Raw genomic sequence first — 72,089 nt, forward strand, 5'->3', positions numbered from 1 at the left:
TCCACGCGCAAATGCCTCGTTAGCCTGCAGCAGTTCAGGGTGTGCTAAGTTGAAGAGAGGTTGACATCTCAGTGAGTGCTTTCTGACCCAGAAACCTTCAAATGAACGCTCATGACAATACCAGGATTCGAACCCCTGCTTGACACTCCTTTGCCCGAACGACATGTATAGTACACTGCACTGACATGCTCCTTGACTGCGATGCTAGAATGTCAAAATGCCACTCAAACAAACACACACACACACACACACACACACACACACACACACCCACACACAGTTAAATTAATCTAATGAAGCATTCTCTTGCTTCAACAACATTCATCACAGAGGAAATTCCAGCGAAGAGTTTAAAAGTCGTAAACATTCCATTGTAAATATTATGTACTATCATATAAAGAGCAAATAAGGAGACATTTTTAGCACCAAATGGACCAACATCATATTCATTCCAATTGGTCTTTCAATATGAAGTGCAAGAATTATTTTTTTTTAAAAAAACTGACTACTGAAGTAGACGATGGCATCTGCTCTAACACCAGTCCAACTCTTTCCCTCATAATCTCTCAGGTGAGGGAAAGGAGAATGAAAATAGCAATGTATAATTATTTACCCTCCAACACTTGACACCAGTTCTACCAGTTTATTTACAAGCATATCTACCATTAGATATTATAACACCATTAAGCCTTGTTTCCATGATATGAAAAACTCAATATGCTGATCAAGGCAGAAATTTATTTTATTATAAAACATAAACTAAAACGTAAGGTTTAAACCTTCTAGCAAGGTCTTCTTCAGACTCTGCACCAAGTACAAATGAAACAAGGCACAAAACAGGACGATATATATACACAAACATTACTCCCCTCCAGACTATTAGAAAGTTGTTCTGGAACATTCTAGCAGGTGGCTATCCCTTGTCAACTGTACTTTCACCTTGAAGGCTAAACATTTTTCTTCCATCTAGAATGTGGCTGGACTCTTTATCTTACGCTCTTCTTCCTTCATTCTTCTTCCTTCTTCTCTCCTCTTTCTCTCTTGTCCTTTCCACTCTTTCTAACACCTTCTTCCATTCTTTGTTTATCTTCAGTCCCCCATTCCAGTTCATTGTGTCTTCTTCACCTTTCTTCTCTATTTCCTTGGCCTCCTTCCATTTTCTCACGAAAATTCTCTTCTCCCTTCCTATCTGCTTAGCCTCATCCCACTCTATGTCATGTCCTGTTTATTTCTCTTTCTCTTTTTCTTTCTCTTGCAATTCTCCCCTGCCACTTTTCTTCCTTCTTCTGTTTATGTCCAGTCTATCCTGCTTCTCATAGCCATTCTTTTCCAGCTGTTTCCATAGGCTATTTATTTTGCATCTTTGTGAAGAGGCAGCTCGACATATTTGGCAAAGAAATACAAGATGAAGAAAGAGGGATATTATTGGAACTCGAAATAGAAGAAGACAAGATAAGCTACCTAGATATATTGATGAAAAGGAAGAGAGGACAAGAAAGAAGAAGTGTGCAGCAGGGGTATTCTGCCACAAAAGTAGTGATATAAGTGAGGTGACAAAAATAAATTTTATAAAGAATATGGAGGACAGAATCAAGAAAATATGCCATGAGCAAGGGTCCTTGTGCCTCACCGTGTTCTTACCCTTGTGATATCATGTGTTAAGTAACTTAAATTTGCCTTTATAAAGGTTGGCTGTCCTTCAATTTCACTGTTTGAAAATAGTGTATATGCAGCTTCAATTACACTAGTATCGTCAGAATTTAGTGTTTAGATAACACGTTTTACCACCTGGAAATGATCATAACGATAAATTGCTGAATCTATCCAGGTGCCTTTACGATTAACAGTTTCTGTGCACCATTTTTGGGTAATAAGCCTTTTACAATGTATGGCGCTGTGTCAGTCACAAAAAGAAGACGTCATCATATCTGATACCCTCAGGCCATAACAAAAACATGCACTTTTCAGAAATATACAAATTGTGGAGTGATTAACAGTTTCTAATACTTGAATAGTGAACAGAAACACTTCACCTAGTCCGTCTATCTCCACAGTACCAATGACAACGTTAGAAACATAACGATTTTCTACGTCATTTTTTTCGTCGATGGATACATGCTTTTACCTCGTATCTGGTAAATGTTGTTGTCATTGTATCATTGTAACAGGTAGTTTTTCTGAAGAGTTCATTCATCTGGGATAGGACGTCCAAAATGTAGTTCCAGAAAGCTCTTAAATTTAGCATTGTTCACTGTCGAAAATGTGATGTTCGCATTGTTCACTGTGAAAATTTGACGATTTATTCTCCTTCACGGTTACACTTTGCTGCAGTAAAAGTAGATAGGATGTCTTCTAACTTGCGAGTTGTACTGCCCGTATATGCTTATCATGACCCATGTGTTGCACTGTGAATCTTCTATCAGCCAATACGTTTGTTTTGCAAATCTTACAAATAATTGCTACTTTAGATAAAACATCTTCTCCGAATTCAAATACAATCTGTCTTTAATAACACGATATATGTGGCTTTACTTTAGCTATGGTTGAATGAAACTACGGAAACAGAGAAGCAAACTTTCCTCTCTCAAGATCTTTCACTAACTAAAAGTGTGGCAGTCAAAATAATGAATCAAAAGCTTGCCTTGACAATTAGTAGCGAAGACACAGACTTTCAACATGTTCAATGTTGAGCGGCATGTTGCCTTTTTCCAACAATCACGTGAGGATAGAATTCTTGTTTCATTGTTACCGACATCAAAGCAATAAATGTCAGCTCCTGAGTGAAACGTGATGGAATTAAAAAGATACGTAAAGAAATTACCTGAAACTTTAAAAAACAAAAATATGACAAATAATAAGCACAATAAAATTTACCAGAGATTGGTATTCAGGATTTTAATACTTAAGAGCAATGCATACTACGTACATAAGGAAAAAATATGAAATGTCATCAAAATCCGGGCTCTGGTCATCACGGAGATCCACAGGGCATGCATGTATAGACTATTGAATGTAGGTTGTCCCATTGTGCAGCACAATTGCATGCTCGAAAGTATTGAAGAAGTAAACATTTTCTTTATTTTTTCTAAGGAGATGCAAGTGACATCCCTCGTCGTCTCATTGCGAATAATCCAGTTTTATATTCCATCTAATGCATTTGTGACACCCACTACAAGTGCCTTACTCGAAACATGTGTTCAATGATTTGCTAAAGTCAATTTCTTGTTACAAAATACAGTTTGCAAAATATCAAAATATTGCATTAGGAAGATGATAAAATAAAGTTATATCATGGTTTCAACTTTCGTTGTTCCAGACGTCTGTAACTACATCGGATTACGCCATGACATCTTGCAGGCTGACTCATTATAGCTAGCCTAACTTCCAATGGAACAGGGATATTTGCACTACGAACTTTTACTCGCTGGGCACACTTATAATTTTGTACCATATTGATAAATGATAATCACCCAAAATGTAATGTTCGATTCCTCCCATTACAGAAATCTCTTGACAATCTAAGATTTAGCACTATATTCAAAAGATCTGTCCCTTCCCCAGAAGTTTAACCTTCAACCCCCCATCAGAATTCATGTGGAAATTTAAGGCATAATGTGTAAGAACTGGAAATAACCCCCACCAGAATAATTCTTATTAGCCTAATGGTTATAATCACTTTGGCAGTCTACTAATTGCTATTTAAGGCAGCGATGCTTAAATGATAACGCTGGTTCAATTGCCTGCCTTCCAATGCTGTATACAGTACTTTTTAAGTCAAATTTCCATCACCCCTCCCACCCCAAAAAAAGTTGGCTGGATGCAAACTGCATCCACAAACCTGCCTGTGGGCACCCCTGTATGCATATCACAGGCAAGAAAAGTACATTTTCATCCTTGCGTGCTGCTTTTATCCCCTTCAAAAACAACAGTCAATTTGTTGCAGAAATATTTTCATTAAATTTCAAACATAACCTTTCCCATAAAATAAGAGTATTTTCGCGTCGGTAGTGCAATCACTAACATATCCGACTACTAGAAAACTGGCAGAATGCAACCAACTTACCAAGAAATACTCAACAATGTTTTAGATGTTTTTCATTATTGACTAGAAAATAATAATAATATAAAAAATTATATTAATTCTATAATTTTTGACAAGGGCAAATCCACACCATTGCATGGCTTCTAGTTTCATCATTCACACATTGAATTCCTGTACAAGAAGCTGATGAATTAACTTTTCTCTGCAATACATTTATGATAATTCTGCAATACATTTATGTTAACCTTTTGGTTGAATTATTATTATTATTATTATTAATAATAATAATAATAATAATAATAATAATAATAATAATGTAGCAGAATTTCCATGCATATAAATATGCATTTCCTGTTGTCACCTAACTCCAGCAAATCCATCCCGACACCCTACCTAAAAGCACAAGGTTTATCCCATACCTACTACATGTAAAGAAATCGTAAAATTATTTGTATAAATTGCTGGCGTGTTTATAAAAAAAAATACTCGATTTTCTTACTCCATTTGTTCAGTAACATCTGATCTGCAAGGAATGAGTATAATATCCAGGAATTCTCAAGAATTATTGATTTACTATACACATAATCCTATTATTTCCCAACTGCAGTCACTGTAATATAAGTCACCCCTTTGCCATCCGTTTTCAATGTAGAAGCATAAGAGTTTCGTGCGTGAAACTTTGTTTGGAATTTACCCTAAGTAGAAGGGGCAAGTTACTTGATGGAGGAACCTTATCATTAGGGAACGGAACTTCATGTGCTAAAAAACTCAGAAATATTTATTTTTTATGTGTCATAAATGTTGAAAATATGTGATAAAAACAGGAAAATATGTGACAAAAATAAAAACATTTGGTAACAAAAACAAACTATAACATGCATTTTAAACACCTGAAATCAGTTTCTAAATGATTACCTCTTAGTGAGCTATTTTTTGGAAGAGTTGCAGTGGATCACCATAGTTTGTTTCCAAATTCTCCATTGTAAATTTGTCACGATTATCTCTAAAAAGCATCTTATATTGTGAGAAAGATCGCTCCACGTCACAAGAAACAATTCTTGCATATTTGAAGCACGAAATGTCACTAACGCTGAAGTTTTCCAAAGCTTCCTCTTCCTCTACTTCACTTTCCAAAACACGTGCAATTTGGCACAAAGTTTGAAAACCTTGTTTTTTCCCAAAAAATTCTGTACATTTAGAAATTTGCACTCGTGCGTTAGATCCAGTGAATTCCTTCAGTTTCGTTTCTACTATACGCGGACGATTCAAGCTTTCGTATGGAATTGGAGAGAAAGGACAGGTTTCTTGAGATGTATGCCAATTCGACTTTTAAGGAGGGCTCCATCAACAGTTCTTGCAGAATTCTTCTTTGTCGAGATCATTTACAACAGATACAATTTTTTCAAAGTTCTGGGCATAACATCTGCATCCAACCAAGTGCCCCATCGCGTAACTACAGGTGTAGGGGGAAGGGGAACTTCAGGACATTTTTGTTTAAAAATGTCTATTCTTCTAGGCGACTTGATAAAAACTTTCTTCCCATTTGAAACCAGTTCATCGACATTGGGATAAAGAGCTCTTATCTTTTCACATATTCTATGCAACGCATGAGCCACACATGTAACGTGCACCATTTTGGGGTAGCTAACAGCAAGGCCTACTGCATGTACGCTGCAGCATCTGTCAAGAGAAGAACATTGTCAAATTTTATGCCTTCCGGCCACAATAGCTGCATTGCTTCATTAAAAAGCCTTGGTATCGTTACGTGTAGCCAGCCCCAGCTACTTACAGCTATTTTCTCCCAATAGGATCGTAGGCAAGGCGCCAAAAGTCTGCCAGCGAGCGTGTTCAAAGACAAAACAAACCTAACACTTTCGATATGAAAGAGGTGCGGAGAATAAACATTTTTCCTTCGAGGATTTCGAGGTAGATGAAGTCAATGAGCGATTTTATGTATTTAAAATGAAAATTCGCAAAATATGCATTTACATACGGAAAACTGGAAAATATGTGTTTTTATGTAAAATAAAATTTGCTGTGTTGACATATAAGGCTATTATCAGAATTTTGGCAAAAATGAGGGTCTCTATCTTATCGCAGAAAAAACATTTATTTACCTAAAGTTCCTTTCCCTACTTATCATATTCCTGCTCCTACCTTAGAAATTTTAGGCTACTGCTCTGTATATGCCTCAATAAACAGAATGATTCGATCACACGAACAAACCAATTTTGGCTAAAGAGACAACTGCAGCATGAACATTTTTGTTCCCAGACTGAAAATTGATATCTTAAGTTGAAAACAATTCGTGTTAAACAATCAAATTTTGTTATTTTAAAATCTTACTCTCTGCCCAAGAACAAATTAACTTAAGTATTTAACCAATCCATGTGGTTGCTCTCCGTATTTTTAAATAAACTTGTTTTCTTTTTATAGAAATTACTGACAGTTTAACAAGCTATTGCATTAAAATAGAAATCAATTACTGCGTATTTATCAAAACTTTTTGGGGGGTATGATGAACGACTCGGGGGTGGGGGGCTGTATTTAAGCCTATTTGAAGGATAAATCCCCTGTTCATTCGTATCCTACCTACTGGAGTTTCTGTCGGTAATTCTTTCGGATCATGTATATATTTACAAAAATACAGAGAAAATTATTAAAATATAAATTTGTATTAACGGAACCTAAAGAGTAATAAAATATCTAGTTGATAGAAGACACGCATAAAGGCTTGTTATGTTTCAAAGATTTTTTACTCCTGTGCGAGTGTTACTGGGATCAATTCCCAGTTGAAGTTCATTGTTGACCCAGCAAATATACATACATGCTTAGGTCCCTGGAATGTTACTTATACTTTAGATCCAATGAATTATAGCTTTTTAAGTGATTAACTTACCAAAGTTTAAGAGATTCGTTTTTCCAATATTGACTGCAATCAGCTCACAAGGGCATTGCAGAACGGAGAATCGCGCCAGCTGTATTTCAATGTTTGCTTTTAATTTATATTTTCCTTACTTTATGTTGATTTTTCGTCACTTTGTCTAATTGCGAAGATAACAATAATGCTGATTAGATGAAATTGATGAAGGACAAGGCCGAGACTAGAATTAGGGACCTTAGGTAGTGAGATCGTGAGTCGAACCCTCTCCATGATCTCAATTATACCGTACTTTGTACGGTAAATATGATCGTAACTTCCCGGTTATGCTGTGTTAACTGTTGGTCCTCGACTTCCTCCATGTGGGAACCCCGAACTTCCGATTAGGTAGAGTTTTATAAAGTAGAGCTTGTGCTTGTTGAAAATTACGATGTTGACCGTGCTTGCGAGTGACTGGTGAATGCTCACTCATTGTTCAATACCAAGATAGGGGGACAGGGTGAAATACATAAGCCCGCCCCCACCCGCATGCATTCAAGGGTATGCGCTTATTATCCAGGTTCCAAAAAAATACATTAGGATGTCAGTTGCTCTGAATTTACCAATTACCACGAATTTATTTTCTCCATTTATTACAATTTGGTTGCATTTTGTAATAAGTATAATAATAGATTACAATACTATACATAGGAATACACATATATAACATAATTGGTGAATACAACACAATATGTGGTATGATATCTGTTCTGGGATCCAGAGCAGAGGAAATGAACCTCGTGAGTGACATTACATTACATGTGCATTTTTTAAAAAAACCATTAGTGTACTGTAAAATAGAACACTTACCATTATTGTACAGTTTCTGGGTTCGACTCTTGAATTTACAACGTACATCAGTATTAATAACATTTCTCTGGACAGTGAAACAGGCATGCATTATTGTTTAGTCACAGTTGATTCCTTTTCTGGCTTTCCAGAGCGGTTTTGATAAATAACAGTTGGTCATTATAAAGTACAGGGTGTCCGAATTGAAACGCCCTAAAGCCTGATTACAGCATGCACGTATATTTGCGATTTTCCTTCCCCCCTTCATCCATTTCACCAGTTCAGCATTCATCCTCATCATTGCAATTAATTCAAGATGTAAAAACGCAACAAAAATTAATTGAAGGAGAAAGGAAGGAAGACATTCTAAAATTTCCCAGTTACATATATATATATATATATATATATATATATATATATATATATATATATATATATATATATATATATATATATATATGCCCCAAGGTTGGAACAAACATTCACCCAACAATTTCTATTTCAAATCGGATACAAAGCTATAATCAAACATGAAAACACTTCGCCCAATAAACATTCCATTGACGGGCCTTGTCCGCAAAATGAATTCGTTCCATAAAATTCTTTGTGACCTCTATTTGAAGAAAGTGCATATATCCCATATTATAAAATTAGTGTTGCACACAGTATTACATTAATTATTACCCAGTATCGTGCATACCACATATTCATGAACAAATATATTTGCTGTTTCCAAGCACTAACTTTAAATTTGATGTCTTCTTGTAAAAGTGCAACGCGAGCAAGAAATGTGTTTTGATTTTTTTCCTTGTAATTTAATAGGGTTTCACAGGGAACCATGACATTTGCCTCTTTTACCATCATTTCCCTCTGTTTCTCCTTCGATCGCCTCTCCACCTGTAGTTTCGGTTCTCATACTTCTGGTTGCGAAATAAAATCTCTTGCTTGCTCCTTGCTGAAAATATCTTGCAGGTATTCTCGATTGAACCTGATTTAGAGACCTGCCTGTGACCACGATCAAATCAAAGGTCTTCTTTTGCTGGCGGGTTATGAGACATTGTTTTCTTCTGTGAAGTACTTCACCACTATGTTAACAGTGTTAGTTTTAGGCAACACGGGGTAGCATGTATCTTAAATGTAGATGCCAAAACAGGGAAAGAGGGAATTATCTTCCACTCTTACATTTATTGACGATTTATTGTTACTCTGAAGCATATTGGGCGAAGGTGGGGCTGGTGAGTGTAATTTGTGCATGTGTCCTACATTTTTTGTAACCATTGAGAGGTGAGAAAAGTCTCTTCTTAGTTTTTCACAATACTGGGAGGGGCGACGACGACGACAATGTCCAACCTCGATTGTATGCACCTCGTGATTTCTGCTCCTCCAGTTCCGACAACCCTATCTAGATGCAGACTAAAAGTATTTTCAGACAGAAGCAACACCAGTCACTTGGAAACCAACCATCAGAAATAATGCAACATTTCGTTCCAAAGTGGCACCGCAAACTGCATGTGTCGTTTGCCTGTCGCTCAGACTGGGTCGTTTTCTCAATAGCATGCATCATGCTGCCTTAGTCTGGTGCATGGCACACACATGTCGCTTCGGTCTTAAGGCTCCCATAGAGACTACGTCACATTACTAGCATCCCTCTCTGGTCACTCTTTATACCCCATGAGGAGGGCTCATGCACGAGTTACAGTCTACGGCACACCACTGACTGGCATCTCCCCTCTGCTCCTCATTTAGCCGTCCATGACAGGAACTTGGGAACTGTTATCAGTTTTAGTATTGTACTTCTTGATGTTATTGTAAACAATTTGTAGAAGAAGCTTCTCTCAAAATTTTTATAGAAACTAATATATTTCTTAACTTTCAGGGCACGACTGGAGGGGGAAGGGACAATGCCTCTCCTGGGCGATGAGTGGGAAACAGCTTGTCACCCGGTTCTGACGTCCCTGACTGAAGCTGATGCACGATGCCCTTTATGGAACCTTCTTTTATTTACTTATTTAAGCTTTTGTTTAGTTTTATTTTTGCTAATTTATTTTAAGATGATTTTAAATTCCATTTCCTTCTGTGCTTTCAGGCTTAAACGACGGTGACGTCAAGATGAATGATATGAATCGATTCTTCAGTAATGCACTGGATAACATGATAGTTCTCCTTATATGGTTCTTGGTCATCTAAATCTCATTTGCATGTGAACAATGTGATCGCGTGGGGTCTAATGACGTGGCAGTAAGTACAAGAACAACTATTTTAAAACTTATGTTTTCTGAAGAACTAACTAACTAATTAAATAAAAAGAAATTATCCACTTACACACATATCACTTATCTTCTACTAGTAATCATAATCACGAGGGATTGAGAGTTACTCAACAGTTAGCACTTTGATGGGCAGCAAGTGGCTCTTCGTTTGGTGATAAGTGATCACGTTCAGACCTGTCCCATCGCCGATGTTTTTCTGACTGTCTAGACTGGAGAATTAGATGCCGCGTCACTATTACACCTATATCAACTTCAAACCCTATGTTTTCCAAGACACAACTGTGGCCATTTCAGTTGTATGCGGGAGGTAGTGCTCTAAGTGCGGGAGGCATTACATTTGAAATTGTTCAACAGACCTCATTGTGCAAGATTTCCCAAGGATCTCAACTTACTTTCTGTGTACTTTCTATATAATTTACAAGTGTTTTATGAAGAAAATGAATCATATCTTACCAAATGTAAAGGGAAACTTCTGATTAGTGACAAACATAATTTCATGTGCAATTCCAGCTGAATTGACGCAAGTGTATATATGTATAGAAAATGAAGGAAGTGTAAGGTTCTCAAATTTCAGAATGCTGGAATAAATCTCTTCAATATAACATTTGAGTTTACACGCTTATTTATCCGTTAAGACGGGCCTCCCCGATGGCGCAGTGGTAGCGTCGTCGCCTTGTAATAAAGGGGTCCCGGTTTCGATACCCGGTGGAGGAACAAGTGGTTCGGATCCCACTTTAAACTGTAGGTCCAGTCACGATTAGCCTTACTGTGCATAAAGTGGACTTAAAACAACATATCAATCAATCAATCAACATTATCCAGTAAGATGATCTAAGTTTGCTTATGTATTGCTGATCATACTAACATTAGTAGAAGGCATTCGTATTTCAAGAAATGTGCTGTGTAGCTCAGTATGGAATTTTCACAATGTATCTAACAATATGTCCTCCTCTGTGGACATTTGGTCTAAGGCTCTGTGCTTTGGGCTCCGACTGCAGGATGGCAAGAGGTTCTAGTCTGCCTGGGTTCAGATACTGGCTTTTCGGCCTGTGTAGAGGAATGGTGGGAACCCACCATCGTGAGGAAATTGGGGAGCTACGAGTGAGTAGCGTAACCCTATTACCCCATGCCACCCTATTACTGGTTGAAGAACTCCACACCTCTAGGTAGGACTGTGGGAGGGAGACTGGCAGTCGTGAAATAGGCCAAGGCCCTTACGTTCTGTAGAGCCCCGGGTTGTTATTATTATAATTTATCTATACAATATCCTAATTAAAATCCATATTCAAGTTAATCAATTTTCAGAGTGAAGACTGGAAGAAACACTAAGGCTGGCTAAATTTACACACAGAATAACTCTCTGGGTGTAGGTTAAATTCGATCTCGGCAGTTTTTAACTATTTTTGGCCATAAAACTTAAGATCCTATAAAACCACAAAATGAGTCTTTCGCCATCGATTTTCAACTTGGGTCTCTAATTTAAAAAATAAGACATCATGTAAATACTTCAGTGGTCGCCCAATGTTATATGAAAAATATAACATCTCTTCCTGGGTTTTCCTGAATGTGGGCTCTTATTTATATAAAATAGGATATTTTATATAGGTAGCTACTATGTGCCAAATTGAGTACTGTCATACAATTATTAACTATAATACACTAAACCACATGCGATTGTTTATAATTTGTGTAATTTATGTTCGGAAGAGCTGTATATTCTCAGCTGACCAAGATAATTTTCAATGCTAATCGTCTTTCTCTACTGTTTTCAGTCAGATAATGAGGTACCCATTGAGGGAACTGGCAAGGATGAAGTGGAAGACAAAGATGGAAGCATTAAACATGGAAGAGCCACAAATAGTGATGAAGGCAAGGACAAGGACCAGGAAACAAGTAATGATGGAAGGAACAGTGTAGAAAATGGTAGTGAATGTGACACTGATGGAAGCAGCAAAGATTGAAGTGGAAATGGTGGAAGTGATGGTGGAAGCCGCAGTGGTGAATATGGTGATGGTGAAAACTATGATGGGTAAGAAGACAAAGCCAAAATCTACTGTGATGCAGCAGTGCTACAGCCTAGAAGAATATGGATTATATAAAGAGATAGCAGAAGCAGAAAAATATTAATTCTAAAGTAAGAGCCGTGTTCTAATTAATTAAGAAATCCTTAAATACAAAAGGCTATTCCTTCAAAAATGAAAGTTTCCAGTATTAAATATTAAAATATAAATATGCTGTATTGTCAAATGTATAATTTTTTGTAACTTTAAAATATTGCGTGACACTGACAAGCATAATTATAACTTTAATTTCGAGTTCGATTTGAATCAAATTATACAATTGAAATTAATCATTCATACACAAGGTGAGTTCAAATTTAATTCTGTATGAATTTTTTTATTCACATTAATCATATCAAGCAACTAATTGGAATCTACTATTCCAAATACATAGTGCATATTTTCAAAGAAATTCTAGGCTCCCTCTCTTAATAAAACCATTAGAACTTGAATTCATAGAAAAGAATAAACCTTTCATGCAATTCGAAATTACCTTAGGTTTTTTTGGCTTACATTAATAAATTATGTACTCTCTATTAAATGTTACCAGAATTTTCAATTATCTGTATTTGGAGCAATTACTTGTTTAAAAATGCCAAATTTTATTTAAATTATGTGTGGTCAATACACATTGAAATAAAAGTTCAGTGTGTAAATATGTTATTTATTAATCTATTCGTTAAATATCTGCAAATGAAGATATGGAAGAGTATCTTCAAACGTTCTGTTCCATGTGTAAATACAAAACAAACAAATAACAACTTTCAGTTAATATTTGGGTTTTGGCTTTATAAATTGCTTCAGATGCAGACTATTTCGGACGCGTCATCTCGAGGCTCCTGTACTCAGCAAAGCATAAAATGTGCAAAGATTGGAAATTCCTTGGAGCAGTGGCGAAATTGAAAGGCCGGCGTATATTCCTCTGAGTCAGCAGAAAACTGACACATCTGATGTTATGTTACATCTGGTGACCTTGACAACAGCCATGTATGATTGGAAGCCTCAGCAGAAATTTGACGTGGCTGTTGACCTTAAAGACATCCGTCGAAGAGCCCCATGGTGATTTTAAAGGAGGAGGGGGTAATTGACCCATGACGTTGTTCATTGGTTTTGGGCTAACCTAACACGTGTGTATATGTGTGAAGGATATGCACGTGCATCCAGCGTGAAACATGCAAGGTCATAAAGGAACCTGATTTTCGGTTCCGTACCGCAAAATCCTAGTGGCTAAGGTTTTTGCTCTGTAAACAAAGGTGTTGAGGGTTCGATTCCTGGTAGAGTCAGTATCGTATCATATTGCCGCATTTTGCGTGCAGCGGCGGCACGGTGTTTCCCCCACGAAATAGATAATAATTGAAAAATAAATTGGGTATAGCTGATGTTTTAATGAATGGTTCCGGGTTCGATTCCCAATGTTGGCAAATAATGGATATTCAAATGAACTTTTAAATATTGTCCCGATTAGCCATTATTAGAGATATTCAAAAAGCAAGATGGCTGACACTGGTGTTTTGTATTCAAGAGGTTCCGAGTTCGATTCCTAATATTTCCAAATTGTACAATAACATTGATTTTTTTTTAAAAGTGTGTTACCAATTCAGAATAGCCTTGATACACAAATAGAGATCAAAATAATAATAATAATAATAATAATAATATGGCTGATTTTGGTGTTTTGTAACCAAGGGATCGAGGGTTCGATTCCAACTGGGCCTATCTCTGTCCCGAGTAACCGAAATGCACAAAGTTTCATTTGTTGTTTTAAAGTTCACTTTTACATCGATTAGCCTACTTGTCATTTCTATGAGCAAAACTCACACAAATATGCTTTTGAACTTGTTTTTCATGAAATGTAAGCTTCATGGGTCCAGTTCTCACATGTTTAATATAGACGCAAGATGCTATGATTTTGATTTATTTGTTGCGTTTGTTGAAAACAAAATGATAAATATATAAATGGACTGGTCAGGGTAATGCTGAACATCTGTTCGCCATTACCCTTTCTGCGGCATGTTATTTTCATTATCGCCATGCACGCTGTATTTAATTTACTAACACAGCAGTACGATTTAAAATTGTCAAAATAAATGTACAGTCTACAACAGTAAATTACATAAAAAAAAATAATGTAACATTCTTAACTTACCTCGATCTAAACACACCATCTACATTACAAGCAAAATGGACAAAAACAGTTTTTGCCATTTCTAACAGAACCATGGTGATGCAAGCAGCTTAACACATTGTCCTTAATAGGTGCTAGGTGACAGCACCAATGGGATCACTCTTAACAAGCAATAAAAACTGAAAACCTGGTGTTTGCCATTACCAAAGTGTCTCCCCTAACAGTGTTTCTTTTCATATATTTTAGTCAAAGCACATACTGCAAATAAAATATATTGTTAATGAAAGTAGAAGCTATTTTTATCTGTAGTTACTCATGAGTCCTTTGTTAGCTGCCATGGATGAAAGATATCTCTGTGCTGTTAATTGCTTATTGTTTGTCTGTTTAGCTGCAGCAGAAAAATAACATTGTTAAAGGCATTTTTTGAAGGTGGTTCATGATCCATATATGTAAAATAAACAACGTTATGACTAAATTCCATGAATGGTGGAAAACTGTTATTAGTTTTATTAGGCTACCACTTGAAGGTACCTTGAAAACAATGATACCATAAGAATGAGAAAGTGCTATGTATTTTCTTTTTTTTTTACACAAATAATTTTTACAAGAGTATATATTTGGCCTCACAATAAATTAGAACACAAACCTATCTATACCAACATCAAAACCACGCGTTGAGCCAACGTTGGAACCTCGGGCAAAATGACCATCGTCCACTGATATGTTCTTATGTCTGGCCAACCATTTTTAGTAATGTTGGCCCAATGTTTGGCCAACCACTTTTGATTAATTCGGATGAACAGAATTTTCCTATATAGATGTCATTCATGTCTGATGCACGTTTGCTAACTAGGAAATCAATCTTGTGTGTCGATGATGATCATGAGGATAACAAAATTGTTGGAAGGTACTGAAACTTCTGAACTAAAAGCAGGGAAAAAGCACCCCAAAGAAAGAAGTTTTAATGTTAATATTGATGAACATCATGTTAATAATGTTTTGTTAATGATGACAATTGTTTTGTTTTGTGTCATTTTTTCTTATTTTCTTTTCCTATCAGAAAGACACAATGTGTCACTCCAGTCGAATCTGGTTGTTCACATTCTCTAATCTTGCTTTATAACATCTGAATGTACATTATTCAGTGCCAGTCAAAATAATTGATATATCTGGAAGATAATTGCTGTTATTTTCGGTATTAAAATTAAATATTTGTAATATTGTTTGGCATTATAATAACATTTAAACAAGTTATGTCAATTTTGAATTTAATTATTTTATGTTGCTAGGGACATATAAAAAGGGCATTTTCACCATTAAAAACCAGGTAAATTGGCAATTTTTAAATTTTCTGGTTGTTTTCAGACAATTTCATGGAGGGAGGGAAGGGGTTGGAATGGGGCATTTTTGCCTCTGGGACTTCCTTCATGGAGAACGTTTAAGTTGGTGAATTAGTGACAGGATTGGCACTCTATAAATATTGGATTATATGACAAGGTTGATCAAAAACTTGTGTGAGTGACCAGAGGCCAACTTTATCAACATCTTCAGGGAACATTAACAAATAATAAGAAAGGTGACATGAACTACGAACAACTAAACATTATTAAAGCCAACAAAAATAAGCCCTTACATAACTTCAAATGCACAAAAGAATTATGCAAATTCATTCTTCAAATATGAAGAATCTTATGTGGACAAAACTAAAATTAATTCAGGCACTAGCCTCTTTTTTACATGATCCAGTTTCCCCACCCCTTCCCTCAAAAGCTACACACTTTGAAATGTAATCTTAAAACATTTATTAATTAACAAAATATTATAAGTAATTCATTCTTGCGCAAGAACAGTGATCCTAAAGATGGCTCTATCAGTAACAGCAATAATAACTATACAATTATCATATTGCTGCAGATTTTAAAATTTGGCTACCAACTGCAGGTTTATTATTCTAATTTAGTGATACTGCAGGCTTCTTATTCTGATTTAGTAATACACATGGCAGAAAACACAGTAACATGAATATCTTATGCTGCACTTGATATTTTTTTCTTATAAGTGGATATTTCCACAAGTGACCTTGAATTAAAAAAAAAAATAGAACGATTTGAAAATTTTTGAAGGTGGTGCTTATTTATGTGCCGTGGTGACCAAGCACTCTATATATGTCTATCCCTGCTTATATTACAAAGAATTAAGAGCAATCACATAAAAGTTCCTTGTTTACTGGCTGCTTTAAAAGAAACACAGTGTTCTCTGTAAGCTGTATCCTTTGTTAACAACACACCATCTCATTGTCTTATTGACCATGTGCACATGGCCCTAGGGTATAATTCATGTTGTCTGGATTATTGAAGATAGAAAACAATATACAAATTCTCCAAGGCAATAACGTTTCACACATTAAAACTATGGTAGGGGTCCCGTGTTTGATAGCCGGTGGAGGCACATAGTGGTTCGGATTCCACTTTAAACTGTAGGTCCAGTCCTGATTAGCCTTACTGTGCATAAAGTGGACTTAAAACACTAAATCAACCAACCAATTAAAACCATGGTGTACTATTTCTAATTTCTAGCAGTATAAATAAAGAAGTATTTTACATGATTCCAAGAGAGTGTAACAGTCTATTATAATGGGTGTCCCACTCGAAGGTAGTCCCAGAAAATGTTGGTTGAAATGAAAAGGTACAAGACGAAATAAAACAAAATAATTACATGGCATACCTGTATGTATCAGAAATGAGGTTTTCACATGAGGTGTTGGAAATGTCCTCCCTGAGTTTCCAAACTGAACGCGACTTTGCATGTTTCTGACAGTGGCTGCCAGAACCTGTGGTGTCACCGCCTGGATCTTGTGCTGGGTGTTCTCCCGTAACTCATACAGTGTGCATCGTTTGTTCATGTAGACACGCTCTTTAAGATGACCACAGAGAAAAAAGTCAGGTGGGGTGAAATCTAGGGACCTTGGCAGCCATAGTCCTTGTGAAATCACTCTGCCTGGGAAAGCATGATTGCCCAGCCGTCTCTGTTTGTGTTGCCAACTTCCTTCCTTCATGGCTACGGAGCTTAGTGTTGCCACCTTTACTTTCTTTCTCATGGACTAACTCACATTCTGTACAAATGTCAACAAAATCCTTGCAATATTAACAACAGGAAATGGAAATTACCGGGGCTTCTTTTGAGTGAGAAACCCAATATTTAATACTACATGCATGAATTTCAAGTGCATATTTAATATATTTTTCCTTTCCTTCAGTGTGATTCCTGTGAAGAAGAGTTACCAGGAGCTTTGCAAATATTGCCCTTCAAGCCTTTGTGTTGGCTACTGAAGCGACAGCATCATCAGCCAACTAGACACCCCTCAGTTGCACTGCTTAGTGCACAATTTCCACCATTTCAGAAGAAGAGAGGAAAAGCATTTGGACCAAGACTCTCACCTCAATTGTATGGTGGTTGGTTACAACTATTTTAGATGCAAATTTCATGCTCAAGTAAAGAAGTACCATGTACAGTTTGTAGATCGAAGTTCCAAGATACATGAATACAAATATATGTCACTATTTTCGTTCACTATTGTTTTATATTCCATAAACTCTGCTCTTCTTTTCTCCTTGTAAGGCTAAATCAAAAATCAACCTCTCTTCCAGGTACATCAATTATTACAGGCACCTCAACCCATAACCAGTTTAATCCTCTGTGGGGTTTGTGTTATTGTATCATCTCCATCTCGTCCCTTTCTTCAATGCTTGCATAACTAGTGTAGGTAATTTGAAAAGAAAAAAAAATGTAAATGTACTTCTAGGTGGATGCTTCTGCTTCAGTCCAACATTTTTGACCTTTATCTTGATTCTTCCTCAGGGATCAGATACATTAAAAAATGAACAAGATTTATCTTCATCAAAGAGCCGATTCCAATACAGTAGCATTGGTATTGGAAGGTATTAGTTGGAATGCTTTTACCAGCCACTACTTTCCACAGTTCGGGTGTGTCACTTACTTTGCAAAAATGCCACACAACAATTTTTGTGGAGAAAAATTAATTTTTATGATTAAATATTTATTTATGTGAAACTATGAATGTTTTGAAGCAAAACTCTGACATATTGCTTCAATGGAAAACTTTCATATTAAAATTACAAATATTCTGAACTACTTTCAGTTGTTACAATTTTCAAGCATATGTTGGTGTGAATCTGTAAGGGTATTGACATTGGTTCAGCCCTAATAAGAAAGTTTGGTTGAGTTTCTTGATGAACGATCTGGAAACAGTCTGAAACGTAGGACTGAAGCAGAAGTGTCCAGTTGTGTATACTCTGTTCCAGGTGTTTCTGGAGCAAGCAAAAGAAAAAAAGTCATCTCTGCAAGTAGTGTGCTTGACCAATGGATGTGTGAGGAAAATGGGATTGAATGGAGGGGACAATATGACTGCAGCTCACAACTCTTTGCAGCAGCACCCACTCTTCTCTGCCATTATATGTGGCATTGCTCCACAGAATATGGAGATGAGGTACAAGTACAAAAAACTTTTTACCCCCCCCCCTCCCTTATGCAAACACACAGACTGTGTTGCCGTAAAGCACCAACTCACATTGACAGCACATTTTTTATTGCTACAGGTCATCATAAAATTTTTTCTAGCCTGTATTGATGCAGCCATGCAGCAAATATTCATGGTTGCCACTGATAGTCTTCTAAGTATGAAACAGAAAAGAAATGCTAATGGCAAAATTGAATTTGTGTTCCATGTTGACTGCATAAATACAGGACAGAATATGGCATTTTTCGAGAGCAATTAGCATTAACATAAAACAATGCCTTAATGAATAAAAAGTGAACAAACATACAAACTCTGCTTTGTTGATGATTTTCTTCAAAGTGTGGAACCAACACTGTGCAAGACAAACTTAACAGCATTGCAACAGACAATTTAAGCAAACTTATTTTTGACCTCGAAAGTACAGATTGAAAATTAGCTGAATTTTGCTTCATCAACAGCAGGAATTTCATAATCATGTATTTAATGAATGTAGAAGTTATTAATTTTATTCTTGTGTGAAAGACTGCAGAACTATACACATTTTCCAATGCGCACTAGTCCTGAACTGGAAAGTCAGGATAATCAAGCTAAGAGTGTATACATCATAGATAAGTCTGTTTGTAGCCTTCACTTTTGGAAGAAATTTTCACATTCCTTCCAACTGGGTGGTTTCTTTTGGAGGGAATATTTCACATAAACATATTATTTTGTGTAGTAGAATTACTACCAGTAACAATTGTCCCTGCTGATAATTTCTACTGTTTGCAGTAGACAAATTCGACTGTTTTAAAATGCTTTCTACTGTGTACTATGAAATCTACTGAAAAACAATTTTAGGTTTTCTGTACAGCTACTGTACTTCAACAGTAGTGATATTGTACTGAAAAAAACAATGTGAATAATAATGCAAAATACTTGCTACAATACGTTATAAAACAATTTTATTGTCTCCAGGAATAGATAGTATAATTGAGGACTAAAAGTGGTAAACATTGTAAGTGCCAAAAGCGAAAGTGTTGGGAAATCGCATAGTTCCGCACATCAGCCCGTAAGAACGTGCACACTAGTGATCTCTTTACATGACCTTTGAACTACGTAGAGGGCTATCAGCCACATTTCATGTTTACCACATTATAAAGCATGGCACATTTCACAGTTTTACGTGGAAAACAGTGTTTGAATTATTGTGGCACTTACAGCGTTTACCAATTTTAGTCTTCAATTGTTGACAATATATTTTCAATGATTTAGAAAGTGCATTTGAAAAACAATACATGAACTGAATTTCTACTTTTTTTCTAATGAATATTACTGAAGTTAGATATACATTAATGAATAAGCTAATATAACTCTTTCTTAAGAAATAATTCAATATTAAAGCAGTTAGTCATTTGAATACATGATCATTTAAGTTGCTTTTTTTTTTAGCATGGAATTTCCATTGTTAATATTATGTGCATGTAATGCAATTGCAGAAACGAGCAATCATTTTATCAACTTATTCGACAGTGTTTGTTTGTTGGGTTTTCAAGCATTGAGAGAATGGCCTTGGTTTAAACTAATTTTTTGCTCTTTTCGTGTAAATATAGGAACAACAGTATGTCAATTTATGTCTAAAACAGCATGTTTTTAATTTTCTTCAAGTGTGTTAACCACAATGAAGCTACACACTTACAAAAGTGTTCACTATATTTGATTTTTTTGTTGTGTGATAGCATTCCTAAGTAGCAAATTCCACATGATTTACCATACATTTATTTTAGTTGTTTATACTATTTTTTTCCATATTCTTTTCAGTTGCACCTATAGATAAGAAATTTTTCTTTAATGATAAGAGTACTGTTTTCACAAAGGAATATACTGAAGACAATAAAAGATGTTAGTTGTACAATTATTTTACTAAAAACATTAAGCATACAGTTAAGCTACTTAAGACAGAAGAGCATTAGAAGACAATAGCAGTACAGTTAAGATTCTGTCAAAATACTTATTGATCTACTGAAAAGAGTAAACAGAATTTTCAGAAGATTGATAATATCTCCTAAATCAATAATTGTAGAATAAGGATTGTAATTTCTTCTGTGAAGGAACTCTCCAAGTTTTATCAGTACTGACAAAAAATAAAACTAGTGCTAAGTATGGTGAGCGTGCACCACGTGACCACACATATGGACTAAGATGACAGCTTTCACTGTGCAGCAGAAAGTTTAATGCTGTTTTTCGTTTGGTGAATTAATCTTCGATTACATTGTCTCTTTCTTTTAAATTTGTGATTTTTTACCAATTAGCATTCTTGTCCGGTTAACTTTTTGGCATTCTCAAATACAAAAGAAATTGTTGTAGCAGTACAAAGCTTTTTCCCTGTCCTTATCCCAGGCAAGATGAATTCAGCATTAACATCCTTGCTAGTTGCTCTCAGGATCATATCCACGTTGCACTTCCATCTTATATGTTAGAGGAAATAACACATGACAACAGTAAATAAATTTATTATGTAATTTTCTTACAAAGATGTAAAAATTGTGGAAACTAGTTTTAAAGATATGTTCACCTGCTTTCTTGTATATTGTACAGAGAATTTCTTAAAAGAAAGAAGGGCGCTAAACACATGGACATTAATGTACATTAAAAGATATATTATAAAAACACAAATATTTTTTTTTTACATTCTAGTTACCTTATTGTAATTTTAACTTAATAATGGTGAGCATTGGTTTTGAAGAAGGGCTTGTCAGTCTTATCGGATTGAAGAGATGTTCCTAGTTTCAGTCTGTACCATTCTCTGGAGGCACTACTTCCATCAGCACTTGCATGAAGTACGTGAAATTGTCTGAAAGTGATGCAATGGAAAGTAGATGGTAAATAGCTTACATAAATATGTTGTTGTTAAACACATTTGTTAGAACTCTTTCCTCATTGAATCAAATTAACTTTTTCATTACTTCACTAGATTTTAAAATACTGGTTGTTCAAAAAGAAATAATAAGCTAGTTGATTCCATGTTCTGAGACATCATTTCAAAATTTGAGGCTTAATTAGAAATTAAACCTGGGTTTAAGGCATTCGATGATATTTTTTAGTACCTTTGACATTATGCCTGATGTTGTGAAGTGAAAAATTAAGTCAATTTGGGTTTGTGTTCTTGGTCACATGTGTGCATCATGGGTGATGGAACTGTCAGCCTCTATATGTATCTGGTACTCAGGCCCATCTTGGAGATCATCTCTCATGGAATGCTCTCCTGTAAAAGTTGAGTGACACTCTTGCTTTCTGTTGTGTGTATATACTGGGGTCACCAGTTCATGCACACACAATTGATGAACTAGTCTTGATGGTGTCAGAAGTTGAGGTAGCCATTTTAATCTTTCTCTAAGGTGAATCTTATCTTGGGTTTAGAGGAAATATGAGGCAAACATGTAGAAGAATGCAGAATTAATCAGTTTGATAAGGTGGTGGAGCCAAGTGCAAGGCTGATTGCTATCAACTGGATAGCTCACAAAAACTGGATTTGACAAAAGATGCGAGATGCTCCTTAACTTTTACCACACAAAACCATGAATAAATTGGTGCTAGTGACTAAATTTTCTATTTTGCCTTTGAATTGAAAAATTACAAAAATTTCAAACCATAGCATGATGGTAGATGATTCATTAAGTTATCATTCACCCTCATGTCATGATTAACACAGCTGAGAAAGGGATGCAACGTAGCTAAAATACAGAACAAATATGATACTAAAGTTTTTCTTGACACTCAAATAATCTTCATGATACAATAATATTAATACTTATAGACATGGAGTGAGTGAAATTTATTATTGTTCTGCAAGGTCTGAGGTACATAAAGTGTATGGAATGCTTTCCCAATACTTGTGAATTTCAATACCTAATTAGTTAGTGACTTGCTAGAGATAATAAACATGATGAATTGTTTAAGCTCCCAAGGGAAGTTTCAGACTGATGTAACAACAAACAACACTTGCAACCAACCTTCAGAATAAATGCAATCTTTTGTCCTGGAGCAAAATGCTTAATGCAATATGTTCAGTTTCATGTTTCTTGTCGCTTTAGTCTTAAAGTTCTAAGTGTTTTTTTTCAGAAGTAACCTCACATATTACAAACACAAAATATTTGCACAACTTAGTTGATAATAATTATTATTAATGCTGATCTACTAATACTATTTTTTATTATTAAAATAGCATTTAATTTGCTGCAAAATAATATTCTTACCCATCCATTTTGGCTTCTTCTCATAGTATACGAGAGGTATGTAGACTAAAATTCCAGCAACTATAAATGCAATCGCAAATAGATATTCTATTGTTGGATCTGTGACAATAGGAACAAGTGTCAGGAATACTGCCACCATCATGATAAAAATTGGAATTACAATAGGAACCTAGAATAAGGATAAACTTAAGACATATTCATACATTCACACACACACACAAGGAAAAGTCACAGTTATGGGGCTGTTTATGTCAGTAAGATGTTTTAAAAGGCGTCAGTAAATGGCAGTACAACACAATTTGTAGATAAGTTGCTCACGCCCATCTGAGTATAAAAACTGTGTTTTTATTTGAAAAACGACTTCCTGCAAAAAATATGATAGACAATTGGGTAGATAATTGGACATTTCCACTCAATTTTTTTTACAGCAATCTTAAAAGCTACAGCCTGGAAAAATGGCTTTTGCAAGTTCTCATATATCTCTGCGTTCAGTTTAAGTCAAAAACGAGACTTCCAAAGTTGCGAGGTTAGCGCTGCTCTGATTGATTGATTTGGTGTTTTAAGTCCACTTTATGCTCAGTAAGGCTAATCGGGACTGGACCTACAGTTTAAAGTGGGATCCGAACCACTATGTGCCTCCACCAAGTATCAAAGTGGCAAGGCAACGACGCTGCTACCACTGCGCCATCAGGAAGGCCCTAGCGCTGCTCTGAAAACAAGCCATGTTAATACGTCACTACTTAGAGAGAGCTCGTTTTTCATCTGCTTCGAATCCAGTTTACTGGTTTAACCACAGAGAGCCAACGTGCGCAGCAGTTTACAAATCTGTACAGATTTAAATAATGGAAGAAAGAGCATTACTGGAAGGGAAAGCTATGCATTGTAATGATCATACTTCTATTAAATATCCCTACTGCTCACGTGCAAGATAGATGTAAGGGTTCTGTTGCATGCATGTTCTCAGGTCAAGTGAAAAATATTTCTTGTAAAATTTGTTACTGACCAAATTTTCAAAATATATTTTAAAATTATATTTTTCGAAATATACCGTAACCTATGTAGTGCAAATATGAATTTTAACATTCATCACTTTATTTATATATTCCATAAAGCAATTTCAGTGTGTGTTTAATTTCTGTTTACAAATTATGATAAAATATTATTGTGCAGATAAGAGAAACTGCACTGAGAAGATTACATCAGATGCAAAGTACAAATCAATACTTAGTTTATATATAATTATTACAAGGAAATAATGTGTATAACATTATATCCCATACTGAAATGGTAAAATACATTTTGCATTTTGTACTGTGAAAACAAGCCACCTCATCTCTTGACCCTGAACACATTAATTGGTTGGTTCACAATCTTACCAATCCTATCGAGATGAGACATGGCAGTCTTGGTTTCATTCTTGTTGAAAGTTGTAAATGTCTGTCTCGTGTTTATTTGTAAATGTCTCGCTGACAGTTTCGTCTCGATTTATAAACTTCCGTTTCGGTTTTGGAGGGCAATTCTCATTCTTGTCTGAAGTCTTGAAAAATATAAAATTAACAACGTATACAAAGGGTTATCGTACGAAGGGTTTTCACAGCAGTAGTGGCTGCTGCCTATTCGCACACTCACACGTGCACAACCAAAAAAATGTGTAATATAATTGATTTTTATTATATTTATATATTGAAAGCCCTTTCTTCAAAACAGCAAATATTCCCATTCTGCACTACCTTTCATTTACTTCCTTTTGTCAGCTTTTCTATCTGATTGAGTAACCCGTGTCGAATGGGGATGCACACAGCTGCACATCGAAATGGCGCTGTTTTTGACGGTGGGTAGAGGAAACAGAAAGGCTCTTATAGCTTGGATCAAGGGCTTTTGGACTCGCTTCGCACAAATAAATATGACATAGCAACTACGGACATGCGCTGTCCCCTCTTCGTCATGTAGTGTTGCAATCTTTCCACTCCTTACACATGCATCATTGAAAATTAAGGGACTTTGTCCTCAGCAAGGAAAATTTTGATCTTTCTCACCTCATGCTGTGCCTCATGCGGTTCTGAGCAAAGCATTGAAATCTGAATGATGGGAGGATGGGAAAGAAAGGGCATGGTTTGTAGTGACGAGTTTATTCAACTATGCAAAGCCAGATGCGATGAGTGGAATACGTTGATACCAGTGGCGGTTCGTGGGGTTTGCCAGAGGTAAGGCACAATCAAAATATGGGCTAAATATGATAAAATATGCTTCCTGCAAACAGACAAAATCATAGCTAAAAGTTCATTTTGAATTATCTTTCATGTATCTTTAGACACTTGAACCACTTTCTAAATGGTGTTTCAAAACATAATCGAGGGTCACGGTGCAATTAATGAGTCCTCTGTTTTGTCATGACCACGCAAAGCCCTTTCAAATTCCTCATAAAATTTAATCACATCGAAAGTACGTGACAAAATGTATATTTTTTTGTACACAAGCTGATTATATCTTAAAACTCTACAACGATCATCAAGTTCCACTTTGATATCTGTTTTCCCCAAGAATGTCATATCAATGTGAAAGTCATCGTTGCCTTGTAATCAAGGGGTCCCGGATTCGACACCCGGTGGATGCACATAGTGGTTCGGATCCCACTTTAAACTGTCCCGATTACCCTTACTGTGCATAATGTGGACTTAAAACAACAATTCAATTATTATCCAACTTTTAGTTCAAATGTCTTCTTCTTTGAATAAAATGCATGGAAAACAAGAAAGGAAATTAGCTGGAGGACATCCCCACATCCATACCCACTTTTCATACATACTTTTATTAAATTTTCTGTTGTGTTCTGTTTTTATCTTTGAACACTTGATTTAGGCAAAGATCTGGTCTTGTAGTGCCTAATTCTCTGTCCAACAATCGGTCTTGGTGATTTAAAATTTTACTTTATAAGTATATCACCTGATTCATTCTCTTTATTTTCACACTCACGGTAACACTTCAGTAAAGAACTCACTACATCACAACAATTTACACGAACTTTTCAAAACACATCGGACCTCGACAACAGACTTCCCACGGTTCTACTTCCTTCTTCTAAAGTTTCCTCCCATCCATTTTTTTTGGGTAAGATATGGTAAATGAACCCAGCCACCATCTAGCGGGGAACCGAAAAACAGCACCAACAAGTGTTGGGTCTCAGTAATATTGTGACCATTTGCAATGAAAACACCCATATCCCTCCCTACCTCTCCCGCAGCTCAGAACTTAGGGATGATGTTAAAGCAGCGAGGCAGGAAATCCACAGCCAGAATGTGACCCTTGCTATGTTGCTAAGTTTCGTCCAACCCATTGTAGCCATCTTCGCTCCGATGAACACTCCATGCGGCAAAGATAATAAAATACAAGCGTTGCAAACAAGTGTAAATTGTTATTTTTTAATACATAATTGGTGGAGGGACAGTGGCCATGTGACCTAAGGGTAGAACTGTGCCTGGTTGATACAGGTGCTGAAAAATAGTTTTATAAAATGTCAGCAGTTTGAATTAAAAACATTCACAATGTTGTAGGAATTGGTGCATTTAGATGCTCTGACTTGTATTTGGAAGTTCAACAAAAATTTCAAATAATCAGAGTTTAATCTCGTGTTTTTGTCACAGAACAGTCAATCCAATTCTTTATTCAGTGCATATGATAATCTGTAACTTGTACTATTATGTCACTGATTTGAGATAATTTTTGTAAAGGTGTTGGCAAGAACTAGTTGCACTTCATTAGGGTTTCGAGGATCCTCATTACAATGACTAAAGTGAATAAGTACATTAAAAATGGTAATTAACTTAAGTGTATGATGAAATGTTTATGTGGCATCAAACTTGGGTTTCTGATAGGACATATTTACAATGAAGAAAGATAATATACAGTATTAAAACACGGCAATTATACAAAATTCTGGCAATATTACAAACCATAGCAGTTTATCGGTATAGCGTTGCAAGTGATTTTGTCAGGTCGTCGAATGCTGAATTTTATACAGGTCACGAAAGAGACCAAAAAACACATCTTCTCTCGTCATCGATTAAAAAAATTACTAGGGTATTTCGATTTTGTAAAAAACCTAATTTTTATAAAATTTTCATGAAATATAACTCTGCTATAGTCTCATTATCAGGGAAAGGTGCGTCATAACTTGGATTGCAAATGCGATTAGTAGAAACGGCCAGGAATAATTGAGTGTGGGAATAACAACACTTCTTCTGGATGAGAGACCAAGGTTCACACCCATAGACCCAGACCATGAGCTGCCACTCTTTCACAGTGCATAGAGATTATAAAGACACAAAACTTTTCTTAATGAATTTCTTTGTTTGATTCCTCATTTCGACACTGCGAGCCCTTGAAAACTGGATATTATCCTATTTATATATTTACATATTTATATATTATTTATATATTCAAACCAATCCGCAGATTCAGAATTACCATGAATGAACTGGTGTAATAATTGTACACACAATTCATGTTCTATCTGAGGAAGTCACATGTTCCAGGTTTGACTCTCGACATTGGGGGATGTTTGCTCAAGGCTTTGGGGATAACTAGGGGATGTTTATATTGTTAATGTTAGTGTTACATGCGAGACGAGACATTTTCCATCTCATCCCATAAAAGGAAACATGACAGACGAAAATTTCATCTCGTATTGTGGGCTGGTTGGTGGTGATCTGTTACAGGCCCTAAAGCCTGAAGATAATGTGACCCGTGCCAACTTCTGCGAAAATATGCTGGACATGGAAGATGATTTCCTTACACGTGTGATCTTTAGTGATGAAGCCTCATTTCATCTTAGTGGATGAGTGAATATGCATAATGTGCGTATTTGGGGGTCTGAAAATCCACACCAAACAGTGCAGCACATGAGGGATTTACCAAAAGTGAATGTCTTTTGTGCTAAGTGTATGGACCTTTAATCTTTGTGGAAAACACTATCAATGGGAACTACATATTTGGACATGCTCCAGCAATGTTTTACCCTCAACTAGATCTTGAGCAAAAAAAGAACATCATCTGGCACCAAGATCGCCCCCTCACTTTCATTGTGAAGTACGGAATTGGTTGAATGCTGTTTTTTCCCAACGGTGGATCGGTCGTCATTGTGAGGATGATGTGGCTCTTCTGCAATGACCCCCAAGATCTCCCGACCTCACCCCTTGCTATTTCATTTTGTGTGGGTATGTAAATGATAGTGTATACATGCCACCGCTATCTGCCGACCTCCCTGAATTGCGATGCAGGATTGAATCAGCTGTGGAGTCTGTTACACAAGACATGCTAGCTTCAGTGTGGGAAGAAATTGCCTACAGATTAGATGTGTGCCGTGTCACAAGGGGATCCCACATTGAACACTTGTAACTTGTGACAAAAATCTATTTGAGTTACCCTTCCTTTTAAGGTATGTTTCATTTCTGTATTGTATATGTAATAGAATACACTTAATTAAAACCCCGATATTCATTTTGGAACACCCTGTATATATTAACTGAAGAAAACTGTCCTTTACTGCATGAAATTTAAAAACTCCACGTACCTTTTTATACTGTATCTCCTCTGATATTGCAGAAATTGGCATGTAAACCTGAGAGTTCTAAATGTATTGTTAATTTAAAATTTTGCGAAGAAAATATTGTGACGAAAATAATTGTATTCCCAGAAAAGGCATTCTTGTAACAATAAGTTCTTGCCAGTCAGAGCCCATCTATGTATTGGCAATGAACAAGGCTGTCCACATGTTCAACCATTGACTTTTACCAGTTTTGCTTTGTCAGCCTAATGGGAAAACCCTCTACTTAGTCGCTGAATTATAGTAAATACTGCTATACTGTTGGGGCATAATTCATCTCCAAGAAATGGGGCACCCAGTTTTGCACTCGAAGTTATAAGATACTTGTTTTACACAGCAACTAATGACTTTTTGCTGTCGCTTTCATGGCCCATGCCAAGTTTACAGGATGAGCAGAGGCCCTGTCTGCACGCATTTCTAAATGATGACGTCAGGCCAATTAGAGGACATTTTCAAATCAGTAATGCAGGAGGTGAATTTCCGCTGTGTTCGAAAGGATGTTTCTCGAGAACCAAAACAAATGTCACCAAGATAGTTTGCACATCTCATTTTTGTGTCATTATCCATAATGGATTTAAAACGTTTTTCATGTCAAAGTGGAAATGTCCATTCTCTTCGAGATGTTCAAATTTGTGGTTATAGTCATTCCTAACCCACTTACTGACTTTCCTCATAGAAATATGCAGAGATATAAATGTTATGTAGTTTTCAATTTAGTTCTAAAAAATAATCTCTTTTCCAAAGGAACCCAAAAGATTTAAAAATAAAACTGCCTTTGAAAGTTAAGTTTTTGAAAATTAAAAAAAAAACAATTATCTTCATTGTCACAAGAAATAATAACTTCCCGTTAAATATAATCACTTTATTCTTTTGTATGAACTGAAGAGTGAAATTGTAATACCATTCTGCAATAGTAGCAGTGAAATAGGGCTTATTATCTTTCTGATAGTGAGTTGTGTATGCACAGAACTTACTTTGTATGGTCTCTCAACATCTTTCTTTGTCCTTCTCATAATAATCAAGGATACCATGGCCATTCCATAGAAGATCCATATGAGGAAACTGGCAAAGTCAATTAGCATGGCTATGTTTCCTGATAATATCAGAATGAGTGATAGGAATCCCTGAAAATAAAAATTAGATTTTTATCACCACAAAAGTTCAAAAATAATTGCCAACAAATTTCTACAAAAAATAACAACATGCTATTTTTTTCTGTTGGCTACACCATGTGCCTCATCATGCTTACATTTAACCTACAAATTTGCTTTCATAAATGTGAAGCAATTACTCACTCATTTTTGTATATGATGAAGATGATACCACTTATCAATTTCTGCTGATACCAGTAACAATACTTGAACATTATTGTAAAAGTTGTTAAAAATATTCAATGGATCTAACCCCCCCCCCCCCCCAACCAAAGCTAATGGTGCATTCCCCCAGAAGTATTTCATTACAGCAACATGTCTACTGCTATTGCTGAAAGTATTTTTTCTAGCATTGCTGAACACTCTACTTTATCTGCCCCCCACAACTGTGTCCTTTTCTTCACCTAACAGATTAAATATGTTGCACTTTGAAGCAGCATACTGTCTTTTCATTCCCTAAAACATGCATAGAACTGGTACTTGCTGCTGCTAATAATAATAATAATAATAATATAAAATTGCATTTATTAGAGCAGGCGTGTTTCGTCCTCGAGGGCCTCTCTTACAACAAACCCTTGTCTGGGTGATTAATAACAATTAAAGTAAAAGTAAAGTACAAATGGAATATATGAACATATCCTGATTACAATTATGATGGATGAACATTGAATACAAAAAAACAAATTGAATAAAAATAAGAAATAAAAAAGGATTATATGTATAAACTAATGGACATAGATATCTAATGTTCGTTGCTTTCATCTTTGGTACATATACATGTGTAAAGTCAGCTGGAACTATGAATGAGACAGCAATAGCATTAATAATAATAATAATAATAATAATAATAAATTGAAAAGACAAAACAAAAATTATGAAATTTACAAGGCTAATATTTAAAACAAGTTACATGAACAGAGTTGCCAATTATTACAATGCATACATACCTATATATTTATAACAGAAAAGTTGCTCATGATTATGTGCTTAGCTGCCTTGCTAGTAGATGATTTTTTAGGTTATTTATAAACTGCTTATGACACTGGATGGATGTTAGAGGTTGGAAGGGAATCACATTCTTTGGTGGCAGATAGAGTGTACGATCTTCCGTAGGTTGTTGTATTATGAACTGGGACTGACAATAAATTTTTCCATCGCGTTACATGTTGATGCCTGCTCGTATTTGTATTCAGTTTCAACATTTTTAAAATATGTTTCCAAGAGTTTGATTTTACTCTTCCTGGAAGGTGTTAATGCTGTTGCTCTCTGATCAGTTTCCGGAGTTGTATTTCCTGAGGAGGCACATACTTTGGTGTATCCAACAATCAGACTATGGGGGGAGTACAAAATATTGCTTTTTTTGGCAGAACACAATTGTACTCCATACTAGCACCTTATTACAGGTGAGGACTAATAACATTTTATTTTAACAAGAGAAATACATGTGTGTGTGTATGGGTGTTGTACTTGAATGCATCATCGTTTATGAACATAACACTAATTTGACTAAACACATTACCAAATAACACAGTAACGTAACAAATCAACTTGACTAGTGCCGATACCTATCTTCACAGAAAAATGCAATAACTAACTTTTTTACAGAAAAACTTTTTTATTTTTCAATCAGGTTTGTTACCTTCTTCACATTGCAATGATACTCAAATTTGAGCTTCTTAAAGTATATGCTTTTCAAAATGGAGCATATTTTTAGTGAATATTCCATTCTGAACTTCATTTTATGAAACAAATTGTTTTGTGAATGCAGTGTTGTGCCCATGTTGGAATGAATTATGCTACAGCTACAAACACATTTTTTATCTCATTTATTTCATTTCCTTATAAGCTGCCATAGGTCATTAAATATCCAAAAATACTGTACAAACTCAAGGTTTAAGTCTGCTTCAATACAGTTTGTTTACAATTTTGTTACATTTGTTTTTTCTCATTATTTTTCTGGATTTTATAGAATACTTCCTCCATGTATTAAGCATGCAAAATTATAAGTCTGCCATTGTCAGGCTAATTTCGTCCAAATGGAATACCTTATCCATTCTCCAAAATATCTGGCTGCTATGAATATGGCAATTTCCATGGTCAAAACATTAGTGACCCCCAAATTGGTCCAAAATGGTTGCCGAACATGCACAATATTTCAAAACATTTATTGTCAATATATAATATAGCCTAACCCTAGAAAGCTAACGTGTATGAAAAGTTTCGTTAAAGCTAACGTATCGTAGAATTTATGAGGGGGTTAAAAAATTATGATAACCAATAGGTTTTAAAAAAATTGAATTTTAAAGAAAATGACTTGTTAGAATACACCTTCACAAAAATTTTGGCTACAAAAAACTGTTTTAATGTTAATCAGTGCAGTGCACCCAGCATTTCCCCGATGCTTCTAATAGATCGGCTTGTTGCAGCGGCAGCAGTACAATGATGTCATCCTCCTCTTTGCCGATGGACAAATTCCACAGTGCATGGCTGGTTTTGTGAATTCATTTTTGGTGCTCATAAATAATTTGAACTTTAATTTAATCAAAACATAACCCTCACTAAAAACTTCACAAACTATACACAATAATGAGAAAAATTTAAAGTTCGCAAAAAAGTTTACAGCAAAAATCAATGAGGAGAAGCTAACGTGCCGTAAAACGTACAAGCGCGTTCTGAAAACAACTATACCGGCGGCTGGTTGACAACTAAGTGTGCCATAAACTGACACAAATGACAATGTGGTGAGCGGAACTGAGCGGACGAATCCATTACCCACCTGCTAGGGGGTGTTGGGTGAAATATGGTCATCTTGGATCGTAGGTTTTACGATACGTTAGCTTTCTAGGGTTAAGTGATGCCTTAAAATTCTAAAAAAACTTTTTCTCCTAAAATGTAATATAGACAGTTTTGAAAAAAAAAAAAACAATGTAGAGAATTGCATAGGGCAACATGGGGAACCATGAATTTTTCATCCACCATCTTGAAACATATTGCACGTAAGTTATCTAGCTGCAGAAATAACTTTACCTAAATGATTCTAAATTCACAGCAGTTATCATGGCCGGTAAACAGATGACTTATGCCTCTCTGCCCATACACCCCAACTCATGCTCCTCCTAAATCATGCGCCATTATGTTGATAATTTTATTGTCAAATTATATTGCTAGTACATAATGGTCCTGTAAGTTTGTGCACAAAGCTGAAAACTATACAAAGGTTTGAAAATGTCAAAAATGATCAAAATATGAAAGTTCACATGTATACTGTATTTACTTAGGAACTCCACATCCATAAAAAAAAGAAGGAAAAACTGAAATTGTGGTAGATTATGAAGATGCATGACTTACATGGGCATAGAGCTCCTAACCAGACATAAATAAGATATATCCAGCATCCCATTATGATGAGAAATTTAAAAAATAATTTAAAGAGTGTCCTGATCTAATTATGCCACAATTATCTACATTTCAATAAAGTATACTGAATTCTCCCTTGTAATGCTTTAAACATGCAAACATTTATTCTATGAGGGTGGATGGAATGAAAACGAAACAGGGGCCACTGAATGAAACCAACAAGGTTTATTTCAAATAATCTCCAAAGTTACACAAGCACTTGTCATAATGTTTCACCAAGTGGTTTCCCCACACATAAGGAAGTGACTGATGACCAAACTGCTACCACATTTCAAAGTTAGAAGCTTTGTTCAACTATGCTGCATCAATCAATGAAATACTTTATCTAAAAAATACTGATACATTTTCTCTTCTGTTTCTTGGATATATAATTATTACTTTTTTTCTGGTAATAGTTCATTTAGCGTGATTTGAGTAAAATACCCTGAAAAAAACCACTGTGACTTGCACTAGATTCATCACTTTTAGTATTATAAGCTCTGCTAAGCCTATTCTTTTCAAGTTTTCCTAGGGTTACCACAAGTCCGGTTTTTCCTGGACAGGTCCTACATTTTAGTCTTATGTCCGGCGTCTGGGAGGAATTTTAAAAAAAATCGTAAACGTCCTACATTTTGAACGTCACATAATATTAATTAGGAAAATACATAATAGAAAAAATCATGCAAGTTACAAGTCTATGGACTGTGCTTTCAAACTCAATAGTGAAATTTATTTTGATTCAGTCATTTCACAAAAAGAAAGAAAAGTTTGTCCTGCTATTAAACAAATGGGGAAAATGGAAGCAATTAATGAAAAAGAGTTTTGGGACCACTTTCTGATAATGTCGCTGTTCAATGCCTGAACAGAATTTCTTGCCTTAGTGTTTATACTGATGGAACAATATTCAATAAAATTTGATTGTAAAGCAGAGGTATAGAGAACAAAGTTATTAAGGGTGTCTGTCAGTCAAGAAAGTCATGAAAGTCAAGAAAAAGTAAAGAAATCAACAAGTAGGTCAAGAAGTCAATAAAAAGGCAATAAATCATTCTTGTGGTCAAGAATTTTTGCTATTGATTGGTTGATTTAGTTTATTTTACTTCACTTTTTTCTGTCTCTTTGGCTAAACGCGAAGATGAGGATGAATGTTGGTAAGATAAGATGGATGAAGGGACAGTCACAAACATATAGGGACAACCAACACAAGCCTCACATAAGATTATACTGGCTGTGAGTCCAGATGCCACAGCCTCACTTGTCTGCCAAACACAGTTGAGGATGCATTAATACGAGAAAGAAAATCTAATTCTCTTCTTAAATTCAGCTTCAGTTTTCATCTTAACTGGCCCTTTGGTAGGGGTTTATTAAATAAATATTTATTTTCTTAATTACTAATTTTCAACTTTTCCTAAGAAGGGGTCGAATAAATAAACGTTAAGAAAAACGGAAAATAAGGTCTAAAAAAAGTCAAAACTTTTGGATGTACTATTTTGGTAGACACCCTGTTATTGAACTAAAATCTACCCAAGATGAAACTTCTGGAACCATTTTAAATTACTGTAATTGTAGAATATTTGTTTGCTATTACAGGTCATAATTCAAATGTTGAGAGAGTACTTTCATTACTATCAGTACAACAGACTCAGGAGAAAAATTATTTTTTGATAAAGTCTGTAAAATGTTTGGTACTGGTCCCTATAATTTCACAGAGTTTGACTGTCTACTCTAACATAAATATAGTTTGACTAAACCTGAAATTTTGATAAAAATTGTCTCCTCTGAGACCACTTAAATCATGTAGTAAGAGGTGCATTGATTAGTACGATTGCAAGTTTTGAAATTTTGCATTTAAAAATTCATTAAGAATACATTTTTTAAAACTAGAAAGTGGAATTTTTCAACTACTTTCTAACGTGTTCTATAGAAATATGTATTATTTAATGAGAATGTTTTGTGTCCCACATTTTGACTTAATGTCAAATGACAAATGTCAAATGACAGCATGTCCTACATTCCCCTTACTGCAATCAGGTAACCCTAAGTTTTCTAAAAAAAAATTGACAATCCTAGAACTTCACAAGTATTTAAAGCAATAATTTACAACATTTTCTGAAAAAAGAAAACACTTTTTGACTGTTTCTTTGTTGCGCTTATCGAGGTGGACTTGTCTAAAAAGGAATAAAAATATGTTTGAAAACTGGGCTGGACCCACCCAGGCCAACCTGATACACAATGAGCTAGTACCCAATATGTTTTCTATACAATTTCTGTAGGAGTGGTAACAAGTTAAAATTCATGCAACACTAGCAATTAGATTTTCACTTCCATCCATCATTTCCAACCTCCTCACCAGGAATTTTAGAGGATACGATGTAAAGGAATGGGTGTCACATTCTTTAATACACTTCACGCAATCATTAGAATCCCTGATGATGAACAGACTGGTTGGCATTAGAGAAGGCATCAAACATTTAAATGTGTACAAAGAATTTGAGTCATGTGTTACATTTCTAAAATTAAAAATTAGGTTTGGAACAGATTAATGTACACTTTATGGGCTGTCAGTTCTCCGGATTGAGTGCCACAAATATATAATTTTCCTCGCTACTTGGGTCTTGCACCGGATCCCCCACCACTGTCACTCAAAGAAACAGAACAAGAGAAAACACCATGTTTAGTTGTTGCAGTACAAGACTACTAACACAAATTATTTACACATCATTTGGGAAGTGAGGGGGGTGCTGATTATACCAAGAAACATACAAAAGTCTTTCTGGATGTGAAGAGGACACACAGTGATCACAGCTTACATTCTTCTTGATTACAATTTTTGGGAGACTACCTCTGGATCAATTTGTAATGCGAGAATACTCGCATTCATTAATTACAAAGCTGAGTTAATTATTTTGTTAATCATGAAGTGCTTGTCACACTGTTAATTATCAATATCAGTTCTTATTGGTATCAATGTAAATTTCAATTTACTTAAAATATATATTTTCTTTAATTTCTTTTTCATAAATCCAAATGAATATTTACCTGCAGTATAACAGCTGGAGCAGGTGTTAACCGCCTCACGTGAACGTAAGAGAAAACCTCAATCATGTGTCCTTCCCTGGCAGCTACAAAACATAACCTGCAATAATATTTCCATGTTAGTTTATTAAGTCAAATTAAGACTTTACCATAGTTGAATAATAATGAAATAGCTGGGTAATGGCACATGCACATATGATGAATTTAGTTGCCAATTGCATCCATTACATGAACAGTGATGTGGAGCTGTTTGTGGATAATGGTTCAAGTACACTTGTTATGAGACCAGTAATTTTGCAACTCTTTATTCAAGGTTTTGGTGAAGGGGTCTTAATTGTATTGAGCCTGCATCCATGTCACACAGGTTCGAATGTTAGTGATATACAAGATCATGTCATAATTATTGATCAGTATGCAACAAAAATCAACTAGTGAAGGCCCTCCACAGGCACAGGCATCAGTCACCATCAGCAATGTAATATTTCACAGTTAGAATGCATGGACCATTCTATAGTACGTGGACTGACATTTTTTGTCTGTACCAAAGCTTCCAAAACAAGTCATGTGAATAAAACTGGTTATCAAGGATCTCCCGATCCCATTTCAGCACAAAAGTGCTTAGTATAGCAGCAGTGGCTGCATTTATGGGAAAAACTGCGGCAGCTGCAAGGTGCACTCCACTTTTTGTCACTTTTGCCCCTGCACCATGCTAAATCTTATCTACCAAGGAAAAGTGAACTGTCCTTGCCCTTTTGTTTCGCCACCTTCCCCCACCAGTTTTGGAACAAAATTGATACCACTGCAAAGCAGCCATATGGGAACGAACATTGTCATGTAGAAAGAAGGTAATTTTGCAGCAGGTGTGTTCAATTCTGACAAATTGCAGGTTTTTTCAGTTTTGTAGGAATTGGTCCTCAATGGCACAGTATACAGCAAAGTGACTGAAAAATCACTCCATTTTTGAAGTTGTAATAAACAGATTTGAGCAGCATTTTCCATAATATGGAATAATTAATATGTAAGTTATTATATTATTGATTTTATGTTAAATTAGATGTTTACTGAAGCTATTTACAACACTTTTTGCAATTTCATCATAAACCTCAAAAATTGCATTTGTTTTATGTTCTGTGCAATGTTACATGTTTTACCATTATATATTCATCATGACATTTTTAGATAGAAATATTCTATTTGAATAAACACATTTACAAATTTCATTTATTTATCCTTTCCCCATCAATGAACATATTATCTTGTACATTTCAAGTTGAAAAATACCGAAATATGAGAAATTAAAAAAAATTGTGGTATTCTACAATTTCTTAAATCACAATAGGTTGAACAGTGTACATCTTCGAATTTTCTATATGACATAACACCCGGTTTATCATGTTAGAGACTTTATCAGGAAGCCCTCAAGTGTCAACCTCCCTTCCACGTAGTACCCTGGACTGTCCTTTGCTGACTTACAAGGCTCTAGTAGCTGAACTCTCAGCCACTATAATCCTATGTGGGATTTGTGTTGTGCGCTCTCCATGTCAGTGTTTGAAAGTAACTAGTGACATGTGCACTCTCCTATGTACCATCATAAGAGGTGGTATTTTTTTGTTGAAAATATTTTAAGGTTCCAGGATTTATTCTGAAGTTGGTAGCAATGTTATTTTTTCAGCAAATAATACATTTGTAAAAGCATTAGCAAAAAAAATCATGACTACAACATTGAAGTATCAATTTTGAATTCATTCACGTGATAAGTTCCCAAACAAAAATGAATTATGAAATTATGTACACAGTAATGGGCTTCAGATATATTGAAATTTCTATCGCTATAGTCTTATATTCAACAGACACCAGACTAGATTTCTGGTGGGGGTGTCAAATCTCACTTCAAACTGTAAGAACAGTCACAATCAGTTGTTTGATCATAAAGTGACCATGAACTTTTTCTGTCAAGATACAAATTTTAATCAGTAATTTTCGGCAACTATTAAAATTATGATGACACATTTTTTTAAAAAAAATGTTTTGTACAAAGTTTTTATATATATATATATTTAAGTGAAACTTAAAGCAGAAGTGTGGTTTGAACACTTTTCCAATTTTATATGGTTGAGGTATTCATTGCATCCCCTCTAGCAGGTATGTGTGCGTGTGGAGACAAGCTCTGTGACAGTGCTTAACACAGCATGCACAGCACCTGCGGTTCCAAGTTCAAATCCTGCATTGTCATGGGTGTTCATTGTGAGTGACCCTTCATCAAATATATCATATCATTACTTAGTCTCATCAACGTGATTAGCCAAAAGTGGCAGAAAAGCTTCATAATATAACCTAATTCAATTATGTGAAACACACGCACCCACATGCACACATAAATACACACACACACACACACACGAGATAGTGAGAAACTGGAATGTTAGGTGATATAAATCATTATACCTAACATGGTTGGGCTAAGTCCCCCGTCTCCCCTGAACCAGACATTAGGCCCCCAAACACATGCGACATGTGCATAAAATAATTCAGGAAAAAGAGACTACCCCCAAAATTAGGAAATTCATAATGAAACTTTACATTGAGAATTAACAATTTAATGTGTTACTCTTGTGGCGTGACAGTAACACTTATTGAGGGAAGTTCAAATTATGGTTTGATTCAGATTGCAAGAGAAGATAGGTTCAGGGTGCAATCTGTAGGGAAAACCCCTCCTCCCCCAGCTCTGAATTATTCCACTATCTGGTTACGAATGCCATCCCAACCAGGGATACTTATTTCCCACTTACTGAGTATGTAAACTATATTATGTAATATATAATTCTATCACCAACACTCCATACTGTTCATATCACAATATGTCTTGCAATTATATAACATCTTTTTTGCAGATGAACTATTGGACGTTCCATTTATAATAATTTCTTAAGTTCTCTGTAACGTTAAAGTGCATGTGCATTTTATGGAGACCATATGTTCAAGAAAATGTTTCACAGTCAAGTGTCGAGCCATAATACTGAAGCTTTTAAATTTGAGAAAGAAAAAGGAAGCATAGGCAAAATGATCATAGAATACCTCTTTGAATGTCATAGTTGGTGTCCATTTCAAGCAATCTGACCAGGGTTATGTAAAAGTTGTTTGGTCGAGAATCCATATTTAATAATCTTGTTTTCAGGTTAATTAATTAATCTCTCACCTAAATTGAAAATTTATATATTCTTCATGTCATTATTTATTAGTGAGTGCTTCATATTAGAATGTTCTTTCCATATTTTGTTTAATTAGACTTTTTAGGTCTGTATGACAATTATTTTAATAAAGTTTTAATTTATCCTTAAGCCTACATGGAGACAGAATTGTGCACCTCTTACGAATAATGCATTAAGTTACGAGGTTCTCTAGTTTGAAATAGTGAATTATTCTTTATATCCTTAATTAATTTCTTCAATGGACATAAAATATTGTGATGTGCATAGTACTCACAGCTAAATAATGAAAAACTTTAAAAAGATCAAAGATCAATTACTTACGTGTGTGAGTACGATTTGTGGATCAAAACAACGTTTCAGAGGTCAAGACTGCCTCTATCTTCAGGTTAATGCATATTCTTAGGCACCAAACATGGTGTCACATTAAGAAAGTGTTAGTTGAGGATACATGTTAAAGGTTATGGTAAAAAACACTTATTGAAGAATTCGCATTGTAGCTATAAAAACCGTCATTCTGTCCACACACAAATCTTGATTGATTGATTGATTTAGTTTATTTTACTTCGCGTTTTGTGCCTCTAGGCTAATTTGCGAAGATGGGGATGAGTGATGAAATTGATGAATGGACATTCACAAACAACCAAGCCCGACCGGGATTCGAACCCGGGACCCTTGGCATCGCAGCGCGATGTGCTAACTACTCGGCCACAGGGTCGGGCCACACACAAATCTAAAACCGCGCATATCACAATCTAAAACCTCATAATAGAAACGTCCGAACCGGCTGTTAGAAGCCACCCGGCCAGTGCTTGGGAGAAGAGAATGTGCAGCGTATGCTCAACATGGAGAAAATTGATCTTCCCGTCAACTAAGTTTTTTCTGATAAAGCCGATTCTAGTGTCTTGTTTTCCTAATTCGGTAAAAACCTTCTTGACTTGAAGATCAATTTCCTAGACCTATCCATTACCAAAACTGACCAAGGGATTGTAACCAACGGTTTATCATAAACCGTTGGCATGCGACTTGTACCTCCACAAGAAATCTGAACATTCTAAGGATAAAGTCCAATGTTTACCTTAATTTTATAGTCCGAGCTGAAAGACTATGTAACGACGAAAAATTAAAAGAAAAAGAAGAAGCATGGGTATAAAGAAGAGGGTGGGTATAAAAAATGGGTATACAATACTGGATATGGAAAAGGCTGCCAAGAAAGCGAAGAAAATAATAACGAGGGAATGCCCTTATAGCGTTAAAGAGAAAGAGGGAGATGAAACTGGGGTAGGAAAGTGTGGAAATGAAACCCATTTTGTCGTAATCCCCTATTGTAAAGGAGTCTCCAAAAGAATTGAACAAACTGTGTGAGGGTATGGTATAAAATGTGGGAGCATTGAAAAGCATTTCACCGGATATAAAAAGGTAGGGGAAAAATTGGCAAGATAACATGGAAGGGCAAAAGGGAGTTTATAGGATTACATGTGAATGTGGAAAGGAATACGTAGGACAGACGGGAAAGGGCATGTGCATCAGGTGGGGTGAACACGACAAGGATATAAAGTAGCGGATACACAAAACAGGACCATCAGAGTACATATTAGTTAGCGGGCATAAGATCGCGACAAGGGAAGTTATCAGGAAAACGAAAAACAAATTGGATAGGAATGTTTATGAAACAGCCTATATATGCACGGATAATTGGAATAAACTTAATAGAGACGATGGCAATTTGGAAGGCGGATGGATTGCATTTTTCAAAAAACGGGATAAAGCTGTGAAGTTGGGTTTCCATGTTACATCCGAGGTCAGGAGGGCCACTGAGGCGGAAATCGAGTTTTCCTTGGACTGGTGACGCACGGGTTTCATGAGGGGAAAACTAAGGAGGGGAAGTTTGCTTCCTTCTCCATCTTGAGCATACGCTGCACATTCGCTTCTCCCACGCACTGGCCGGGTGGCTTCTAACAGCCGCTTCGGACGTTTCTTTTATGAGGTTTTAGATTGTGATATGCGCGGTTTTAGATTTCTGTGTGGACAGAATGACGGTTTTTATAGCTACAATGCAGGTTCTTCAATAAGTGTTTTTTACCATAACCTTTAACCTGTATCCTCAACTAACACTTTCTTAACGTGACACCATGTTTGGTGCCTAAGAATACACATTAACCTGAAGATAGAGGCAGTCTTGACCTCTGAAATGTTGTTTTGATCGACAAATCGTACTCACACACGTAAGTAATTGATCTTTGATCTTTCTAAAGTTCTTCATTATTCAATGGACATTTTCTTCAGATCCAAAAACGTCATAATACTTACAGATCTTCAACACAGTTCAGTTAAGTTTAGTGCTCTTTACCTACATATATTATATGCATCATATTGTAAAGCAATTTCTCTTAGATACATTGCTGCTTATCAACATTTGTGTTGGAAAAACTGATAGGTTCCTATTCATTCCTATTTATTTCTGATTTTCCAACAGACAGTGCTGAATTACAATCTGAAGAAATGAAACCTAAGATGGTGTTGATTTCTGTCCCATTTTATATAAAAATTAGCTATTATACAATAACGTTCAATTATAAATGCGCATAGGTAAAAAATAAGATATGCATGCAAAGTTTAAATTAATGGACACCAATTACTAAATAGTATTATGGGGACCTGTTGGCAAACATCTATAAGATTATTGAGTTAGTAAACCCCTATGATAAAATCACAAATCGGACCCTGGGTTGGTGCTCATTTACAATTTACGAAGGGACCTACACAAGAGAATATTCCCTAACCTACACAAGATGCTGAACCTTGTACAGTGTCTACAATGAGACGTATCAAAACATGTCTAAGGTCAACCATGGGGCAAGACAGATTTTCTTCCTTGGCACTGTTGAACATATAAAAGGAAAGGCTAGTGCACGACAAAGAATTTTTGAAGAATTTATGCAGAAGAGCAAGAAAGAAGCTCATGATGATTTTCGCAATGAATAATGAATAATGTTAGACTCACTTAAACCCTCACCCCCCCCCCCCAATGCAAAATGGACAGAGGAAACTGCAACTATGGTCACGCTGTTTCCACACAGTTAGTAGTATTCTCCTCGCACACTGGAAATGTTCTTGAATACAACATTGATAATATTAATATATATATATATATATATATATATATATATATATATATATATTAAGTACAAGAGACAAATAAATTACATGTAAGTCTTCAGATATTATTTTATTGCAATTAATGATTATTGATTGTGTGGAATATATAAGAAAATATGTCAAAGAAAATTAGTTCTTAGTTCCTTTTGAACTACAGTTAACTGTAATTTAATTACTTTTTAAATGAATAACTTAACTCAGTTACTTTCTGAAACAAATAACTGTAACTCATTTTTTTTTCAAAAGTAAGTTTCCAAACACTTGTCCATGTGAGTTTCTTATTGTCTATTACTAATTACTATTGATTCTATTCTTGGTGATTATCCAAAATTAGCAGAAAAGCTAAATAAAATAAATTGATCAATACAAAGTAACATATCATTGCAGTTGTATGTTCATTTTGGTTCAGAAACACAGAAACTTTTAAAAGAAGGCTATCAGATTTTCTTATGTAGTATTTAGAGTACCCTACCTGGTTACACTGAATTGAATTCCTAGAGCACAACCAAATGTTGAGAATGCTACTCCAAGAGGAATGATAAAGCTCACAGCACCAAATATTTTGTCTCCAAACAACTGAAAAATAATAGGTAATTAATATAATTTTTGTACACAAACTAACTGATATTTTTTTGGGAGTTCGGGAATTTCCCAACACCTGCAAAATTTTCTGTAACATTTGTGGTACATACATATCTATTATAAAACACTATAATTGTTCAACATGTTTCGCCTTGTGGGGGTACATAGTGGTTTGGATCCCACTTTAAACTGTATGTCCAATCCTCATTAGCCTTACTGTGCATAAAGTGGACTTAAAACAGCAAATCAATCAATCAATCAACATGTTGAATGCATTATAAGAAAATTTAACTTTTCTCTACTTCAAGGACAAATGTGAATTTTTTTATTATACATAATTATTTTTATCATTAGAACATCTTCACATACAAACACTAGTTGCTTTCCCCATTCCTTCAACAGCCCTCACTTAATTTCTGGCAGAGTTGACTGAAAAGGTGTATTTTCAAGCGTGAGTGTTCTATGAGTTCTGGCAATATTATTTCAGGAAAAATCATCTCTCACTGCTTTTGCCACCAGTGGACTTATGAATGGATAAGTATGTAGGCTATTTACACACATTACAGAGTAGAGATCCAAGCTTTACAGCATGAGCAGACGTCTGTGGTAGAGTGGTTAGCATAGTGCACAATGATGAAGGGTAGTCTAGGGTTCGAAACCCCGTCTGGGCATGGGTATTTCTTCTGAGTGTCCCTTCATCAATTTCATGTTATCCATCACTCATCCTCATCTTTACAAAAAGAGCTAAAGTGGCAGAAAGTAAAGTAAACCAAATCAAACAAATTTTACAGCATGAAACACCAAAGAAAAGTCAGTGTATATTAACAAAAGTAGCAGTTTATTATGAACTTATTATCTCTAAGATGAAATTGAAGATTTAAAAGAAAGCTCATTCTTACCACAGCAACAGCTGGTGCTTGTACCATCTCTGGCACAGTGAGCACAGCCATGTAAGCCATGTTCATCATCACATATACCAGTGACACAAGAGGAACTCCAATCAGTATGCTTCTCAGGATGTTTCTGAAAAGAAGAAAAATTAAAAATTAGACTTACATGTTTATGTTTAACATGGCCTACTGATTATCTAAAGCTAGGTAGAAGTGGGCAGATATGTCATTATTGGTTTAAATTAGGCATGTGCAGTCTGTTCTAAATCTGATGGATTTCAAATCCAGAATTTGCCACCTGATATCATTCAGCACCCAGTGTAGTTAAAATGGAATAACTTCAGAACAAAATCATAATTATTCTGGAAACTATATTGTTTCCTGCTTCCCTTAATTGTGGATTTATCTAGTGAGATCTAAGGTCAGATGTCAGTAGTGGCATGCAGTGACATTTTTTGTTGGGGAAGCAGATCCCGAAAAGTTAAGATTAATTGATTTAGTCAATTTTACTTGGCTTTTTGTGCCACTTTTGGCTAATTTGTGAAGATGGGGATGAGTGATGAGATGATAAAATTGATGAATAGACACTCACAAACATCCATGCTCATGGCGGGATTCGAACCCGGCACCCCTGGCATTGTAGCGCAATGTGCTAACCACTCCGTCATGAGGGCCGACGAAAAGTTAAGAAAACCAAGAATCCATTGCTTCTACATAATATGTTATACTGAAATATGAACACTCTACCTGGTTCTGTTTCCTTAACAAGTCTCTGGTACTTCAAGATGGTCTTCAATCACAGAGTATTTCAAAGGGAAAGGTGAATGTTCTGGCGCAGTTGTTCATTTATTCAAACCTCATTTGGCCTGTTGTCAAACGAATTTAATGCAACAGACGAACGCAGATGATTGAATCACTTTTTATGATTTTCACATATTGCAATATTCACAGAACTATTTTGGCACCACGTAGTTCTTTCCGTAGAAAATAGTAAACTATGGCAGTACTAAAGTTTTTTAAACTTTCGGTTTCGACATAACCACTCTAACTTTCAGCAAAAACAAACAAAACCAATAGAAATTAGCACGCTCGAGAACTTTTAACCTCGTAAAGCGTTTGGAAAAAAACGTGACCGCAACCAGCGAGTGTTACGAACTCTATTTGGCGGATGTGTCTATGGGCGTGATATCTTAATAGACCAAATGCTCTGACACGTTTATATTCACATAGAATATGACATATGCATGTCAGCAATCATATTTTTGTGTTTCTCGTGTGCTTTGAAACTTCATGGTTTATTTAAAAATATTACAATAGTAACTTGCTTTGTTGGTATGCTACAACACTGGTGTGGACACTTAATCGTGCTGTTCGCAAACACTGAGGACATCAGTCCACTTCACTGATGGCACCCCAACTTTCATCCATCCCTTATCAATTGGAATACGAAGTTTCCCTCCACATAAAACAGTCTCCTATTCGCTGATTCAAGGTCGCCAGGTTATTTTGGGGATTCTTGCTGGCATTGGCTACAAAGCAGGACAGGGTGATGTGTCACTGACGTCGGTCAGATGTTTTGTCAACAAGCCACGAGAGTGTGTGGATGGTCCCATATCGGAAAAGGACGAACATTACAGGCCTACGGCGGGTTGATTCTGTTGAGGTAACAGGGAAGAAATAATGAACAACTAAGAGTTAAAGAAATAATTTTGTAACAGTAATGATGTGGGCCAGCACTGCTAGCCTTGCTGTACTGGAGTGAACGTGCATGGATGTCAGTATTACCAGGAATCAGTATGCCTCGAAATGGTTTAGGTTCTCTTGCAGCGAGGCCTGTTATTGACATAAGGGTGGTTGTAGCAGTGTCAAAAGTGCATTCCTTTCCTATATAATTTACTCTATTAGTCTGCTTTGCAGTCCTATACGTTGCATCAGGATTTCAAGAAATGTGATTGTGATCACTTAATGCACTGTTTGAAGCATGGCATAAATTGGTTTATCAAGTATACAGTTTTGAAGATTATGGCACAGATTAAGTTCAACCATGTGGGAAAAGATCAACTTAAATGTCCCCTTACCTGTCTCAAACTTGTTTTTGTAAAAATTCTAATATCTTGTTTGTAATTAGAAGAATTCTCAGTGGTGGATATGACATTAATTGGAGGCAGGGGGGGGGGGGGGAGACAACACAATGTTGGTTGTAAGTGGTATAAGCTCAGAACAAATATCTATATTTAATTACTTCAGCCATTTAACTCAAGGATTCTTTTTTAACTGCTTTTTCTTCTGGATTTAATTGGTACTTTTTTAAATACTGAGCCGCAGTAGCTCAGTCGTTAGGGCATCTGACTACCATGCAAGAGACCCGGGTTCGATCTCCAGTTGTGGAGAACTGGGAAATTTTCCACCTCTTTAAGTGGCTCCGGCGCACACCCAGCATTGTATAAAGTGGGTAACTGAAGGAAACTTGAGTTCGTGTTTTAAGTCCACTTTATGCACAGTATGGCTAATCGGGACTGGACCTACAGTTTAAAGTTGGATCCGAACCACTTGTGCATCCACCGGGTATCGAACCCGGGACCCCTTGATTACAAGGCAATAACGCTACCACTGCGCCATGGGGGAGGCCACAACTGAAGGAAACTCTGGGGGGTAAAAGCAGATATGGGTATGGTGCTGATCACATCACCCGCACCTTCGGGTGTGATCAAGAAAGTGTGGGGCCCTAATTCAACACCCCTATATGCCTTTGCGGCATGGTGCAAAGCACAGGGAGCACTTTTCTAATATAACATCAATTATCACTTTTGCCTCTGCTGCAATTAAATATTTCAAAGTAAATCGTATTTGTGTAAAATTAATAAGATATAAAAGAAAACTTACACTTCAGGCTGTTTTATTTCTTCAGTGACGACAGTAACAGTTGACCTAAAATGTGAGAAAAAATTTAAAGTACATTTGATATAAAGATATTAAACTCTTATAAAGCATTTATTTTTCTGTAAAGTGCCCCCCTGCCCATTTCCCTTTTCTTTTTTGAACAAGCAAAATCAATTTTCTAAAATATTATTTGCAGACTGAATGCTTTAATGTTACTTTAAATTAACTACAGTAATGCATATTATGTATCAGAAAGTATGGGTTTATCTTGCTTTGTAAATTGAGGTCATCCAATGTTGTAACTTACCATCCATCGTAAGCCCAAAGTCCACTGTAGATTGCAAGTGCTATATCTCTTAGATCAAAACTGGTCCCTTTAAATCCAGTGGCAAGATTGGAAGTGTTCCCTGAAATGGAGAGAAAGAATCCATCAAAAGAAAAAAGCACAGGACAACAGTGTGGCCAAACTTCAAGTGTAGATTCAGTGTAGATTTTTTTTTACTTTATTTCTTTTTCGATTTAATCATCATATGGAGTGCAGTAGTGGAGTAGACAGCTCTTATTACTTATTGTTGGCTCATCTGCTTAATGAATTGTAATGTGTGAAGTACACGAGACCCTTGTTATATTCTGGGGTGGGTGATCATGAAGTGTGGATATTTGCAAGGATATTCCTGCATATGCAGGCTCCATCAATGGATACCTGGGGGCAACAATATGCATTAAAAGTGCCTGGTGCATGGTGCTGGCCACACTTCTTGCATATATTATGGATGAAATTGAGAATACGTGTGACAGTACCTTCACACACACGTTGTGCCTTCATGACATGATGCAAAAGCAGGGCTGTGTCTGCAACCACACATGTTGAGTGCACGACTCACTTTTTCATATGATCGTAATTCATTATTTTGTCACTATTAACCTACATATATAGAAAAGTTATGCAATACAATTAAAGTTATCCATTCTACCTCTCTTTTCTATTTATAAGATGTTCTAAAATTTCATGGACACAACTGCATGCCATCCAAGACTTCCAAATCTGGAGTTAAAAAAATTATCACGCGATTAATATTTGCAAGTGTAGATTCAGTGTAGATTTTTCTTTATTTCTTTTTCTATTTCGATTTAAAGTTGAACCATATACTAATCAGAAGGTTGCACCTTCGAAAATACATTCCAATTTAACAAAGAAATATTTTAAATAAATTCAGATTGTGTTAATTTTATTCCCTGTTGCATGGTCCTAAAAATTGCAGAAATCTAAGTTTTCCAAATATACTATATTTTGAGTCACTTTCTGGTGACTGATGCATTGTTTGGAAGTAACAAGTTACTTGCAATGCCAGTTATTTTTTCAGATAACTGTAACTAAGTTACTTTTCCAAATGAAACTTGTAATGCCATTGTTACTTTTACAATTACTTTTCTCCATGCATTTGTATGTAAAAAAAATATTCTTCACATTCTCCATTAAATATGCTTATTTTAGAACATTACTCTTCCAAGAATCATCATATTTGCCATGTCACAACTCTGTGTTTAGTGACTTGGAAAAAAAAATATATATGGTAATATGTATTGATTTTCAATCCCATTAAGTTACTTTGAAATTTACTATATTGATATCTTTTATATTCAAAATTTGTGAATAATAACAATTTAATGAAAATTATTGTACATTTTTTGATGACACTGAAAAATAACAACCGATTTGCAATTTATGCATGAAACATTATAAATAATTTGCTATCGAGAATTGAGTAACTGTTAAGTCATGTTAACTGCTACTAAGTTACTTTCTCGTTTCCAAAATCCAGCCAAATAATGCTTAAATATAGGTCTAATTTCGAACACTGAAAAATGTTATCCCAAATGAATGGGAAAGTACTGGGAGTTAATATACTCATCACATTCCCCCAGTAAATGTGTAACGACATATATATTAACAACTTGAATATTGCATACAAGAAGCACTAGAAAAATATATATTCATGAACACTTACCTCTACAAAGTTCAATTATCCCTCCAATTATGACAACAAAGCATACCAAAAGTTTGCAGAGTGTAAAGGCATTCTGTACCTTCACATACAGTTTGACGCTCATGATGTTTATAGAAGTAATTGAACCTGAAAACATAAAGAAAAACAAAGTGTAAACTGCTGCAATTGTAGAGTACAATAGTAAATTACTTTTGCTCAGTAATTTCCACACTTTCATCTTCAGTAGTAAATATCTGATTACGACTAAAACAGATAAAGGCTCTACCAAGTTTTTTTCATGAGTTAATAACAGTTTATTTATTATAACTAACTAATTAACTCTCTAGCCTTCTTAAACCCGAATATTATATTATTTATTATATCATTATTATTATTATGTCTGCCTTTTTCAAGCCTACGTTTGCATCATGTGGCTGTATCACTGTGCCAGTTCTCAATCCACCCTCATTCTCTTGATTTATACTGTGAGAGGTAGAAAGTGATGCATAGTTAATGAAATAGAAATAGGTAATATGTTATGAGCTATTTTTCTCTCCCTTAGTTTACAGTGATTATTACAATGAGCAAATAATTGCAGAAAAATGAATATAGACACACTGAAATATCCAGTCCTCTTTGGAATTCAAAAACAGAAACAGTTACTGCAAAGTAGTGAGAATAAATTGGTGTATGTGAGGCAAGGCATATTAGCTCATTTGTTGACTAACCCCCTCCCCCCCACACATTTCATTTGCACACCCTCTGTCCAGAAAATCTTTGTACTCGGCATCACTGGTGTTAGTCATCCTGTTGATTAATATGGCACATGGTAAGAGTATTGATGTCCATTCAATCAAAGTTGTAACCAGTGCTGGAAGTGGGGCGGGGGATGTTACACTCCCAGTTAAAGAAGATATCATAAAGCATTCTTTATCCCCAAACTAGAACAAGCATTCTCCCAGCTAGAAGTTTCCAATTTTGACTCTGGTAGTAACAATTCAGTCTTAAATTAAACACAAGTTTATCTTATGAGCATGGAATTACTTACCCAAGACTAATATGGCGATCATTCTTTTCAGCAAAACTTCCATGCTAGGGTCTAAAGATTGATGACAATAAAAAAATGGCTGGCACACGTATTCTGCAAATGTAAGGGTGATGACTGCTACTTCTGCTGGTCTAAGCACAATGACATATATCCATGAACAGATGAAACTAGGAAGCGGCCCCCAGAATCTGTGAAGATGTCCAAATGATTCTTGGAAATAAGCGTATTCTGCTCCCGACTTTGGCACAACTGTTCCTAACTCGGCAAATGCTAAGGCACCTAAGAACACAAAGAAGTACCTGTGAAGTTTTCTTTATTGAATGTGCAGTTTCACTTTCATTCATATCTACTGTAAGACGGAGTTAGCTAATCATTGGATACTTCCAGAATCACTCAAGTTAGTAGCAGTTATGGGAAGAAAGATCAAAAAATTTTCTCACCATTTCTACCTGGGGTCAAAAATTTATTTTGTGTTGGGATATTTCCATTGAAGGGTTTTCTTCAGCTACAAATTACACACACAAATCATTTCTTGAATGCATGTTCACACATTCATATCTTTCCCCCTCTTTTCACAATGAAAGATATTTTTATAACTTTTTTAACTATTACAATGTTTGAGGCGAAGAGTGACAGTTTTGCAATAGGTATGCATTTATTTCAATGTAATTGGAATGTGAACTGCTACTGAGAAAAAATAGCACAAGATAATATGAATTTCTCCTCATGTTACAAGTGGAATCAGTTTTTAAATTTTATTATTAAGCTAGAACATAAATAAACACAACCGTTGGGTCAACTGCAATTTTTACGTGAGAAAAGTTCAAATTTAAGTACAAATTCAAGTTGGTCTTATGTTGGGTTAATAATTTTTGCCAATGTTTGCCCAACCATGGAAAGAGAGTCAGGTTTAAAAACTACTTTCTCATGTAAATACAACTTTCATGACCCAAGTAACCACTACCGTTGGGCCAACGTCACTTCTGATGTAGTAAAGGTTGGCTTTACGTTGGTTGGTAAATTGACGTTGATCTTATGTTGGGCTAACGGTGGTTGCCAACATTTGCCCAACCATGGAAACGTGAGCCAAATTCAGTTTTATATACAACTTTTTAATGCTAAGACAACTTTCAAGAGAATGCTGAAAACTCTAGAGTGTAAAATAAGTGACATGTAACAGTGTTTCTTTTCGAATATTTCAGTCACAGTACATACGGGAAATATAATATATTTTTAATGAAAGTAGAAGCTATTTTTAACTGGCAGTCACTCACCAGTCCTTTGTCAGCCACCATGCATGAAAGATGTGTTGGAAATTGCTTATTGTTTGTTTCTTTTGCAGTAGCAAAGAAGCAAACATTCTTACAGGTATTATTTTGAAGGTGATTAAGCAGTGTTATGTGCAGACTAAATTCCATAAATGATAGAAAACTAAGTAAATTCTAGAAGGTTTTTGTGCTACCACTTGAAAGTAAGGTGCTTTGAAAACAATTATACTATGTGCCTGAGAAAGTGCTGTGTATTATTTTTAATTTCATAAATAACTTAAACTATTGTTTACATTTGACCTCACCATAAATTATGTATATATCAGAAAACAAATCCATCCACTCTTTAGTTTTCAGTATGTTGGGCCAACGTAAAACCATACGTTGGGCCAAACTAGTAAAACCATACATTGGGCCAATATAGTAAAACCATATGTAAAAACCACATGTTGGCCCAATGTTGGAACCACTGCCAAGATTACCATTGGCCAACGTTATGTTTTTGCATTAGGCCAACCGTTGGTCAACCATTTTCAGTATGGTTGGCTCAATGTTGGGCCAACCCCTTTTGGTTACTTGGGGAGTATGCTGCAAATACTAGAGTGTAAAATAAATGACACGTAACATTGTTTCCTTTCTAGTATTTCAGTCACAGTACATACTGAAAATATAATATTCTTTTAATGAAAGCAGAAGCTATTCTTAACTTGTAGACACTCACCAGTCCTTTGTCAGTCACCATGGATGAAAGATGTGTTGGGAATTTCTTATTGCTTGTCTGCTTAGCTGTAGCAGAACCAGAATATTGTTACAGTTATCCTTGTCAAGGTGGTTACACAATGTTATATGCAGACTAAATATCATGAAAAGTATAAAACTAAGTAAACTCAAGAAAGTATTTTGTGCTACCACTTGAATATAATTTGATTGAGAGAGTGCTGTGTATTTTTATTTTATTTTACATATAATTTGTGTTACAGTTAGGCCTCACAGTATATATCAGAACACAAACCTATCTATAATTTAGTTATCAGTACGTTGGCCCAACAGAAAACTACATGTTGGCCCAACATAAAAAAACATATGCTGGCCCAATGTAAAAGCCACACGTTGAACTAATGTTGGAACAACAGCCAAAATTAATGTTGTCCAACTGTATATTCTTTTGTTTGGTCAACCATTTTCAGTACAGTTGGCCCAACATTGGGTCAACCACTTTGGTTACTTGGGATAATATGACAAATAATTTCAACTTCAAGTTAGAGCTAATCAAATGGAAATTTCTACTTTAATAACACAAACGAAATCTTCAACCTGTCCTGTCCCATTAATGTGTTTTGCAACACCATCATAAGCTTGATATTCATAAGAGAAGAAGTAAAATAATAATCCCATCAGTGAAATGCTAAGTTTTCTCCCCTCTTGAACACAGATCTCTTTCTCTCCAGCTCGCAGCAGGGACAGGTCGGTGAGGGATTAGCAATTTTGGGTCCTTGCATGTGGCTTACTTAAAAACTGTTAAAGCAAAATTATTTATGTAATCTGTATGATTTCATAGTGTGAATCAGGAGTAGGCCAAAATAGGCAAAGCGCACTCAATATTAGTCTGGTATACCCTGTAAAAATGTAAAATTATAACAATAAATGAAAGTGTAGAGATAGTGACGAGTGTTACTGGAACCTCTAATAACAATGTCAGCATCAGAATACATGTTTTATTTGGAGATGTGGCTAACACAAATCTGTGACAATCATCCAGTGGACCCTCCACTCTTGTCAATATATACTTTTCAAAAGTTGTTTGGAAATAATTTACTTGTAATGCAGTTACAAGTAACATTTCATTTCTTGAGTGACTGTAACCAGTTACTTTTTTGAAATGAGTAATTTCCACAGTAACACACTTACATTTACAAACAGGAAACAAGTAATGAAAAAAATATAGTTTTCTAAAAAGTCAGAAATACAATTTTAATCTTGATATATATGCCTTCTTTTTCCATTATTTCTCAAGTAAGGTATTTTCTTTGAATTTTCTTCCCCTGTATTTTCATATTGAAACATATTAAATTTATCGTGGAAATTAATGAAGACTATTGTTAATTTTAGATGGTCACAAGTAAAAAATACTTGAAGATCACACATGCAATACATCCTACTAGTTATATGTTATCTATAATATAGTCACTTTCCAAAGTCTGTTCTGCATGTACCTAAAAGTGAAATTCCTCCACACACGCCCCAAACTATGAGACAAAGTGCAACAGATCCTGATCGCTGGAGTGCACTTGTTGGAGACACAAAAATGCCAGAACCTGCAAAATATGGAAAAATATGAAAATATAATCTTTCATTTAACACACCACTACGACCATACACACCAATGGGGTATACTGGGTTAAGAACCTGGGCTATCACACCATATCATAGTGTTCGAATGGTCAAACATTTGCTGGTGGGGTGTTTTTTTTACCTCATTTGGGGTGGTGGGTTGAAGTGATGCGACTTTGTAATTAAAAATATATACCTCATAAATAAAACATGCAAATGTACACTGTCAGTAAGGAAAGGATTTCAAGCATTTCATTCTTATTTGCAAAAATAAGAGGCCCATATTGTGAAATATTATGTAGGCCTATATACAAGAATAAAAATAAACTTTCAACCTACCTATTTTCACGATTTTAAGTTCGGGCACTCCTTGTTGGCACAGTGGTAATGTCATTGCCTTGAAACTAAGTGGTCCCGGATTCGATACATGGTGGTTTAGATACCATTTTAACTGTAGGTCCGATCGCCATTAGCCTATCTGTTCATAAAGTGGACATACATGAAAAATCTACAATGATTTGGAGCTTATCGTCATTCGTAAGCCAAATAGACAGCTTGTTAATTATGTCCCTCATTTCAGATCACTACACAACACAGCACATATCATTCATAAAAATACAATCACTCACTACTGTATGCATACGCTGCCTCTAAATAAATTCCATGCACCAAGACCACTCGACGCGATCTAGACTAGAACTGGTCCTTGTCATTTCGGTAATTTTTAGATGCACTAAACCATTCCCGCTCAGCCAACAATTTTCTACTCCGCACTGTATCTCTAGTTGTTTGAAGGTCAATGACCTCCTTTTCAACTCCCCTGCAAGTGTTCAATGATGTTCTTGTCCCTGCCATATGACACACTTTCCCCTTGCCTGTGATAATTTGGCTTCAAAATTCCTCATTCCTGGGAAAATTACATGCTGGGAAAAATCGGTTTGCAACATTGACCCAGACTGTTGAGAAGGTTCGGAGGGTTTTTCCCCCAGCCATATGCAACCCTGTTCTCTCTATTGTAACAGTTTTGCTCCACAATTCCCCGATCCTGGGAAAATTACATGCTGGGAAAAATTGGTTTGCAACATTGATCGGGGCCCTGTCAAGCTTGCCCGTCACCCCCGTGGAGCTGCCTTGCCCGCAGGCGCTGGGTCAGCCCTCTCGCGGATTCAAAGAAAGCGGGAATGTTTCCAAATCCTCTAAGAAATCAGGTTCATCTTCTTGTTGAAATGAACAATTTTATGCACATTTTCTGATAGATATTTTTTTCTGTATTTTATTCACTGAGTCTGGGCTTCGCAGATAGCCTAGGTAGCTCCGAATATATGCCTCTGATACACACACACAATTTAAACATCAAACAGTATAAGTTCCTTAGATGTGGTAAATACATCTTTCCTTCTGTAGGGGAAGTGATAAAGATTTATTAGAACATTTGGACTAAAGGTGCCTAGAAAAGGTTCCAGAAAAAGCCCTTATTGTGTGAAAAGCAATAAATAACATAATTAACTCTGGGAATCCAGACCAGGTCCATTGGACCTGTACACATTTTTGATCGATGATCATAAATTATTCATTACGAAATATTGTCATTTCATGACAGTTTCCTTATTTTGCTTATTAGTATTATATTTTCGAATATATATATTTAGTTTTTTTGGTACCTAAACAAAAATATAGCTGTGAGTCCCAAGTGGGTCCATTGTACCCGTGTATGTATTTCGGGCGGAATACCATTATCTCTAGTTCAATATATACTTCATAGACTAACTTGCGCTGCACACTTGTAGTTAATTTACTACAATTGGAATTTGACTATTAGTACTTTTACATTGATTTATGTAGTTTTCATAAATGTCTGCATGTAATGGTACATTGTCTTATATTTTTATCAAGTCCTGATTTGTGCCCAAAAATCAGCTATTCTTCAAAGATTGCACGATCAACCTGAGGTGGAGACTACAACAGGGAAGGAAACACATCTCTATTATAACACAAGGAAGTCAGGCGTTGATACTATGGACCAAATGACCCATGGTTACAGCACAAAACCAATGATAAGATGTCCTATTGTAGTTTTACACAACATGTTTCATGTGAATGCACTCATTGCCTGTATTGTCTGCCGCTCATTGCCAAAGAGAGACAGGAATAAGAAAACGCAATGCCGGAACTTCTTGATTTTTACTTGGAAAACAACTGACGAACAATGAAGAAGAAAATCTGCAAGAAAGCAAACAGCCTGCCTAGGAGAAAAAACCAAAAAAGAAAACTTGATGCGGGATCTGCCCATCAAAGAAACAATGCAAGACAAGAACCACTTGCAGCCAGTGGCGAAGCATGACATTTTTCCGTAGTAATTGCAAGACTTGCCAAACGTCAGGGTCAATCTTTCAACGATGGAGGGAAGGGGGGGGGGGATTTTTCTCAAAGGTAAAGGTCAAGGCCATGCGTTATGTTATGAACAACAATCTTGATCACCCTGCTGGAAATTTCTACTGTCTTCAGTAGACAAATTCTACAGTTTTCAAATGTCTTCTACTGTGTACTGTGAAATGTACTGAAATCCTATTGTAGATCTACTGTACAGCTACTGTACTCTACAGTAGGACTACTGTACTGTGCAGTAGGGCTACTGTACTGAAGAAACAATGTGAATAATAATGCATAGTACTTGCTACAATATATTATAAAATCACTTATTGACTCCAAGAATAGAAAAAATAATTCTTGACACCATATTTTCAGTGATTTTGAAGTGATTTGGAAAAGACATTACATGAACTGAATTTCTACTCTTTTTCTAATTAATACTACTGAAGGCAGATATATCTTAATGAATAAGTTACTACAATTCTTTCTTAAGAAATAACTCAACCTTAAAGCAGCAAGCTGTTTGAATACATAATCATATCAGTTGTTTTCTTTTTCAGCATGGAATTTCCATGGTTATTATTATATCTGTGTAATGCAATTGCAGAAAGGATCCATTTCTTCATCAACGTAATCAACAGTGTTTGCTTGTCTTGATTTTTCAAGCATTGAGGGTCAGGTCTTCATTTAAACTAATTTTTTGCTGTTTTCATGTGAATATAGGAAGAACAATATGTCAAATTAAGTATAAAAGGGTATGTTTTTCAATTGTCTACAAGTGCGTTAACCACAATGAAGCTACACACTTAGAAACGTGTTTACTTTATTTGATTTCTTTGTTGTGTGAACACATTCCTAAGTATCAAGTTCAACATGCCTTACCATACAATTATTTTATTTGTTTATATGGTTTTTCCATTGCATTTTCAGTTGAACAGATATGAAAATTTCCATTACTGACAAGAGAACTGTTTTCAGACAGCAATATACTGAACACAATAAAATATGTTAGTTGTACAATTATATTACTGAAAACATAAAGAATACAGTTCAGCAAGATAGAGGAAACATTTGGACTACCAAAAAGAGTAGAAAACATTAGCGGTACAGCAAAACAACAGGAAGTACTTCGTGTTTTGTAAAGCAATAACGTTTCCCCAAAATCGATAGTTGAACCTTAAGATCCAATAAATTTAAAGGAGAAATACTATGAATGAAATCCAATGCATCCGGAGCTGTTCATTTTTTAGTTCGGTCCAGCACTAACCCTGTGTAAATTTATGTTTTTGCTTGGTTATTTTTTCTATGCACCATTACTTTCATGTATTCTCTGTAAGTTATGTTGCGACGATCTTCAGTGTGTGTGTTTTCACTTAAAATCAAGAGCATTGCATGCTTTACAGTGCTGGAAATAGCAGACACTGAGAAGTTTCATCCCGATGAAACCCTGCCATGGTTGTAAACATGGTGCTGAAAAAAGGTATCTTATAACCAGACCTTCAAGAGCGGAACAAAATCAGTGGTCGAAAGACCTTGGATTCACACATTTTCTGCGATGACCTGAGCTGCCTGACACCATTGCACTGAACAGGAAATGTAGTGGGGTGGTTGGGCATGGGAGGTAGAACTTACCTCTCATTTTGATGGGCTAAACTTAGCGCATTCCTTGCATATTTCTAGCTGTTTCATGGTGTTACCTGACAAATTTCGCACAAATAGGCGAATATTCTGACTTATTTTTTTACTTCTTCTCTAAAATATTTAAAAAGCAATATTCTTATCATTTTGCTTTGTCATCGCCGCATCTCCCGATGACCTATGCTTGCAGCAAATATAAAATTAATATTTGTTCTGAGCACAGAAAGGATGTGTGTGAAAAATGCTTGGGTTAAGCCTGAAACGTGTTGCAATGTTGGTTTCCTGTACTAAGATATGTTTAGTAAATGGGAATCCGCCTCAAACTAAATTCTGATTCCAATTTTGAAAGTTACTGTAATTTAGTTTGTTGCAATAAAACACACATAGTAATGTGTAACATAGTTCTTTCTTGTCTGAAAGAAAATATCATTGCAATTTTAATTTCTTGTACTAAGAAGTGTATCGTAAAGTGAGCAAATGGACTTTTATCCGAAAGAAAATATTTGCACCAAATTATAAACCTTATTGGACTTTTATTTTTTGTACAAAAACATACACGATACAATTTAACAAAGCGGTTTCTGTCTGAACGGAAAAAAACAATTTAATATTATTTTTCCATTTTCTCAGTCAGGGCTCACCTTGTCCTGAAAAACATAACACAACATTAACATTATAGACCCTACATGGCTGAAATTTTGTGTGTAATCATTCAAAGAGTTATACATGACACATAATTCAGTTGTTTCGGATCATTCCTTCTATGTTAGGGACAATAATTGTTGAACTCCCTTCGTACATGTAACGATGAAGTGGGTGTGAAGAAAGATAACGTGCTTTGATTCTTAGCACATGAACACTTGAGTTCTAGAAAATGAGAATGATATACTTACCAATCATAACTCCAACAATAAGATTCACTGCACTGAATAAGCCTAGTTCCCTCTTCAGTCCCACACTCCCCTCTACCTTCTTGGTCTTTGTTTCGGTTTCTGCTGTTGCCAAGGTTGGCCAGACATCTGTGCCATGGCCATTTCTGTTGTGAACTCCATCTGAAATAACAGTTATCAAGTTCGAAAAAAATGTGATGCATTTTAGCCCAAAATAAAAAAAAGAAGAGAAGATGAAGCTAACTCCTGCTCATTGCAACATGCTGTGAAGGCATATGAGGGGGAGACATGGAAGTAGGACACATATGTTCACAACCTCGACTCATTGTGGAGGTGATGTGGCTGCCTTTACTCCCCTCTCCCAGGTATATAAAGGAACTCAAATTCTTTCAAAGTAGTTAATACACAAAAATACATCACTCTGATGAAACACTTATACCAAAAAGGTAACAATTATTGTGAATAACAGGAAATCTACATTAAATGAATTGTAAGGAGAAATCTGCCTCAAACTCAAGATATTCGTAATTGATAGATTTGAGTGAGAAGTCATGAAATCTGGCATAGCAAACTGATATTTGTGTTCTGATATTGCAAGTGGGAAATATAGTTCACAGTAAGTTCCCTTACACGGACGGGGTTTTTGAATTGCATTTGAATCAGGTTTCTTCACCCGAGAGTGCTCATCAAGGAAGATGGAGTAATTTAGTCAAACATCATTCAAAGCGATTCAAAAACCGTGTCTCCAGAGAGGAACTTACTGTGAACAATATTTCCCACGTGCAATACCGTGCAAAACCAGAACACCAAAATCAGTTTTCTGTGTTACAAGACATTGCGGAAGGAAAAACTCCAACAATAAAAAAGATTTTCTAGCAATGAATAAATCTGCCGCGGTGGCTCAGTAAACAACTGAATTATGTGTCGTTCGCTGCCAGCACTGGCACGCGGTGCATCGTCTCTACGTGCGTTCCGTGTTGAGCATTACGTGCAAGCGAGTGAAAATCCGGTTAAGTCTACCTTCTGTGTTCTGAACCATGTCTGTACGGCGAGTGAATACTGTGAAATTGGTCTTCACGAATGTGCGACAAAAACCGACATCGATACAACTGCATCGGTGGATACAGCAGAATTTGTCATTAACAGAAGATCAAGTGCTTAGTATTGAAATCGATCAATATCGTAAGTGTGTGTTTATAAAGTTAATATCGCGAGTGTTAGGCGAGCAGATAATATTACGATCGGGAGGCACATTAGTATACACTGATGACAATGGGGAGCATGAGGTAAAACTGGAATGGGCGGATCAAAATAGCGTAATTGTGAACGTACATGTAGTTCCTATGGAACTTCCAATGGACGTTCTCCAACAGACACTGACAACATATGGTGATGTGAAATATGTTGATGATGAAAAGTACACGGATGAACATATATACCCAACGCGTACCGGTACAAAGCGAATTCGCATGACGCTTAAAAAACCAATTCCATCGTACATCACTATCAAAGGTGATCGATATTGGGTAACGTACTATGGTCAAAAGATTACGTGCAGGATATGTGAATCTACAGAACATCTCTGAAATTGCTGCGATAAGCGTAGAAAACCAGGAAGAAGGACAGCCTCCACATATGCGGAAGCCACCCACCGATCACCAATCAATATTGATGCAGCAGAACAACCATTGCCATACCAGTCTACAAGTTTTCAGTTACCCAAGACAACCCTGGACATAGAAATGAAAGAATCCCCAAAGAACCCAGATGTAAAAGAACCCGAAGGTGCCGCACAGACGCCACTGGATCCTCCGACGAACAAAGTTTCATCAGAGAGAGCAGCAAAGGAAACTTCCCATTTGTTAACTACAGAAGGTCAAACGTCGTCATGGGTAGCAGAAGTTGAACGCGAGGAACTTTCGAGTAACTACCAGGTCTGGCCTGAAGCCTCGATTAGTGATAAGATGGCCCCTCCCCTCCCCGCGAACAGCTGTGTATCGGAAGGTGAAATGAGCCAGGCAGGTCATGAGCTTTCCCTGCCAGGCGCGACCTTGAAACTAGCAGAAGGAAACGTGAGTGGACAACATGACCAACCTAAAATTGCCCCCCCCCCCTTCCCTCGTCAAAATCGCAAGAAATGGTATCAGGAGATGACTCACAAACTGAAGAGGAATCCACAGATGATAAGCAAGTTATGGACAAAGGTCAACGAAATAGAAAAAAACGCACAAGTTCACGACTGAAAGCGGTAATAGAAGGTAAGAAAAAGAAATGTACCAGGATGTTTCTAAGCCAGCAGTCCGTCACACAGAGCAGAAAGACCCAACAAAAGTGAAATGTTAAGTATATGTGGGTTCAGATCGCCTTCCCCCCCCCCCTCCATTAGGTAGTTAGTGTAAGGAGAAATGTTTGTTTATGTTTTGAGATGAGAGTGATTTACGAGTGTAGTGCGCGACATAAATTTGTGTACTTTCCTAGTGTATACAGTGTAATGTTATATATTACATGTTAGAGAGTTACAAGATGAATATCGATATAATAACAGGTAGAAAAAATAGTGTAAATTGTGTCATGCACATGAACGATTATCATCATTCTGAAAACACTTCGGACTAATACTTACTTTAGTGTAATTGAGCACCAAAAATGCACATTTACGTGGTATTCTTATATACAGTTTTTTATAATATCTTATTGTGCATGAATTACAGCACTCGTCTTTGTACCCTTAACATCAATGGGATCCTGACGCCAGTGAAATGCAAATTGCTTGCGGACTTTGTCCGAATCCACTCGATTGACATTTTATACTTGCAGGAAGTTTGTATTGTAGATTTTAACTTCCTGTATGGGTACGAGGCTATTGTAAACTTGGGGACAAGCGGGAGAGGGACGGCAATTTTAATCAAAATTGGTATAGAAATAAAAAATGTAAAGAAATTAGTCGATGGGAGGGGAATTAGTTTTCAAAGTCAACGTTATACTTTTGTTAATATCTACGCCCCCTCCGGACAGCAAAACAGATGGAAGAGAGAACAATTTTACCAGGCTGAGATCGTATACTTACTTCCAAATAATGATTCGTGTATCATCCTAGGTGGTGATTTTAATCAAGTGCTACGATCATGTGATTGTATAGGAAAGTTTCAAAATAGTTTAGCTTTAACGACCTTAATCAGCGATTTACAGCTGAAGGACATCTGGACCGAAAAACGAAAGGATATAGTGTTTACCTATTTCAATAACAAAGCAGGTTCTAGACTGGACAGATTCTATACACTTGGTCATACTATAAAATATGTGACGACAATAGATGCTTTGCCGGTACCTTTTTCAGATCATATAGCAATCAGAATGAGTATTAATCTACAAGAATCTAAATTAGTTTGGGGTCCGTCCTATTGGAAAATGAACTCTGCCCTACTTCAACAGCCTAATGTTAATGATATGTTTGAAGAAAAATGGAAGTATTGGTGCCGGCAACAAAAACACTATACTGATTACAATACGTGGTGGGTAAAATACGTAAAACCTCGAATTAAATCCTATTTTCAATGGCTAGGGAAAGAGAGTGCACGTGACCGGAACTTAATGTTGAACTTCTATTACAAATGTTTACATGAGTTATGTATGCGACCTGATGTCACCGAACATTATCCACAGATACAAAAATATAAAGCACAAATCCTTACGTTGCAACGGCATCACTTGGAGGGTATAAAGATAAGAACTACTCATGCGTCATCCTTGCAAGATGAACGAACCTCTTTATTTCACTATGTTCACACACAAAAACAAAAGCGAGCTCTTTTGATAAACAATATTGTCGATTCCGGCGGAGATACACATAGAACTCAACAAGGTATATCACAGGCGTTTTACACGTATTATAATAATTTGTATACTGGTAAAGAAGTAGATCAATTGGCTGTACAACAATTGCTCACATCGGTAAATAATTTTTTGACGGACGAAGACAGAACTTTGTTAGACAGTGACGTCACTGTCGATGAGGTGTATGAAGCACTGCATACTTCTAACGTTAAGCGCACTCCTGGCAACGATGGCATAGGCTACCAATTTTATATACGTTTTTTTGATGTTATGAAACATGAATTGGTCAAGATAATACAAGATGCATTTCGAAACGAATGCGTGCTTCAAAATGAAGGTATAATTGTACTGATTGCCAAAAAAACGCGTCCGAGTGCAGTGACTGACTTTAGGCCCATTACTTTGTTAAACTGTGATTATAAGATTATGGCCAAAGTTTTGGCTAATAGACTGAAACCTATATTATCTTCCTTACTCAGTTCACGGCAAACATGTGTCAGTAAAACTCAAAATATATTTTCTACGGTGGCGGGTATACGTGATATAATGTATTATTATGAAATGCAACAAACCGCAGCTTGTATACTATCCTTTGATTTCACAAAAGCTTTTGATCTTGTAATTCACCAATATTTGTTTGAAGTACTTCGAGCCTATCGCTTCAGTGAAGCCTTTATATCTGTTTTGCAAAGTTTCTATAGAAAGGCAACCTCCCGTCTTCTTATCAATGGATTCGTGACTCCTGCAATACACGTGACGAGATCCATTCGCCAGGGGTGCCCCTTGAGTATGCTTCTCTTCGCTTTGACCTTGGACCCGCTACTTCGATATATTCAGTGCCGAGCCACACCCGCAGCGAGTGCTTTCCTTGAAACGCAAGTGTTTACATTCGCAGACGATTTATCAGCTTGTGTAACAACAACAACCCAGCTCCAAAATATACTGAATGCAATGTGTTTGTATTGTTCTGCCAGTGGAGCGGAAGTTAACATGACAAAATCAAAGGCTTTACCTGTTGGCAACTGGAAGCAAGACAATCCGGACATAGGGATAAAATATGTAAACGAACTCAAAATATTGGGCATTACTTTTCATACTAATGAATCCAGAATGCTGGATCTAAACTGGACGAAAATTGTAAGCGAAATCAGGTTACAGTGTTATCAAATGAGAGGAAGACAACTCAATTTAATTCAGCGTGTTTGGTTCCTACACACTTTTATTTTTAGTAAATTAAATTATGTCGCTCAAGTGTTGCCAATCACACAGCAATATCTCCGACAAATAAAGTCTGCTGTGGGATGGTTCATGTGGTACGGACATTTTTTTCGGGTACCATTCCCGATCATGTGCCAAACACAAATGACAGGTGGTCTAGAATTATGGAATATTGAAAATAAATGTAAGTCCCTATTTTTAGCTAGAAATTATAAATTGTACTTAATTGAACGGTCGATTACATCAATGTGGTTGCGTATATTTACCGATACGTTTCCACCGCAAAATCCACCCAACTTGTCTCGACTAACAAAGAGCCCTATGTATGTACGAAATTTTGTACAAGAATGGAGTTATGTGGAGTTTCCCATGGACTTGAAGGAAAATACTCTGTCAAAATATTTGTATGAACATTTTCAACGACAACTTATTTTGCAGCAGAGTCGAATAGAGAAAAAATTTCCTAATGTTATTTGGTCAAATGTATGGCAAAATCTCCACAAGCCTTTCCTTGACACGGACATACGAAGTTTGTGGTATACCCTGGTGCATGATCTAGTTCCAACAAATGTTCGACTAAATGAAATAAAAAGACTACCAACAAATGAGTGTAGACAATGCGGAGAGGTGGATACAAATGAACATCGCCTCACTACATGTAAAGGAATTTCAGAAATTTGGGCCTTTCTGCTGATGTGTCTTGCCAAAATATGTCGTATATCGCCACAATGCTTTCAAGCAAAAATTTGTATATTACCAGACTTCAAATATTTCCCTGTGAAGAAACAAAATGCCATTGTGTGGCTAATAGCACATACAGTATATTATATATATAGCAAAAAGTTTGAACCAAATATCACCCTATATACAATGTATCTTAAAAGATCTAGATGGAAACAATCAAATAAACAAAATGTCCGATTGTCACAATATTTTGGTAAATATCTGGATGTAATGTAATTGTATGTATACATGTAGGGAAAAAAATCCATAGATGTAAACAGAATAGTGAAATAAAACTTATATAAAAAAAAAAAGTCGGTAACGCGTCTGACTACCATGCTAAAGGTCCCGAGTTCGTTCCCCGGCCGGTTCAAATCCGGGAACGATGGAAGTGGCCCCGGCGCCCACCCAGCGTCCAATAACATGGGTACCTGGGGGGAAACCCTGGGGGGAAACCCTGGGGGGTAAAGGCGGTCAGGGGCGTGATGCTGATCACATCACCCCCACTCACGACCGGATCAAGAAAGTGTGGGGCGTTACCCCCACACCCCCTATACGCCTTCATGGCGTGGTGCTATGCACAGGGGAGCACTTTACCTTTTTACCTTTTATGAATAACTCTGCCACAAAGAAGGTATGCAACAAAAAAGTGTAACAACGTATCTAAACCTGTGAAACACAAAGAAAGTAACCAAATAAGGAACATTGTCACATATGCACACAGTCATGGGCGTAATCTAGCTCAACAAATAAATGAAAGAACACCAAACACGTTCTGGAGTGCCATTTTGAAACCAAGTGGAAGGAATGAAGATGACACACACACACACAAAAAATAGTTTAAGATACAAAAGTGCTGGTTGCAAAGGATCCCGTGATCATAATGAGTGGTACAAATGATGTCTTAACCAACAAAACAGACGTAATTCTCCCAAATCTATTAAATACAGTGTGAAGGGTAAATCACAAAAATTTAATCATTGTATACATTCCCCACTGCTATGACTTAATAAAAAAAATACTTGTGTGTAAATTTAGAAATTAAAAATGTAAATATGAAATTGGGGAGAGTATGTAAAGCCTTCAAAATTACAAACTTTTTTATCTAAGTTCAATATAAAGGGTACTCCGCACACACCATGACCCCGTGCGTAGTGATTAACACAACGCACTACGACGTCAGGGGTCCTGGGTTCGAATTCCGACCTGGGCATGGGTGTTCTTTGTGAGTGTCCCTACATCAGTTTTATAACTCATCCTCATCTTTGCGATTAGTCAAAAGTGGCAGAAAAGTGAAGTAAAATAAACCAATCAATTCATCAAAATGGAGTGGACTTACGTTCCTCTCCACTGTGTGTATATACAGTTGTAAATGTAGACATTAAGTAAGCAAACAAAGAAAATAAGGGCACTGCGTTATTTTTTCGGAGTAACCTTTCTAACTCTGCCAAGAACAAAGAATATACGGGAGATTTTTTCTTTCAGATCATCACCATAACAACACAACATATTATCAAAGAGACCCTTAGGCACCATTTTCATGGAGGACCAACACCAATAAAAGTAGAATTAGAGAAGAAATGGCTTTTCTCGCACACAGGAACAAAAACTGAAAATTTAGATCAAACACTGGAGAAACACTGCACCTTGTTGGCCATGTGTGAAGTTAAGAGAACATGTTTTTCTTCCTCGTTCCTTAAAGAAAGAGAACTGTTATCGCCTTACCTTGTGGCACCTGGCTCAACATCATATATGCTGAGGGCAACGCCCCTCGGGTTTCGCTGCGATCTGGAAAAAAAATCAGTCGATGTTATGAGGCAACTAACAGCTTTGGCAAAATAACATCTAAAAAAAAAAATGAAAGTGATGTGATAAGACTGCTACCCACGAGAGACTCCACGCTTGCACATTCTATTTAGAGCCGGTGTAACGAGGAATTTGGATTCCGTAGAAAATTGACTATACAGTCATAATACGAGATATTCTTACGTGATTTAAAAGCTGAGGATGTAAAGATGCACTCAGCACATATAAGGGAAAAACGCAGGACAAGGCACACACAGCCCTACAGATAGTATACATACCCAAAGTCCAGACGTCAGAGCCTCGTCAGTCTGCAAGATGCAGTCCAGGGTGTACAGTCATGGACACTTCTGGGTAGTAATTATCCCATTGACAGTTAACGGGGATGTAACAACCCAGAAGTGTCCGTGACTGTACTACGTGGAAGTGAGGTTGACAATTGGGTGTACCACGTTGATGGCACCACTTACACCCCAAGCTGCATTTTCTTTGACAGCGTTCGTGTAGCGAACGGCGAGAAAACAACAGCGAACGGCGAGAAAACAACTTGATTTCCATGGATATAGATATCCAGACTCTGTTAATTCAGTCAGCGAAATGGCTGCTGTCATGGGTCAGAGGGTCAAGTGTGGTCACTTGACTTTCCCTCTTGGAATAAAGAAAAATTGCCAACTACTTTTCCCTTGTCCATTTCGTTTGTATTTCTTGGAGATGACAAAAAAGCGAAACTTGGCAGCGTCTTGGTTTCGTCCCGAGTTGGAAATCCTGTCTTGTTCTCGTCTCGACTCTTAAGAGATAAACAATACATACACGTAGAGTCGCGAACACTTCTGGGTTGTAACCATCCCATTGAACGTCAACGAGATCGTTACAACACAGAAATGTCAGTTACTGTACAACGTGCATAAATTGATTAGCTATATGTTTCGAGGCTACGAGTCCTCGATAACAAGATTTTTTTTCTTGAATATGTATGCAACCAAGCAGAACAAATTTACAATTGATACTAGTGGATTGCCACTAGAAGTTTGTGTTTGTCCGTAATACGAAAACCGAGAATGTAGTAAAAATGGATGTGGGTAAAAGTTGATACAAATGTGAATGATGGGGGATACTATCGCTTAGGTTCATTCCTTTAAAAGAGAAAAGTCGGTAAGGCGTCTGATTATCACGCGCGAGACCCGGGTTCAATTCCCGGGGTGGGTAATCTATGGTCGGAATATTTCCGGCCTTGTAAAGAGGCGCTCGGGCTCGCTCAGCCTAAAATCAATGGGTATCTGTGGGCGGTATAGCCGGCTGGAGCGTGGTGCTGATCGCATAACCTAAAAATGCCTGAGATCGAGAATGTGTGAGGCACTACCCTAACATGCCCTACATGTGCATTCATGGCACTGTGCTCTTTACTCGGGGAACTTTACCTTCATTTATCTAAAAAAATGTATTATTATTATTCAAATTATTTATAACAATTATAATTCGGACTTGCTAAGTAAGTTTGTTTCTGGGTAATACTAACCAGCGCGAGTCCTTGCGTCCTAGCGGAGAACGGCCATCCTGCTGGGTTACTTACTCACACACCAAAAATTCAGTCGCATTCAACAGGGCTGGATATAAGATCATATTTAGAAGGGTGTAAGGGTCCGTTTAGAGCCAAAATGATCGATCACACATTGAGTCCTTGTGAAAAACATTATAGAGGGTTGTTGATGTAAGTGGTGGTGGTGAGGGGGTGTTAGGGGGTTGTTGTGAGTGTGTGGATAAATTGTTGTGACCGTGCAGAACTGCTACATGTATTTAGCATCAGCTGATAGCGAAATTGAGTAACAACCGCTTTACTGCCCGCACACGCGTTCTCACGCTTGACAGGGTTGCCAGATGACCCATTAACGGCGGAGCACGCGGTCACAAAGAAGCTAAATTTGCCAAAAGTAGCAAAACTTTTCTCCCGTGCAGATTTCACAATGCTTTGAAGTATATTTTGCGTTAGAAATCTCTGTGCGAAAGAGCGGTGAATGCTATGTTAAACCAATATAACATTTAAAACCTAGTTTAAAATAACACCTCATGGGCAGGGTTGTTAAAGGTCCAGGAATTTTAAATAAATTAAATTCCGGTCCAGGAGAGAAAATCCGCCAAACGTAAATAGGCTCTGGACCGTAAAGAACCTGTTTATCTGTAAAGTATTTCAACTCGGTCCAGCAACCTTTTTTCCAGATTAAGTTAAATTCGGTCCAGGAACTTTTTTCCCGGATGAATTTAAATACCGTCCAGGAACCTTTTCCGGATCAATTTAAAAACGATCCAGGAAACGTTTTCAATGAAACAATACGCAACTTTAATCGAATTTAAATTGTGCGAGAAAAAAGGTTCCCGTCGTGGTACGGAACCAAATAGAAACCATTAGTATGTATGGATTTCTGGATCCTTAACAATCCCAGGGTTGTTAATTTCCAGGAATGTGTAAATAAATTCAATTCCCGTCCGGAAGAGAAAATCAGCAAGTGTAAATGAGTTCTAGGCCGTAAATAACCTTTTAATGTATCAAGTGCTTAAATTCGATCTAGGAACCTTTTTCCGGATGAAGTTAAATACGGTCCAGGAACCCAGGGACGTCGGAACCGGGGGGGTGGGGCAGCTTGGCCCCCACTCATCATCGAGGAGGGACAATATAGTATTTTTGCCCCCCTTCCCCCCCGGTCGCATGCTAAAAATGAGACTATATTTTTCCCCACAACTTATCTCTGGTTTGAAAAAAATGGAAAATTATTTTTGCGCTAGTTGGATGAACGTAGCCTCAAGTTTTCGCTACCAGCAAGAAGTACGTGATACAAAGATTGGCGCGCAGTTTAGAATTGCAGCCACGTCTCCACAAATCAAGTGTAACGTAATTCACTGCTTCCGTTTCCAAGTTTCCATTGAATATACCATGTTTTGTACGTACATTCGAGGTTGGTGTGAAACAATAAACCCAGTGTACCCCGGTGGGAAAGGAGTGGGCGAGGAGGAGGGGCAGAACTACAACTACATGGCAAGGGCTGCGAACAAAGGGGGGGGGGGGCAGATGGAGCTTGAACCTGTTAAGTTAAAAATTCAAGGTGGAAGAAATTCGAGACGAATGCGAGACTACCTTTTAACAATAGCGATAAGACGAGACTAGATCATCGAAGACTAGACCAAAGATGAGACAGATCTCTGTTAAATCTAGACGGAAAAGCGAACAGAACGGGTATTTTCAATTCAAGACGAGACCCAGTACAAGTTAGGCATTTACAACTGGAGACAAGACCTAGAACGAGGTAAAATATTCCTTCGAGACAAAACGAGAGACTGGCAAGTACCGCCTCGGCAATATCCGTGCTGTTCCCTCAGTCCCTTCCCAACATAAGAGAAAAATATATTTCTCCTGTCCTCAATTATCTCTACCTACCACTTGTCGAAAAGTTATTTTCAATGATTCGATCTTTCGCCCTCTCCCCCGGCCCGCACCCTCCTACAAATTTTAGCGCCTATGCTTCTTAGCTGCATGTCGTAAAATGTCACAGTATTTCCAATTATTCAATCTAGCTCTGCAAATTATTTATCAATATAGGAGAAATTTGAAAAAGGCGCCCCCCGGCAATGAGATCCACCAAACACACAAATACACAATACCCTCGTGTGAAAGTGGTTGCCCCCACACCCTGCCCCAATCTGCTTCTTGAGCCATTTTGGCAATAGCTTTTCTGGAAGTTACTTATCTTTCAGTGGCCGGGGCTACAGTCTTAGTCAAGCCAGGCTTCCCGGGATCAACGCTTCTCCGAAAATTTTGAAAGTTATTTTAAAATTGCGATCGATGCATTGAGGATATTTCTAATGCGTTGTAGCATGTGGCGTAAAATGTTATAATGTTGCATTTCATTCCCTGTGCATATAGCACGTGCTATGTTGGAACGTTTAGGGGATATGGGGGTAAGGCCCCACACATTCTAGATCTCTGCTATTTTGGAGGTCATGTGATCAACATTGCGCTCCGGTCGCCTTTACTCCCAGGGTTGTCCCTAGGTACCCATTGATTTGAGGTAGGGCGAGCCCCGGAGCCGCTTTATGTGGTGACAAGGCCGGAAAAATTCCGAACTTATATCACCCACCACCCCGGGAATCGAACCCGGGCCTCCTGCGTGGCAGTCAGACCAGACCACCGCCACTCCGAAAAGTTGGCATTTCACTCCAACTGTGCAAATTATTTTTCAAAATGTGAGGAAGATAAAATAAGACTCTCGGCGGAAGACGCTCACGACTTCTCCTCAAGGGCTTCAGTAGGAAGGGGTTAACCTATTTTGAAACATATAGCAATGGGAAAGTGAATATCCCAATGTTCGTTTTTCAAGAATCGTTTTCAGTTTCTTGACATAACCCAACATTCGAAGTTGAGGCGTAGGTCAGAAAGCCTCATTCACTTTGCCAACACAGTAGCAAAAGAGTCTATGCCTATTCAGGAACAGAGCTGTTTCGGATCAAGGATTCAGAAAGCACGCAAATTCTGACCGCTACTTTGGTCTTTGTAGAAATAATCGCTCGTTAGGAACCACCGCAGTCAAGGTCATTACGAAAAAGAGTACCCGCCTCAGACAGCATATTTTTAAATATTACAGTTCCTTCCCCCTTCCCTTTTGGTCCAGAGAATAGCTGCATTTTGAATGACCGAAAATATTGGAAAAGTCACGTCGGAAGATCACTGCACAAATGTCAGTCGCCTGATATAGAAGAAATAGACTGGTGAGTTGTACTTCTCTCCTTGCATTTTATTGCCTAATTTATGTTTTCTGTGTTTTAGAACAGATAGGAACGTGACGAAGTACCGTATCAATCATCCCTTCTTCACGCTCTTGGTTTTTAATGCTGCATACTTTGAAGTGTGTGAAGAAACACCACACTTTTACTCCTGTAACGGTTCGTTACGAAAATCTACTTCATAGATCCAGCTACGTTGAACCACTGTGTATAATGTTGACTTCAAATCAAATTGTTGTCACTTGACTTATATTTTATAACAGTACCATACGCGATATTTGCCTGTATATCGGTTTTCTTTAATAGCACAGTAAATTTCATCGGGACTCCTAATTTTACCAAAACAATTAAATTTATGGCGGTTAAGGTCTTCACACACTTAGTGATGAAAAGAAGTGATTTATTGATTGACTGATTTAGTTTATTTTAATTCGCTTTTCTTCCAATTTTGGCTAATCGCGAAGGTGAGAATGAGTGATGACATGTTGAAATTGATGAAAGAACATTCACAAATAACACCTATTCCCAGGCCTGGATTCGAACCCCGGATCCCTAGCTTCGTAGCACGCTGCGATAACCACTACGTCACGGAGGTCAGCATGAAGAAAATAAGTAAGATGTCGTAGGGGCGGAGGAAATTTCTTCCTCTACAGCCTACACCTGCCCATGAAAACCATGAAAATGTATGATGAACATGGATACTTCATTGACAGAGTTATAGCACCTGCGATAGTTGAGATTTGCTTATTCTACCCTCATCTCCCCCGTTTAGCTAAAAGTAAGAATAAATGACATTAAAAAAATCAACAGAATATCGAGTGGTGGGTTAATTTATTTATCGCATTACATAAATAGCTATGAAATGACAATATAATATGTATCAATAATTATATGATTATATACGTATATACATACATTTGTGTATATAATTATGTAAATATGTAGGTAATACACATTTTTATGTACGCATAGAGTAAGGTGGGGCAAGACTGCGCAGTTTGAGTTCATAATTTTATATTCAAGCTATGAAACTACAGACACACATGAAAAAAAGCAATACACATTGCACTATCCCTTGCTAACTCACAGTAAATTTCCGAAAGCTGAATGAACAATATTTCTGCATGAAACAATTACAAAACCGTGACCATGCAAATGCGTAGTTACCCGCACCGCGGGGTTAGACTGCGATCAAGTTCGGGTAAGAATGCGCACTTTCTACACAGAGTCACATTTGTATAAAAAGAAACACAAATCACCTAAAAAAGTTCTTCTATCATATGGGATACATTTCTCGTGGCATAGTGAATCCCGTCCTTCACTTAGGTTAGGAA

At 36.6% G+C, this 72,089-nt stretch overlaps 1 protein-coding gene across 1 annotated transcript; it reads right to left on the reverse strand.

Moving 5' to 3' along the window:
- Positions 1-21,453: 21,453 nt before the first annotated feature.
- LOC145983669 (b(0,+)-type amino acid transporter 1-like) lies at positions 21,454-59,446 on the reverse strand. The gene is made up of 13 exons (XM_083116728.1): positions 59,428-59,446; positions 58,411-58,569; positions 53,392-53,493; positions 49,911-50,189; positions 48,884-49,009; positions 47,182-47,281; positions 46,878-46,922; positions 44,004-44,127; positions 42,995-43,098; positions 36,161-36,257; positions 29,552-29,701; positions 22,976-23,144; positions 21,454-21,573 (listed from the first exon to the last, which is right to left on the reverse strand). Exons 1-13 carry the CDS (start codon positions 59,444-59,446, stop codon positions 21,509-21,511), a joined length of 1,539 nt encoding a protein of 512 aa, XP_082972854.1. The 3' UTR covers positions 21,454-21,508.
- Positions 59,447-72,089: the final 12,643 nt, after the last annotated feature.

This window comes from Lepisma saccharinum, chromosome 2, assembly GCF_977018435.1.
Source record: "Lepisma saccharinum chromosome 2, izLepSacc3.1, whole genome shotgun sequence".
Classification (NCBI taxonomy): domain Eukaryota; kingdom Metazoa; phylum Arthropoda; class Insecta; order Zygentoma; family Lepismatidae; genus Lepisma; species Lepisma saccharinum.

Coding starts and splice junctions, on each gene's coding strand:
- LOC145983669 (XM_083116728.1), bottom strand. Junction 50,190..53,391: donor TGGAGGAATTTCACTTTTAG/GTACATGCAGAA, acceptor TTGTGTTCTTAG/GTGCCTTAGCATTTGCCGAG. Junction 49,010..49,910: donor GATCGCCATATTAGTCTTGG/GTAAGTAATTCC, acceptor TTATGTTTTCAG/GTTCAATTACTTCTATAAAC.